We start from the raw sequence: 72,089 nt of genomic DNA, 5'->3' as shown, positions 1-72,089 counted from the left end.
CAATACCAACACCTCCATTTCCAAGGAGTGGAGCAAGTCTCTCCTTATGCGCATTGATTCCAAATGAGCAGATATGGCAGGGGGAGGCAGGCCCCAAAGCCCAAGGCAACCTGTTCAGTGAATGGTTAATTAAGAACCTGTCTACTTATGTGCCTACATTCACAGCCTTAGATAAGGCACAAGCTAACATCGGAAAGGTTTTTGCCCTTAAGATTTTTTGTCAAGGCTGGAAGAGGTAGAGCCCGCTCCTCTGGCCACTTCCCCCAGCGCTCTAGCCATCCCAGGCAGTATGCATCCAGAGGTGCACACCATTCCTCCTCTGCTCGGGGAGCCCAGGCAGCGTTCAACCCCCAAAGTGGGTTCCAGTGGAGAGGACGTGCTGGCATGGTGCTGGTAGAGCAAGGACAGCTCTAGGTAATGCCACATGTTTTAAATGTTTCTTCCTGCAAAAGTTTAGAGGGCAGGTTGTCCAGGTTTTTTCCTCAGTGGCAGGCGCTCACTTCAGATCATTTGGTGTTACAAACTGTGAAAGGTTTTCAAATAGAGTTTTATTCCCCTCCTTGCCGGCTCACATCCCCTCTTGTTTGACAAGGCCAAACAAAAATGAGTAGATGCAGAGGTACAAGATCTCATTTTCAAGGGTGCGGTGGTCCCAGCCACTTTCAGGACCTCATGGTTCCTAAGCATAAGTGTCTTAGTGCCGAAGCACGAGGAAGGGTTTCGCCCGGTCACAAATTTGCGAGCCCTCAACTCTTTTGTGGTTCGTCAGCATTTCAAAATAGAAGTAATTCACCTCCTTAGGCACACCCTTCTCCCTACGGATTGGACGGTAAAAATCGATCTCAAGGATGCGTTCTTAGTAGTCTCAGTCTGCACCCCCCACCAGGAGTTTCTCCAGTTCCAATGGGGGACTCGCACTTGGCAGTTTGCCTCCCTCCCATTTGGCCTCTCATCAGCCCCATGGTGCTTCACCAAGCTAATGAAGCCAGTGATGGCTCATCTCAGGTCAAAGGGGATGCAAATAATCATTTATCTGGACGACATGCTCCTACCTGGTACAAGGTGCAGGCAATCTGTAACAATGGTAATAGTGACCCCCTTTTAGCCCTCTCAGGTGTGGTTTCCAGCCCTAATAGAGCTAGTGGTCGATGTTCCTCTGCTTCTTCCTCTTCACCCTCTGGTGATAACGGATCCAGCAGGTCTCCCTCGCGAGCTGGACCGTCGGGGGCATCCCTCCCATATGGCCTGGAAGATTTCAGCTCTTCATGGTGCTTCCAAGGACTTTCGCAAGCTTGGGTTATTCCTCAGCATGGAGCCGGTGGGTGGGATGGTGCGTAGCTCGGCATGTTAATCCCATTTCTGCCCCTCCTGTAGAGGTAGTTCATTTTTTTGTTGAGTTTTTTTAAGAGGGTAAGGCCTGCAGAGCTATTAACGGATTCAGGTCGGCCACTTCGGGTGGACATGTGTTGGTAAAAAGAGAGCTGGTGGGTAGGCACTTCCTAGTGCGTAAAGCTCATAAGTCTATTTCCATTAAGGTCCCTCCTAAAGCCAGGCATTCCATCTTGAGGGATGTCAATTTAGTCTTGGATCTATTTCGCTCTTGGCCTCATAATAATGAATTAACCTTGCAGCAACTTTTCTCCAAGTTAGCCGTGTTATTGTGTCTTGTTTCCATCAAGCGGGTTTTGGATATCAGAGCATTGGATGTGGATAGTAAAGTCTTTTCCCCTTAAGCGATGACCCTCTTTATCTCTAAAAGAAGAAAGTGTATGATGTCTTTGGTATCTTACCCTTTTTTCCCAGAGGATTGCAAACTGTGTGTAGTGCAATGTTTAAAAAATGTTGAACAAAAAACTGTGATGAAGGTAATAAGCATTACTTACATCGATGACAGATTAATACCAAATGATTCAAACAATATAAAAGTTGTGGTGAATGAGCCTTTATAAAGAGCATTGTCAGCTGTTTCACAGGAAATATAGCGCTTAAAGATCTTGCGTATATTTAGGTGTGCAAAACGGTCCCGTGCTTGCCCACTTCTTGCCTCCACATCAACCCACCTTCTTTCATAACTGCTCTTATTGCCCGAACTATTTTTTCATTCTTTAAAACGATCGCATTTGCCAGCCTGGCTCTCGACTCTAAGGTCTTTATTGTTTGATAATACCTGTGTTTGCAAAGTGCAATACAAGTATTTTAAAACAAGAATAACACTGATAATAATAAGGTGTCCTCAAATAACGCTTTGTCCCGGATTCCTCCTGCTTCTAAGCGGTGGAATAAAAGGTATTATTATAAACAGTGGGTAATATTAACACTTATGAGTATAACACAAAGATTCTGCGGTGACAACTACGGTGGAAAGCTCTATCGCTAAGCTATTGTTATCGCGGCAAAGGACACGTTTTGGGGGCAGTTAAGGAGTTAAGGTTGATTACAATGATACAAGTCACCTGTTAGGAAAAGCGGGAATCTGAAGTCGCACTCGCACATACATCGTGCTTCACCGAAAAGCTATGACATGAAGTGCAATTAAAAATAAACGTTTTCAAACCATATTGTAAGGTTTCATACGTTGTTCCCAGTAACAACTTTGTCATTTGTCAGGTCCTTTGTTAATAAGAAAAAACAATAATCAAGCACAATCAACAAAGCCTCATTCGAGTGCGTGCTAATACTGACATCACACACGAGGCGCCACAGGCCATCACCTCTGCAGTGAATGCGTGTGCGTTGAAGAGGCGGCAGTCGCAATGATGATGCTCCGTCCTAATGTTGGTGCAGGCCTCTCCGTCAGTGAGCTATGACGCACGCACTCCCCAACCCCCAAGGAAGGAGCTGCAGCAGGTGAGCGTCACGGCCTGTCCACGTCAGTCAGCGCGCGATGACGACTCGTGACAGGTGAGGATCATTACTTGTGCCTGTCCGGCTGGCTGCACCGCGCGGTGACTCACGTCACGTGTACTCGCGTCGGGTCTCACTAGAGGAGGAGGAGGAGGAGGGGGTGGGTGGGCAGACCGGCAAAGGTTCTGTCAGGGATGGCCCGGGAACCTGTCAGAGATAGTCCATGATCCGCTCCTTATTGTGGTCATGGGCCGTGCGTCTTCACAAGGCTGGCTGGAGCTCCATGGAGACTCGGCGCTGCGCATGCACAAGACAGCCGTGAGGAAGGAATAAGCCCCCAAAAACTCTGACAATAACAAAGTGTCCGGATCTAAACTTACCTCAAATTGAGGGGCAGAAATAAGCTTCCCGCCAGAAGGAATCATGTCGAACACTGTAAAAACACATCTTCTGCACTGAAATCCCAAGCTGCAAAGAAAATAACTTTACACACCAACTAGGTTAAAACATTTTCTGAAAGAAGAGAAAAAAATCTTTCAATGCAACGAAGAGCTGGAGAAACCGTATCTATCAATGGGAGACAGGTAACGCATATAGGACACTGCCTCTTTAATGCCTCATCCTCTTCTGAAGCTGCAAGGATCCACACCAAAAGAGCAATCTAAACACACTTACAAACATTGCCTCACTACACCAAGATACAATCGCATAAGAGCCAGAGGCTCCAGCTTCCCAGTCCGTGCAGCTACCCTCTGGAACAACCCCCACTCCCACCACCTGCGTGCTGAACCATCCTACCCGGTGTTCAGAAAGAAACTCAAAAAGCACCTCGTCATTAAACGATTCCACTTTCCATTCTCAAGGCTTCTGTACTGTGACTACTAGCGCCTAGCTGCCTCCAGGCCTTGCATGCTGCTATAAACGTGTAAATAAATAACTGGATTGACCATCACCCTCTTCATTCTCTTAGGGACTATCTCCACCCCATTCAACAAAAATGCGGAAAAATAGAAAACAAAAGGGTGTGTGGGAGGGATAATACTCGCTTCCATGCCTCTTAATAGAATATAAACCCCCACTTAAGTTAATGCAGGGGATTAGGCATCATTGCTGAGACCGAAGGCTTTCTATGATGGAACATGGTAACTTTATGGAAAAATCAGGGCTCAAGTCCTAAACATAATGGTGTGGGCGGGGGTTGGGGGGGGGAGGGACTCTGACGCACGAATTGCAAAGGAAGTCGCCGGAATTTAACAGATACTAAAAGAAATATGCAATTTTTTAATACACTTGTGTTCACTATTGAAGAAAGAGCACATACCAAATAAGCATTTGCCAAGAGAACACATTTATTATTTCTTGCCATATAATGAAAAAAGGTATGCACTGTTTAGATCTAAGGATCTGTTTTAAAAAAACAAGTCCAGTAGAGCAGAATGTTAATATACAACGTTTTCAGGGTGCGTGGTCAGCTACTTGTGTGGTCTTGTGGCTGAGATACTCGCCTCTTAATCGCACGATCTTGGCCGTGGCACAAGAGCGTACATCAAATTGTTATTCTTATTTTTAATACTCTAAACACACGAGGGGAGCGGTGCCCACCCTTTCTAAAAAGTGCGCGGACACCATCCAAACCGAGTAGTGCCTCGACTTTCCCTGCAGCACGAGTCAGCTGCCTTCGGGATGGGGCCCAATCCATGCACCGGCCAGGAGTGCAGACCATGACACACTAGCTCCCCTAGATGAATGGGCACCAAAGGAGGAAACATCCACAGAATGCATCAAACCCACCTGGCCAAAGTGGAAGATGAGACTGCGCGATGGGGTTTATGGAAGGAGATAGCAGGAGGTCTAATGTTTACAGTTTTAAGTTCATAAAAATGTAAACTATCAACTGCACAGTGTTTCCTAATCCCCTGAACCTAAAGGCAAGAAACTATGGTAAACATACATTTTCAGCCTGATTCATGGAATTATTCGCGTTTAAAACGCAGATTTGCGCGCCTTTCTGGCAGAAAATCCCCATACTTCAAACAGGGATTTTCGGGCAGAAAGGCGCGCAAATCTGCGCTTTTCACGCAAATAATTCCATGAATCTGGCTGCATGTTTCTACGAGTAATGAAAAAGGTTGCACCATCTGATGAAAACACTTAATAATCCACATCTAAAATGTAACATCTGAAACGCATGTTATCAAAATTAGGCATAACATCGTTGTTTGTCAAAAGGATGCTGAAAAGCAAGATACTTGTTATCTGGCTATGACTGAAACAGATTCAACACTAGATTAACATTCCATAAAAAAGAATACTTAGCCTTAGGAGGTACCATCTTTATTTATTTATTGGACATTTTGTTCAGCGCTGGCCCTACCCACAGGGCCGCGGAGCACCTTACAAGGTTCAAAGGTTGAAAAAGTGGCAAGGGGAAACTGAAGTTGCAAAACACTTTCAGGATACGAAGATTAGGATAGACAAGTTGTAGCACAGGAGGTGGAGGGGCAGGGATATGCGTGGTTATGTTTTGAGGCTCTTTCTGAAAGTAGTAATAGAGGGTACAGTACAGATGGGAAGAGGTGGGGTGTTCCAGGCTCTGGGTGTCCACTCAGTAAATGCTTGTTTGTGTGTGCATGTTCATTTGCAGAGTGGAATGCATAGGAGATGCTGGCTGGCTTGCTTGTCTGGTGTTTATGTGGGTGATGGGTTTGGGGTAAGATGGGGTTTGTGGTGAATGACTTGGAAACAATGCAGAGTCCTTTGAAGGCAATTCTCTAGTGTACCGGGAGCTGGGCGAGAGCAGAGTTTATGTGTGAATGTTTAGGTAGGGGAAAGATGAGTCTGGCTTCTCTGTTTGGTATGGCTTGCAGGGGGGGGGGGGATGTGCTGTTGGGGAGTCTAGTGAGGAGAGAACTGCCATAGTCTAGCCTGTAGAGAACCAGTGCTTGGAGCGCAGTGCAGAAGTCATCAGTGGGAAGGATTAGTCTGATCTTTCGTAGGAGGTGTAATTGTAGGTTGCATGTACTGGTCACAGCAGCTATGTGGTGTGTGAGGGAAAGGTGGGGGGCCGATGGTGAAACTAAGGGATTTGACAGGTATAGAGAGGGATATGTGTGGATTGTCTGTGGCAGGTTCTATGCTCCAGGAGGTGAGTTTGGGCTTGTGTCTAGAGGGGCAGATGAGGAGGTATTCCGTTTTGGAAGGATTGTTCTTGAGGAAGTGTGTGGCCATCCAGATAGTGATGGTGGAGAGACAGCTTTTGAAGGCATGGAGTTGTGAGGGGAATCAGATTTGGAAGTATATTTGTGTGCCGCTTGCATGTTGGTGGAAAAGGACATTTGGCTTCATTACGACTCCTGTTGTAGCCGTGCCGGTAAAACAGGCATGGGTGCCGCCAGAGTCGTTTTTTACTGGCACCCGGGAATGGGCATTTACCGGGTCACTACGGCCCTGCCGGATGCACCGGCACCATCCAGGATGGTGCCGGTGCATCCAGCATGGTCTGTTCGCGGGTGCCGGTCCGCCCGAAGGCACCCGCAAGTAGAACTCGTAGTTTGCTGGTACGGTAACCACGGTACCGGCAAGCTTACCAGTACAGTTGTTACTGTACCGGCAAACTTGTAATGAGGCCCATTGAATTTGTTAAGGATCTATCCAAGGGATTCCACATATAGGTTGAAGAGGAGTGAAGATATGAAGAAGCCTTGCGGATGCCGTAGTTCACAGAGGTGGAGTCGGATCAAAAATGGGCCATGGAGAAAAAGTGTGCCTTGTTAGTAAGGAAGAAGATGCAACAGTCGAGGATTGTGCCTGAGAGATTCATGCTTTGGTCTAGGATGTCAAGTATTATGGTTGGGTCGATGGTGTACATTGTCAGGGATGTTGTGGAGGTCAACCCAAATGTGAATTGTGGCAGTCTTGGTGCTCTGTCCAGGTCAAAAGCCAGATTGGAAGGGGTTGAGTAGGTGGTTTTCAGTAATGTGTTGTTACAGTTGGGTAGTCACAAATCGTTCCATAATGAAGATAATCCAAGCATACAGCACAGGGATTCTTGATTCTATTAAAGACACAAAGGCGTGCATTATGCTTCACTTCTTTATTCACTGCTCTCTAGAAGCTCTTCAAAACATTAAAAAAATGTCCATCTTTTAAAGCAGAACTATTTTAAACATAAGCAACTAGCTGTAGAAAAACAACAAACGATCAAAAAAGGAGAGAGGGACTAGTATCCCACATAGTTCTTTCCCTTTCTGTAGTCCTGAGTGCCTCTCTCTGTCCTGTAATCAGGATGCACTCCTCGTCTACATAACGTTCCCGGTCTGCGTCCCCTCCTCTTCTTTTGGAAGCCGTAACTGGACACTCCCTAAACAAAACAGTCCACTCAAACCAAACCGATTATCCTCCCAGCTCGCTAGAACCAAAGTGCGCTTCCTGGAGGAGCAACAACTTTGGCCTCTGCTGATAGTCCGGCCTCGCCTCCCCGAACTCCCAGGTTCGCATTGTCTCAGCCACTCTTCTGGTCTTCACCTGTAACAATAGAGAGTGCACTATTAGGGAGGGGAATATGCTGCTTCATCGCATATAAATGTTGCCCAGTACAATATGTAGTGTGCATTCACTGGGTGGGATAATGCTCGCCTCTATGTCTTTAATAGAATCAAGACTCCCTGTGCGGTGAGTTTGGGTAATCTTCATTCTAGGTGAAGACCGCAGGCGAGCATTATGCTTGTTCAAAGCACTCTACTACCGCCGCACCAAAAGCTGATATAGGCTTGAAAGAGAAATTCTTGAACATGGAGTCACTGGACCAATCCGCTACCTTCATGATCTCCTGCAAGGATACTCATGATGCAAAAGCCTTCGAGGCCATGGCTGCTCTTGCGGAATGGGCTCCAAAAACAGACACAGCGACCCCTGCTAGGGTCAATACTTCTCTCACCCACCTCGCTATGGTAGCAGACACCACTGCATGATAAGGCTTCCTGCACGCAATTAGCAGCTGTGGTACGCCATGTGGCCTTACTTCTGCTGTAGTGGCCTCTTACCTCTTAATACATTGCACTACACATAACTTGCTATTATTAAGGAAATATGGGTAAGAGAGCACTGAGGAGTTGGTCTTTGTGTGTCGCGCTATGCTGAAAGCTATACCCTCTAGGTAATATGTCTTCCTGTCAGTCTCTAGCGCACTGACATCTGAAACACGCCTGCAAGAAATCGAACACAGCAAGGTCGCTAGCTTGCCTGATAACTGTTCAATTGAAAGAAAGTAGTTACGCGGTCACTGATCAAAAAGTCTAAAGGACCGTGTTGATGTCCTACAGGGAAGAGTACTTTGGTAGGGGAGGCTTGCTAACCTTCACTCCCCTGATCAGCCTAGCATTTGTGGATGTTCTCCTACCAGAGCGCTGGTTACTCGTGGCCTGCTGAGATGGCTGGCAGACTTGCTAAGAAGTTTATTACCTGCACTGCAGGGGCAGAAAATGTGAGGAACTCCCTCCTCTTGCACCAGCCTTCCCAGGCCTGCTATGTGGCAGTATAGCTCCTGGCTGTTGTAGGGGAGGACTGGTCCAGGAGACCCCCCTCGCCTGCGTTTTCTCCCCAGGTGAGGGCTATGGCTCATTGGGCTCCCCTCATGCCACCCGGGCCCAGGTGATGGAGGGTTCACCCGCTGGAGACATTGCCCACACGTATTGATTGCCCACATGTATTAAAATTTAGCTAGGCCCAGAAACCATTTTGTCTGGTAAAGATGGTGTGAGCTCAGCGCACTGTAGCGCGGCCCCCACCCTTGGAGAGTTTCAGTCATCCCTGTCGCCGCAGCACCCTGGCAGATCCGCTGCGAGCACGTTCCCACGAACAAGACGGACATGAGCTAGCGTAATACACTAACATTGTAACAGTTCACTTCCCGCAGTGTATCATCGCTCCCAGCATGACCCGGCCAGCAGGCCTGGGCAATGAAAAGAACAGTAAAATAGTCATCAGATGGCAGACAGTCTTTATATATTAATGTTAAGACCACTCGCAAAGTATGCTTTCTTCCACAAAATCCCTTATATTACAAAAGCCTGTAAAATGTATAAATATAAGAAAGCATGCTTCCATGATATAAGCGATGGCGAGCCCACACCATTGCAGTTGGGTGCTAATATTAAAGGAACGCACCAGGGATCTATTTGTTACGTGTATCACTGGGAAACTTACACTCCATGGGCTTGCGCCATAACTGAACTAATGCTGCTAGAGGACACGAGAAGACAAATGTAACCATACAGAGGGCATATGTGAAGGATGCACGAGAAGGCGCTTGTCATGTGTGCATGTCTAGGCCCCACATGTGCCACCACCGTCATGAACAGTGGCGGGTTACCTTCAAAGTACTCCACCAATCCTAATTCTACCTCACTTACTGCAAATATATATGCATATAACTAAATACTGTACTTGTTAACACATAATGTATGAATAAGGTGCTCAGACTGGGTATAATCGAGACACATCCAGCAAGGTTTAAATGCATGTTTTGTATTGATTTGAATAAGTATTATAGAGTGTTCACATGTTTGTGATGTTTTTACCTAAATCGGCAACACACGAGGGAGATACCTTTGTGAAATATGTGCAAGGCCATTCCCCCTACCACCCTGCAAAGGCTGCCAAGGCATGAGAGCAGAGGCCGCGCCGCGCTGCTTTACCTCCCCCAACCAGACTGGAGCCGCTTCAAAGATTTGTAACCCCCTCTGTAGCACCCAAGGCCGCCGCCCGCCACCTGCATTATTTACAGCACAGCAGTAAACCTCTGCCTGAACACACGCGCCCCCTCGTAAACCTCACAACCCACCGGACCATCTCAGACTTATGGCCCTGTGCAATCAGGACACCCAACACTTTGACAACACACAGCGGAACATCCATAACAACTTCTAACAAGGCAGAAAGACCTGTACCGCCCATCCCAGGCCCTGAAGCTTAGCCCCTCGACCTAAGGTCCCGGTCAACAGGACACTGGTAACCATGTCCTGACGTATTACTTCCAGACCCCTCACAAGGTACATTCCTCCTGTGTTGCATTAACCTGTAGTATAACCTATTGGAAGATTTACTAAAGAAGATAATATTGAAATGACTGAATGACTGCGGTGTGCATGGCCTAGGGCAAATAAGTCAGGAAAAGACATTCATCTCTGACACTGGCCGCGATGGCACAACAACACCGCCCGGATGAACTCTGCCACCCTGCCAGGCCCAGCCCAACCCACGAGGCTGACCAGTGACGTCTTCCAGCCAAAGCCAACCACATCGCAGCAGCACCTATAGTTAGTCGCCACCACCCAATCCCCTTGAACTTGTGCCCCCTATAGTGTGTAGGTTCTTATGACGTTTTTTGTAAATATATACGCCTGTCTTTGCTATTGTCAGACAGAGCGCTCTCGGAGTTTGCAGAGTTCTTTGCATGCCCTATTCTGATTGATAAACTCCCATTTACGCTCACCCGCACTCTGTCTTGGCCTTATTCCCATTTTGGGAGAGTCCTTCATTGTCTCTCATTGCGGGGAGGATCGTGCTGTTTGGGGACGCTTGCCTTCACTGTGCATGGAGCTCAGGACACCTGGAGAGCTCTGTAGTTTTTTCTGTAGCTTTTTTCAAAAATCCTGGCAAAAACCATCTGTGCCTGAAACTCTACATCCGATCAATGCTAGACTCTGCTCTCGCACTAGTTGGTGTGCTGCACCTGATGGGTTCGCCAACAGGTCTGTCCGATGGAAAATCCTCCACAGGAAATCCGAGGAAAGTTTCATCAGAACTGAAAACCATGCCTGCAACATCCTTTCTGGCATCACTATCACCATTTCTGCTTTGTCTCTGCAGATCAATGCTAGTGCTCTCACCAGCATCGCAAAGGGGGGAATAGTGTGGCAGACCCTGCCTGCCCAACTGTGTAGGAAGACGTCTGGCCCAAAGCCTCTGTATCTAGCCTCCAACTAAAGTACTGCAGAAGCTGAGTGTTCAGCCTGGAAGCAAAGAGGTCCATGCTGAACGGTCCCCACTCGCATTGTAGCTGTGCAAATGCAGCTCCATGCAATTTCCAATCGCTTGAGTGCTGTAAATAGACGGAGTTCCAATCTGCTACTGTGTTCTCCGCTACCGTCAGGAACTCGGCTGTGACTGAGATCCTCCAGGAAATCTTAGTAACAAGTGTGATGTTAGCGGTTTGAAGGCTTGCGCCCAATCGAGGGAAGCCAGAACTGCCTACAGAGGAAGGTCGAGCCCAGAGGAGGGGGACCTGAGTGAATCGGTGAAAGTGAACCAAATATTTGTTTAAAAGGGCATTAAGAGCCCCTGAGTGTTATAAGCTAGTAGAACTGGTAAAGTTAACCGAACTGTGATTTGAAGGCTACATTGAAGCCGACGTAGGGATGCCAAGAAAAAGACATTGATTAGAGGGATCCTGTTTTTTTTGAAGGAGCTGCTTCCTGATACCTATAGATTCAAGGGTTGCTCATAGTCTCATGCCACTGTTCCACCTTGTTCCGGGATGTAACATGCGTTAGGGAGTGCACTAGTTCAGCAGTCCTGAACTACAAAAACCCTTTTGGACATTTCAGTTTGCACTACACTCTTTTGTTATACATATTATTGTCGCACACCCTTTTATTATATAGAGTAAGGATTTGGCAATAGGTTTATTAGTATAGGCCATTTTGTTTTGACACGACACCACTAGGACAGCGTTTTATTTACTTTGAAGGTTGTAGCTTGCTCCCATCTTAGATTTAGGTTCAGATTAGGCGTTTTTCTCACCCATATACTGTGCAATAAACACCCTTGGATTGTACTCCTTGTGTCTGTCGGACTTCTGATAACCATGTCTTCCTTACATTAGCCACCACTGTAGATCTGTCTTGCTCTCATCTAATAGCAAGAGCTGGTGGTAATGCATGCCTCCTGGTAGGTGCCTGATCTTGAGCCTCTGAGGGGCTCTGTAGTGCAGTTGGCCTGGACTGGAAAGATCGCTTGGATGGATGCCGCGAGCAGGCCCATTACTCTGGCTATACACTGAAGCGATATAATCGGTCTCTTGAGAGCTGCTCTCAACTGCTTCTTTATTGCTCTCATCTTGGGAATCGGGAACTCCAAGGTTGCCTTTCCGAGTATTTATCACGAAGCCTAAGAATTCTGTGCTCTTGCTGGGAACGAGAGCCGACTTCTCTCTGTTCACCAGGAAAGCCAGGCCCATCAGCGTCAAGATCGCCCACTGCACTTGTGTACTCAGCCTTTCCCTGTCGTTTGCCATGAGCAGGATGTCGTCTAGATATATGATCATCCGTACCCCTTTTTCTCTGGCCTCATTATTTTGGTAAATGGCCAAGGGGTCGGGGAGAGGCCGAATGGTAGGCTCCTGAACTGCCAGGACTGTTCCTTCCAGGTAAATCTCCAAAACAGACGGTGTTCTATTGCTACCGGTACAGTGAGGTATGCGCCTTTTAGGTCTAGTCGTGCTAGCCAATCATCTTTCCTGAGAATATCCCCCAGCAAATGGATTCCCTCCATCTTGAAATGTCTGTATAGTGACTAGCCATTGTGCTCCTTCAGGTAAAAGTCCCCACAAACCTGTTAAATCTCTTTGACCAAGGCTTTGCCAAAGAGCAGCCCTTCAGCTCCTTCCCCTGCTTAGTAGGACGCAAGATCGCCCAACTTGTTATCTATCTTTAGTAACATGCTGCTGGGTCTCTCTGATGACGCGTTCCTGAGCATGCACCCTGTGCGGTGGGCCCAGTTCATCAGTACCTGTGCATCTACTGGCTCCCTGGTGTCTCTTGCTCGTTCTGCGAGGTCCATAATTTTGACTATGGGCCTGGCTTGGTCAATTACTTTGTCCTGACAAGACTTCCATGCCCGGTCCATTCCCTTCCTGGCGTCTTGCCTGCTTTTGGCATGAAGGTGAGCATTTTTGGGTCAGGTTCTGGTGTTTCGGCCACTTAAACCGATAACTCTGGTCTAGGGCATTCTGCCTTCAAGCAGAACCTGGTTTCTTGCACATCTTCTGCGCATCTTCTGCGTCATATATAGTGCTGCTCTAGGCGATGGCACTCAGTCCGTTGATCTTGGGCGCCTAAGAGGTTCCGACTCAAACATATCCGACATATCGTCTTTGTCCTGTGGGGCCTCCACAATGCTGGCTTTAGGCTCGCAGGTACCTAGTACATCAGTTTGGGTATCGGTACCTGCATCCCCGTCATCTCCATCATGATCATTCCGTGGACATCTGAGCTTTCCCTGTTTTTTCACTCCTGGAGTAGGGGGTAAGAGGCTGGGCAAGGCTGTTTTCAGTAGAAAGGCATTTTTTAGCCTATTAAATGCACCAGCCGCATTTTGGGACTTCTTTTGATCCCCACCTCTGTGTCCGCGGAGTAGAAAAGGCCTTTGTTTTCTGGGCTGATTTGCTCCCGTTATCGACTCCTCTGTCGGGGTTACTGTCACGATCCATGCCCCTGAAGCCCTCAGGTATAACAGCCCCCTGGCAGCAGTGGAGCTAAAGCCCTTCACACTGGCCCCAAGGGCCTTAAAACTCCATCTTTGACGCAAGGCTCATTATCAGGAATACAGCAATACCAGTTTTGGACCTTAATCCAACATGGAGGCCTATTACACAGCTCACTTCTTTAGAACCAAGCCATGCGGTCTAGTGTTTTGGGTGTGGCTGGGCCTGGAACTACTTGGCCTGGAACTACTTTACTTGGGCTATTTAAACCACACCCAAACAGCAGAACACACTTTGCGTTGTTCTGCACTCCTGCAGTGTAACGCTCACCGTGTCCAGCTCCTGCTCATCTGCTTCTCCGGCGGCCCGATCCTGAAGCACTAGATCTGGATTCCACTAATAACCTGGAAGAACAAGAACAGCATTAGCGAGCAAGAACAATTACTTGTGAAGTAACCGGTCTTGAATCTATTCTGCACTTCGCTTACCTCGCCTCTCTCCGGGTTTCACCGCAACCTGCAAGGGAGAAGGAACAAGGTCAGCATTAACAAAGCACTTACCTGGGCAAGCAGGGCTTCGATCGCTCATCACTCCAGAAAATCACCTCAACCTGTTCAAAGAAAGGAAGAGAACACAGGTTAGCAATAAACACCAATAAACAGTGCAGCGCTCCGTGCATCAATAACTCACCGTGGTCTTCGCCATCGGCGCGGCAACTCCAAGATCGCAACCATCCCTGTGAATACAAAAAGAGACATTTTTAGAGAACAGCGTAGTGGAGCAAGATGCCGAGAAGACAGAGAAAACGGAGGGAAAGAAAGAGACAGAATAAAGATGGAAAAGACATTATAACTCACCTGAAGACAGCAAGCAGAGTCGGAGTCACAGCCGGTCTGGACCCGACATAAGGGCACACGGACCAGTGAAGCAACTAGGTCCATGCAAAGCCCGCACCAACCACGCCGCGCCCCTGCACAGAGACTCAAGACGGAGAGTTCAACGCACAAAAACCTAAGGTGAGCAATAACCCCAAGGGAGGGGATTTGGACCAGAGGGAGGTAGGAGTCCACCCATCACAGAACCAGTATCTTAACCCTCCATTCTCCTGTTATAGGCGCTACCCAACGTCTGGCACATAACCAAGCAGGGAGGGGTCCAGGATAGCGCTTAGACCTCCATCCAATATCGTGTGGCGCCCCCGTATATACCAGGTGAGCGTAACAGTTACCTATGGAAGGCCCCTCACCAAGAGCCTCACCTGCATCGTCAGCAGATCTTTTTTTGGAATACTGTTGCCCAACATGGTCTCTAGGACGTGTAGTGTGTCCGGCAGGTACCTCACACCTTGTGCCACAGCTTACACCAAGGATTCCCGTAGTACCTTTTTGAAACTCTGTGTGAGCTCAGCAGCAACTTACCCCTCCTCTGCAACTCTGCCTATATGACCGCACACAGAATGGGAGATCCTTTGCGCTCATGTGCGCATATAACCCACAATGCTGCGCAGCCCACCGACGGAACAAGCACAATTAAATAAACATTGCGCTGCTCCGTTAGTCGGGTATGATAAGTGTTATAAATGCAACATGCTTGGTAACAAACAACTCTACTGCGAACCGCAATGAAACCTATAACGCATTCATGACCATTAGGAGGAACGTGAAAAGGTACTTTGCTGTCAGAGAGCAGAGGAAAAAAGAGGAAGGGACACAGGCCGGGCACATTATGTAGAGGAGGAGTGCATCCTGATTGGAGGACAGGGAGAGGCACTCAGGACTACAGAAAGGAGAAGAACTATGGGGGATAGTAATCTCTCTCTCCTTTTCTGTTCGTTTGATGTTTTTTCTACAACTAGCTTCTTATGTTTAAATTTTAAAAAATTTTAATTTTGAAAGTTTTGAAGAGCTACTAGAGAGTAGTGAATAAAGGAGTGAAGCACAATGCTCGCCTATGGTCTTGACATACGTTTCTGGTGAGGTATGGAAGGATAGTGATGGAGCAGTAATTGTTCTGGGAGATTTGGGTCGAGAGTTGATACAAATAGACCTGATAGATTTGTGCACTAGAATGTGTTTTCTCACAGATTCCCCTTTCACTAAAATATGACCTGCTGATATTGCTACTCTAACACTATTAATCATTCTGTGGGATTTCGCTTCTTTAAGCAGGTCTACAAAAAATGTCTGCTGCTGGAGGAGTAGAAATGGAATCCATGTGGACATCCATGCACCAGCATACCAATCTGTTCCATGCGGTGGAATAGCTTGGTTTAGTGGAGGAAGACCAAGAATCTCTGGCAACTTGGACAGCATCCTGTGAAAGGCCCTGGAAAGACTATGCATTGCAGAAATCTTCCAAACCATGAGTGGGGGTGCTCTTGATGTACCAGGTCATGGTAATGACTCTAAAGGTCTGTTGGAGCTTAGGAAAGGATGGGCAAGCCTGGGGAAAACCACTGAAAATTCTGGGAGAGTCGGGAACCATACCTCAGATGGCCAAAAGGGAGTCAGCAGAGTGTCTAGCCCTGATGAATGTGGCCCACCCACCTTGCTCCACAGAAACCGGTCGGCTGTAGAACGACCAGACCCAGCGCAAATCTCTCTTTCCACAGGTCCAGCTCGTTCCTAAAAAGGACTCCCACACCATTTATTTAGGGGTCCCCCCTTTTCAGAAGAAAACTTCAAGAGAGGAACTTACCACAGAATTATACTTCCTTGTTTTTAGATAAACCTGCACCTGCCACACAGAGAAAACCTTAAAGCAAACAATACTTTCATCTGTAAGGCAGCAGACGCATGCAAAGGCCGAGGTCGTCTAGCATGTGTTTTTTCGCACAGCACAGTGCATCAGAGACGAATTGGAAAGCCAAGTCATAGAAACTCACCCGATGAAATCTATTCCCATTCGATAAAACTGTGTCTTCTCAGTGTGACTAAGGATGTAGATGAAACATGAGAATGGGCAGCGGTAATGGAAGAAGTAGAGAGAAAGAGGAAAAGGAAGAGAATGAACGAGTATGCAGGGAGAAACAGAAGGCAGAAGCTCAAGAGCGTGAGGAGCAGGAAGCGCAGAGACAGAAATAGCTTGAGAACATGGCAAGAAGGAGGGCCGAAGAAGAGGGGGAAAGGCAAGTGGAAATAAAGAAGGGCAAGAGGAAGTTGGAAGTGGAGCTGCTCCTTAGAGAGCGACGGCACTGGGAAGAAGATAGGCAAGCTGTGAGGGAAGTGCAAGTAAAGATGGGTTCAGCACATTTTAGTGACAATGAAGAGGGAGAGGCTGAGGGGAGGCGAGATAGAGATGAGAAACATTGCAGGGCTACCCAGTGAATAGACAGAGATGACATCACTTCCCCTGTTAGGGTTGTAGGGAGTGCGGAAGTACGAGTAACATAGAAGAGAGGCAGCCGGAAGGAAAAGTGTTGAGGAGGCGTAGCTTCCAGGAGAATTTTGACAGTGCTGATGGGTATACTGGGTCCGATGATGACTTAGTGGGGAGTGAGGACAAGCGGGTAGGGTGGTCCATCCATTGTTCTCAAGGGAAGAGCCTGGGCCGAGACACAATATGGGGAGAGGATAAGGGCACAAGCGGACTAAGGGAGGACAGGGAAAATGATTGCAGCCTTCTAGGGAGGTATCGTGGAGCGCAGACAGAGTTACCCAGTACACGCAAAGGCTCAGAGATCTCCCAGCACGAAGGAGGGGAGAATTGGCGAGGGCGTTTAACGCCACTAAAGAGACAAGGAGACATGGTAGAAAGGCAGGACTGATGCAAGTCCCACCATTAGAGAAGGAAAGGGGACAACCTCAATACATAGTATGTCAACAGATTCACAAGGATAACTTGACGTATAAGTTACCTTCGTTGACCGTGAGAGCTGGGAAATGGATTTATGAGATAGAAAGATTGACAGCAGGGATGACCTTAGCAGTGGATGACATGAAAAGCCTACTTTCGGCCATTCTCAGGGAGGTTGTGGACGATATATGGAAAAGGGCCGGCTACCCAGGAGTAACCACAGAGAATACGGCGCACAATGGTTCGCCATTTAACAACTGCTGGCTAGCCGTGTGGCACGCTCTAAAGTTGCAGTAGCCAGACACTTCGGACATCAGCGCGATTATGGAGATTATGGCACGCACAATGAGGGAACACGAAGACCCCTTCAGTATAATCAGGCTATCCAAGAGAAATGAGACTTGAGACGTGGGAACTGTGGGATAAAAAAGTGGGGTTTTTCTACCATATACTATGTCAAGGGTTACCTGAGCAGGTGCAAAAACAGCTCAAGAAGTTAGTATGGATGGAGGCTAAACCGCAGTCCGCAATTCAACTCACCATAGTGCACTAATGTAGGCTAATGCAAGAAAACACGAGAAAGAAGCACGAAGATAGAAAGCAGAAAGAGGCAAAGTTAGTGATAAGAAATTGTCAAAATATACCATGGAAGGGGCGCTGTTAAAAAGCACAGAAGGACCAGGTACACCTCATGTGCAGTACAGACTGCTACCCACGGGAGGAGGTTTCATGGGGCGGGGCGACATGCACCATATGTTTAGAGGAAGAGGGGGGCCACCAAGGGTATGGATATCAGATGCAGCAAGGCCAAGAGGGGTTTTCAGGGGTTATCAGATACCAATGGGAGGACCACCCCAGTGTTGGGTGTGCAGACAAATAGAGCATATTTCTTGAGTGTGTCGAAGCAGGGGAGGGATGCAACCAAAGAGGGGAATGCAATACCAGCCCACATATCAGGGAGAGCAGACTGACTATTATGTGCCCAAGACCAAACATAGCGACAAGTGCAGACCAGAGACGCACACACACAGGCATACCAGCCTATGTCGCAGACACCCCAGATGCATGGGCCCGCACAATCATATTCACTCGCACCACCTGCACCGCAGATGGAGAGCAACATGCAGTCCAGACACGCGATACAGCAGAATGACGGGACACTGACACACACATATTCAATGTGAGTAGCTCCCATTCGGAAGTTGGGGGGGTGACTGTGGTTGGGGGCAACCCATTCACAGGGAACTGAATGTCATTGTACCCACAATAGGACAGCCCACAGATGGACCTGATGTGTTCTATCCTATCGATTACACCCAACCCTGCAGAGGAACCACGCATAGGGGTGATAGGTGACAAGACTTTCTTCTTCCTTGTAGACACAGGACTAGGTCCTGTATCAGGGTGGGAAGGTATCCAATGTCAGGCACCATGAATGTGCAAGGATTTTCAGGGGCAACAGATTTGGCTCCTTTTACAGACGACCTAACACTTTTTTATAAGGGAGCACGACTTAGCTTTACCGTTATTGTATTCCCAACAAACACCAGTGAACAAAATGGGAAGCGACATCATGAGTAAACCTAACACGACCATTTAATTCACAGACCAAGGTATAGTGCGCTCCACACCTGGGATTCACCTTTTGAATGTAAGAGATATTTTTCAGGCTTATTGTGGGTGCACGGTACAGAGGGGGGTGCCAGCAGAGTTTGAGCTATTCCAATATGGAGTGGAAATGATAATTGCATTACTTCCAGGGATTCAGTGAAAACTATGGCGTCTTCCCAATCAGTACATATTCAGACCAGAACTGCCATTAGATGAGCCAGAAGGGTCCGTGGTCTCGATAGAGCTAGGGACAGTGATAGTGGGAAAAGATAGAATAACAATGCATGGGACAGATGACACCGGACGAGCTTGGAGGACAGTAATTGCAGTGGGATTCAGCCTAGATGACATCTACAGTACACTCTACACTGGCACGCTGGCTGAGGAGGGGCTTCCGATGTGCTGACGGCACACTGGTGCAGCATGCGCTCTTATTGGGTAGACTGATAGAGGCGCTTTGGTTCTCAATAGGCATAATGGTTGCGAAGTGCCAGGCCCACAAGAGGTGGGAGGATACCGTCTTCAGGGCAACGGAGCAGCAGATGTGGAAGTAAGGTGCATGGCATATTTTGAGGACATCGTAGATGTTGCCAACGCATCAAAAGCACTTAATTATGCACAAACTATGGTACTGAAGGAAGGGTACAATGCATTACCAGTGACACAAATAATGGAATTGCAAGGGAAAGCCCTAAAGGAGGAAAAGGTGTTATGGGGGAAAAGAAGGTGTTCTATATATAAGAGTGCGTATTGTGTGGGAACGATTATTCTTCATGGCGCTCGCACAATATTATACCCGCTAATACGTATTAACAACATAATAACACATTTATAGCAAATTTCAAGTGGTACATCATTACATCTGGAGTTACACAAGATTCCGAAGCAGAGTAAGTTTTGAATGCCATTATTAAAAGTGTGGTAATGATGACTTGTGTTGTTTTCTCTCTCTCCATCATTTTTTGGCGAATGTAATTCGTTGTAGAAAAACTCGCTGTGATCCCTACTAACAAAACCCCATTTCCGACAGGTATGGCTACCATGTCAGGTCAGGCGATAAGCACTGTAAAGAGTGGTAGGCGCAGTGCTGATGTAGATGTAGGGGGGGTTGATTCCTATCTAACTGATACAGCTCGAGTATCTAAAAACATGTGGTACAAGTACATGACTAAAGTAGGCAAACGAACCACTGGAGAGAGCTGCTATGCCATGAGTGCCTACAGAACGTTTGTGACAACTGAAATCCTAGCAGCACTAGCACAGTGCCTTATGTACCTATCAATGTGTACCACAAGAGGAAGGTTCTAATGGAAGATGGCATCCTTAAGGTGGATAGCGAAGATTACTTTCGCCTCTGAAGACAGCTATATAAAAACACTACACAAGGTGGACAATTACTTTAAAAAGGATCAGGCTATATAATACATAACTGAAGGCCCACAAAATGGAAAGACAAGAACCATGACACTAAAGGAATTGCCCTGTACAAGTGAGCCCAGCAGAATTTGGGGGAGAACCAGGGTGCTGTGAAGGACCGCAGATGCTTGTGTATGATAAAGTGTACACAGCTGAAAGATGGAAAGAAGGAGTGGTGGGCAGCAAGGCACATATGCTCCTAACAGTTCCATTTCGTATAGTACAAGAAGAGAATGACAAATGCCTAAAAGAATGGGATGAAAGTGTGAAGCTACTAACATGGGTAGAGAATGAGGCTGGGCCCATGCCCATAGTACCACTCAAGGGAACAGCATTATGTTTCCAGAATGGCAGTGCAGTACAGGTTGGAGAAAACAAGGAATACAAGCAGAAAATAAAACCTCCAGGCATGAAAGTTGGTGTCATGCCTGCTGGACATATCTCTGGACCGGGAACAACCTCTCCATACAAAATGAGTTACGCCCATAGAACCGCTAGACCGTTCTTTTCGAAATGGAGGTTGTTTGATGCATTGCCAGGAAAACGACGTCTGCATTTTTCACGTCGTTAAATTCACGTGACTTAGTTCCGTCACGTGTGTCACAGCAGTACGTACATAAGCAGCGTGGAAACGTCGATCGCTGCTTCTGATTAATACATTTTTTGGCGTTTTGTAGCTGAACTCTGGACCTGCGTCCTCGCATTCCCTTCAGCAACTTCTTTGGCCTTTTGTAGCGTGTTTTCCTCCACACACTAATTCCTGGAGCCGTGTATCCTGTTTGCGTGCCAAATCTCCTCGCGGACGCTGTCTCCAAGCGCGGCTGTCCTGAGCTGCGTGTATCCTGTTCGCATGCCAAATCTCCACGCGGACGCTGTCTCCAAGTGCGGCTGTCCTGAGCTGCGTGTATCCTGTTCGTGTGCCAAATCTCCACGCGGACGCTGTCTCCAAGCGCGGCTGTCCTGAGCTGCGTGTAACCTGTTCGCGTGCCAAATCTCCACGCGGACGCTGTCTCCAAGCGCGGCTGTCCTGGGCTGCGTGTATCCTGTTCGCGTGCCAAATCTCCACACGCGGACGCTGTCTTCAAGCGCGGCTGTCCTGGGCTGCATGTATCCTGTTTACGTGCCAAATCTCCACACGCGGACGCTGTCTTCAAGCGCAGCTGTCCTGGACTGCGTGTATCCTGTTCGCGTGCCAAATCTCCACGCAGAAATGCTGTCTCCAAGCGCGGCTGTCCTAGCTGCGTGTACACTGTCGCGTGCAATCCTGCACGTGGTTTACTGAACTACTTTGAACCTTTGGTACCTGTGATAGTTAACAGGTGAACTTCTATTTTTTGTTCTTCGTGGGAAAGGAAGTCTTTCATGAACTATTGGAAGGTGATTGTGCACAGTTCTTTGGACGCTATCCTGTGGTGCACCAACCCGGTATCTAGCGTGAGCCTCGTGCCGTTCGGGATAAGTCTCCCTTACTAATCTTCCCCTCCTTTGTCGTTGGTTCAACTCCTGGTTTTCTTCAAGAGACTTTCGTTGAATACTTCAGTTTCTGCCATAAGGTCAGTGTATTGAATTAATGCTAATACTGTGCTATCATAGTGAGTTGAGTTTGGGACAGTCTCTTATGATACTTTATCTATCCTAGGCTGACTTCCGATTTAATACCCACGTCCTTTCCAGTGATCCATCTCTCTGCCTGTTTCATCAGTCAGAGAGTTGTATCATTTGGAAGGTCTAATTTGACTTATCTACAATCAAGTCGTGTGAAAAAGGATCCGGAAGAGCCCTACCAATTGTATCCTTTTTTGGTTACCGTATCCTTTTCAATTGATACATTGGTGATTAATGACAGAATCAGAAGCCATGGAGGGTACGGATCCTTTAACTGTTTTGACTCAGTTAATCACTGACTTGAGAAATGAAATGATTACGGCACAGGACATGCTACGGCATCGAATGGATGTTATGCAAGATGCCATGCATGCCACTCCTCAGAGAGCACAGGTTCCAGTAGCCATTGCATCGGGATCTGGGACTACGACACCATCATTATCACAGGAAACTCTTGAAGTGGTTATGCCAACAGAGTTTCCCTTGGCTCCCGGGAAAGTTTCACAGGTGATCCTAAAACTTATAGAACCTTTGTTAATCAGTGCCGACTCCATTTTCTTTGCCAGCCTAAGTCGTTTCCCGACCTAACTACTAAAGCAGCATTCGTGCTTTCCCATTTGGGGGGTACAGCTGCTGCTTGGGCTAATCCTTTATTGGAATCAAATAGCCCCTTGTTGTACGTTTGCGATGATCTTCTGGCTGCTATGAGTAAAGTCTTTGATATGTGCTACGCTACTCAAGCCACAGATCTGGAGTTGCTGAATCTACAACAAGGCAGTCAACCTCCGTTGGCTTACATCGCCCGATTCAACCAATTAACAGCCGAAACCCAATGGCCTGAAGACAAGAAGATGGCTGTTTTCTACAAGGGTCTTTCAGAAGAACTCAAAGATGCCTTGTCCACGGTCCCAGTGGTTCCTACAGGTTTCTCAGAATTTCTTGATTTGATTCTACAAATTGATGCCCCAAGAAATGCTCGCAAAGGAGAGAGAAAACCTTTCCTGCATGCACCGGTTCGTTCTGAGATACCGGTAGCTTCTTCGAATGATCCTGAACCAATGCAAATTGGTGCGGTGAGAGGCCGGTTGTCTAGAGCAGAAAGAGAGAACCGAAGAAAAAACAATTTATGTATGTATTGCGGTTCATCTGAGCATTTACTGGCGACATGTCCTAAAAAACCAGTTAAGCCTTCGGGAAACACCAAAACTCGACAGTAGCAGGAGTCCCTGTGTCGAGTGTTACATCGGACTCCATTACATTTCCAGCGCACGCACCTATAGCTGTTGAGATGACTTTACGTTTTGATGATCAAGAATTGGTTTCCAAGGCTATGGTTGATTCTGGAGCCACTAATAATTACATCGATATCACATATGCCAAGAAATGTTCTATACCCCTTGTAGACAAGAACAAACCTGAATCTGTTAATACTGTGGATGGATCGGTCTTGATTTCCGGTATGGTAACTCAGGAGACTGTACCTATTCAGATGACTTTATTAAATGGTCATTCGGAGGAAATAGTCTTTGATGTCATTGCGGCTCCTCAGTACAAAATATTACTTGGACTTGCTTGGTTGACTCTTCATAATCCCGCCATTGACTGGGTTACAGGATTGATCCAATATCCTTCCGTTTTTTGCAATGAACATTGCTTTACCAGTCAGGAGGTATCAAATAAATCACATATTTTGGCCTCTATGGAGGGAATTTCCACTATTAGTGTGGTACATCAGAGTGGTACACATATACCAAGTGAATATACAGATTTTGCTGATGTGTTTGACAAAGGCCAGGCAGAACAGCTGCCTCCACATAGGCAGTATGATTGTCCAATTGAACTAATTCCTGGAGCTAAAATCCCTACTGGTCGAGTCTATTCTTTAACTCCCAAAGAAGATGTTGTCTTGAAAGAATACATCGATAAAGCTCTTGATATGGGATTTATACGGCCATCTCAATCGCCTGCTGCCTCTCCTTTATTCTTTGTTCCGAAAAAAGAAGGAGATCTAAGGCCTTGCATGGATTAAAGGGCTCTTAACAACGTCACCATAAAGAATCAGCATCCTTTACGAATGATAAATGTTCTGTTAGATCAATTAGGAACTTCCAAGTACTTCTCTAAATTGGACTTGCGCGGTGCTTACAATCTGGTTCGCATTCGTGAAGGAGATGAATGGAAGACCGCTTTTAAGACGCGGTACGGCCTTTATGAATATTTAGTGATGTCAAGGGTTTTGACCCATGTTGAATCAATAGACTGGGTAGATGTGGGGATGAGCTGTCGCCGCCCATTATTCTATCCCAGAACAAACTAAATCAATAGACTGGGTGGATGTGGGGATGAGCTATCGCCGCCCACATTCATGCCAGAATAGGAGAACTGCGCAGTTGGCACGAGACCACTCCAAAGATACAACCTTCTTGTGGGGGGTTCCACATTACCACTCTACTGTAAGGATGCCATCAAAACAATGTTAAGCAAGGGCCCTATACTATCAAGCAAAAGACCACTCTATTGAAATGCAGTAATTCAAGACAACTAAAAAATGGATGCAGTACCGACAAATTCCCCAAGGTGGCGCTAGCGGTCTAAACTCTGACAGGGAAACTGTATTTAGGAGTTGCAAAAGGGGCAGGGACTTCAAAGCTTGTTGGTTAATTGAAAATCTTAGCCACCTGCTGTTCTCAGAGACCAAGAGGCTGGGAAACCTTAACACCTCAGAGATTCCCACACCAGGAGGCAGGATATCACATGACCCTGTTGATTGATTGAGGAGAGACTTCCAGGCAGCCTGCTGGAGCCCACACAAAAGGCTCTTTCTGCTGAATGGGGTATGTTAATTTTGAGTGTTTCCTGTCAACAGCCCTCTGCCAGCAAGGAGAGACATGTGATCACTGACCCACCCAGACTTCTGGAGGCGGACCCAAACACTTTGGGGAGTTGAATTGCAACAAATATATATTTTATAGAAACAGTGATAACTCATTGTAACCAAATGACAGGAATGTACAACTTTGAGAGTCTTAGTTTGAAAAATGCCCTCACGATTTGAGTCCAAACTCCAATTTGTACCATGTTCTGGGGCAAAACCCAGCTAATTATGAATATTGTAGACAATGTGTTTAAGCTAGAGACATGGAAAGTTACTGGGATATATGTGGAAGGGAAATGTACCTTTGTATAATTTTTGATGAAAATCCCATATTGCAAAACCCACTAAAATCGAAAATAAGTTGCCATTTTTTAATGCAAGCTCCTAAAAACGCCAGAGTCGGGACAGGGACTATCTTTAGTAATATATGATGTGTGTATGTGATGTCAAACAACTGTGTACCTGGGGAATATGTATTTGGATCAGGTATAGATTTGTGGGCAAATTGACCAGGGGAGGATCCTCTGACCCATAAACAGACCTCATCACTCTGACTCACAACCCAATTCCCCAATCATGGGAGAGGGGAGAATTGGGCCAATGACAAGTAGAGAGGGGTAGGCTCAGTTAGGCCACGCACACACCCACTTCCAAAACACATAAAAAGAGACTGCTGGGACAGTAGGGACATTCAATTCCATTTTCTGCGGGACGCTCTGCCGGGAGACTCCAGACTTCACATCCATCAATCTCCAAAGACCAGAACTTTACTTCAGAACTTAAAGCAAGGGCCTAAACCCACAAACTGAGAACTCTTCTCAGCAGGTCTCAGCATCCTTAAAATCATCTGCAAACTATTCCACAGCCGGGCGAGCTGTCTGAACTCTGTGCCAAGAACTTTTGGCAGTACCCAGAAAGCAGGGTTACATCCAGAATCCACTTGATCCGGACCGGAAGCAGACCAGAGATCCAGAGAACCACAGGCCGCTGTATCCAGAGAGTTGACCCAGATCGCTGTGAAGTGCCGAGACCAGAACCGGAGTCCAGTCCAAAACCTGACCAGATCCGTGGCGAGGCCCATTCCTGCCCAAAATATATTGTGAGTACCGCCAGAACTGTGCAGAACCCAATCTCTTAGTTAAAATAATCTAATCCAAACTATTTTAACCTAAGTAGAACTGCCTCCTAGAAATCGTGTCATCTCTCATTTTTAAAGCTGCACAACTGTCACCTGTCATTTTGAGTTTTACTTTAAATCCGAAAATCTACCTTTATTAAATCGTCCGTATCTCTTGAACCGTTTGGGATAGGAACTTTAATTTTAAAGCTGTGATTCTAGGATTTCCAACAAACCTAGAACCGATTTCTGACTCCTTATACTTTTACCGCAATCGCGATTCACGCACTCGCGAAATTTACCGCGATTTGCGATTTGGCTCAATTTCTCCACTTGTCAAAATAACAGCTCCATTCTTTCCTTTGTTAAAATCCGTTTGCAACCTGGTAATAACTCATAGAGCATTGCTAAAGTGAGCCTGAACTAATACCAACAAGCATCTCTCACTCACCCTGAACCTCTAGAGGGAATTAAAAGCAATTTTAGCACCTTTTCACTTCCTTGCAAACCACATTAAAGTAATTCGCCTGTGTTTAAAACTCATCCCTGTTTTCTCTAAGCTTGGTGGGGGAACTGGAACTGTGTATTGCATTATAAAGTGTGATTTGTGGGATTCTTGAAGACTGTGTGCTCTCCTTCCATTTCTTGTATTGCATAGGGGGGGGAGTGAATTGTCAAAAGAAAAAGTGATCATATTACCTTTTGCTAAAATCATAACAAGTTATTTCTGTACTGCATTTTATTCCACCTTGCATTTCCTTGAAACCATCAAGCATTTTCAGCTACCTCATCCTCTACACTACTCCTAAGTAACCAAATCAGTGTACCCCTGTAACATTATCCATTGTTGATCACGGTCATATTCTGAAGTGTGATATCAGTTATCAATTTATTTATAAAGTGTGATATATATATATATTGTTTAAATTTTCAAATAAACCTTTTAATTTGCAAAACAAACCTACTTCTTGGCTCAGTGGGGTCAGGGGATTCTAAGAGGGGGGTGTTATACAAGGGTTGTCATCCAGAGTACTGAACTGGACATAAAAATACATCAATAAGGGTTTTCCTCAGCATCCCAGACCAGGCATTGACTTAGCTGTAGTGTTGATTGAATATCGCTTACAGTGATGCCTTTTGGTCTTTGTAACGCTCCCGCCACATTTCAGTTCTTCATGAACAATATCTTCAGAGATATGATGGACCAATTCGTGGTGATTTACTTGGATGACATTTTGATATATTCATCGTCTTTTCCAGACCATGTTAAACACGTGTTAAATGTCTTACAAAGACTGAGCGAGAACAAGCTTTTTATTCAAGCCGAGAAATGTGTGTTTCATACACAAGAAGAGGAATTTCTGGGTTACGACATTACCAATCCAGGTGTTCAAATGAGCCGTTCCAAAGTGAAGGCCATATGGAATTGGCCCGTTCCACACAATGTCAAGTCATTACAGTCATTCCTAGGTTTTGCGAATTTGTATCGCAGATTTATTCGTTCTTTCTCCAAAACAGTGGCCCCATTGACAGCTTTAACTAGTTCCAAAGTTCCATTCTGTTGGAACCAGAATGCCCAAGCATCTTTTAAGATGTTAAAGGAAGCATTTACCACTGCACCTGTACTTCAACATCCTGATCCGGATTGTCAGTTTATCATTGAAGCAGATGCTTCCAGTGTCGCTACAGGAGCTGTACTTTCGCAAGTTTGTGCAGAAACTAAGGAGGAGCATCCAGTTGCTTTCTTCTCAGGTAAGCTTACCTCATACGAATAGAACTATACTGTCACTGAGCGGGAATTACTTGCAATCAAGGATGCTTTCCGAGAATGGCGACATCATCTTCTTGGGGCCAAACATCAGGTTCTGGTGTACTCGGATCATAGAAATCTTCAGGCATTCAAAACTATGAAATGTCTTACAGCTAGACAGGCCAGATGGCATGTCTTTTTTGCTCAATACAATTTCCAGATTACTTATTGCCCTGCCAGACAAGTCAAGTCGGATGCTTTGTCTCGCATCGGTGAAGAGGTGAAGGAAGAACCATCGGTGCAAAATAAGTTGTTGGCAGATCACGTGATATGTATTTGTTCTGCACAACGTTCCCTAAAAAACGAGTTACAGGAGTGGGTGAAACTAAATCCACAATTGATTCAGGGATTGAATCTTGATATATACAATGGTTTGCCTTTCAAACAAGGAGTACTCTATCTACCAACTGGTACCACTCGGAACAAGGCCCTCAGTTGGGGTCATGATTCCTTGATTGCAGCCCATCCTGGACAGAAGAAGACCCTAGAGTTGCTTAAAAGATGGTGTTGGTGGCCGTCCATAACACAAGATGTTATAAATTATGTTTCAACATGTTCTGTATGCATTCAATGCAAGAACACTCCTGGCAAACCAGTGGGTTTACTCCAGTCCCTACCTGTTCCTCAAAAACCATGGGACATGATATAAATGGATTTTGTGGTAGAACTTCCAAGAAATAATGGCTACGATACCATATGGGTTGTGGTGGACTATTTTACAAAATTGGTGCTTTTTATCCCCTGTATTGGTTTACCAACAGCTGCTGGTCTGGCTGATTTATTCATCTGGCATATATTCCGTTTTTTTGGCCTACCTTCAGTGATAATCACTGACAGGGGCTCACAATTTGCGTCACGTTTTTGGAGAGCACTAAATTCGGCATTACTAATTGATGACAGGTTGTCTAGTGCTTATCACCCTCAAACGGATGGACAGACTGAGAGAGTCAATAGCACTATGGAACAATATCTGCGATGTTTGTGCCTGCAGTTTCAGTCAGATTGGCTCAATGTCCTGCCAGCAGCAGAGTTTGCCTATAATAATTCCTACCATAGTGCCATAGGTACTTCGCCTTTCTATGCTCTGTATAGGCAACACCCATGATCCATTCCTTTGGATTACAGTTTGTCTTTGGATACTCCTGCAGCAGGACGTAATATTAGAGATCTAAAGAGTGTACAGACGAAAGTTAAGCAGCAATTGGAGCAAGCTAAAAAACGAGATAAGACCTATGCCGATGCTCATAGAATCCCTGCACCTGTCTACAAAGCAGGTATGAAGGTATGGCTGTCCACTAAAAACTTGAGGATACCCGGTAAAAAGAAATTGTTGCCTAAATACATCGGGACATATGAAGTGCTCCACGTTATAAATCCAGCTGCTGTCCGTCTGGCATTGCCACAACGGTGGCGAGTGCATCCTGTATTCCACGTGTCACTCATCAAACTGTGCTCTGATGCTACTAGATTGCCTATACGGCCTGTTGCTATTTCTGTGAAAGGTTCAGACGAATATGAGGTACAGGACATACTGGACATGAGGCTACGGTCTGGGAAGCCCTATTATCTGGTGGATTGGAAAGGCTATGGTCCCGAGGATAGATCCTGGGAACCTCTGTCTAACATTCATGCTCCTGCTTTATTAAGGCGATTCCACTCGAAAAGGGGAGAGGTTGCTCCTTTGGGGGGTGGCACTGTCATGTCTGCTGGACATATCTCTGGACCGGGAAAACCTCTCCAAACAAAATGAGTTACGCCCATAGAACCGCTAGACCGTTCTATTCGAAATGGAGGTTGTCGATGCATTGCCAGGAAAGCGACGTCTGCATTTTTCACGTCGTTAAATTCACGTGACTTAGTTCCGTCACATGTGTCACGGCAGTACATACATAAGCAGCATGGAAACGTCGATCGCTGCTTCTGATTAATTCATTTTTTGGTGTTTTGTAGCTGGACTCTGGACCTGCGTCCTCGCATTCCCTTCAGCAACTTCTTTGGCCTTTTGTAGCATGTTTTCCTCCACACGCTAATTCCTGGAGCCGTGTATCCTGTTCGCGTGCCAAAACTCCACGCGGACGCTGTCTCCAAGCGCGGCTGTCCTGGGCTGCGTGTATCCTGTTCACGCGCCAAATCTCCACACGCGGACGCTGTCTTCAAGCGCGGTTGTCCTGGGCTGCATGTATCCTGTTCGCGTGCCAAATCTCCACACGCGGACTCTGTCTTCAAGCGCGGCTGTCCTGGACTGCGTGTATCTTGTTCGCGTGCCAAATCACCACGCGGAAACGTTGTCTCCAAGCGCAGCTGTCCTGGCTGCGTGTACACTGTCGCGTGCAATCCTGCACGTGGTTTTCTGAACTACTTTGAACCTTTGGTACCTGTGATAGTTAACAGGTGAACTTCTATTTTTTGTTCTTCGTGGGAAAGGAAGTATTTCATGAACTATTGGAAGGTGATTGTGCACAGTACTTTGGACGCTATCCTGTGGTGCACCAACCCGGTATCTAGCGTGAGCCTCGTGCCGTTCGGGATAAGTCTCCCTTACTAATCTTCCCCTCCTTTGTCGTTGGTTCAACTCCTGGTTTTCTTCAAGAGACTTTCGTTGAATACTTCAGTTTTTGCCACAAGGTCAGTGTTTTGAATTAATGCTAATACTGTGCTATCATAGTGAGTTGAGTTTGGTACAGTCTCTTATGATACTTTATCTATCCTAGGCTGACTTCCGATTTAATACCCATGCCCTTTCCAGTGATCCATCTCTCTGCCTGTTTCATCAGTCAGATAGTTGTATCATTTGGAAGGTCTAATTTGACTTATCTACAATCAAGTCGTGTGAAAAAGGATCCGGAAGAGCCCTACCAATTGTATCCTTGTTTGGTTACCGTATCCTTTTCAATTGATACATTGGTGATTTATGACAGTTGGAACAGCAGTATTAATGGATCATTATTGGGCCTGTGGATAGAAGGCGTATGAGAAGTTACCACCCAACTGGGGAGAGGTGTGCTCACTGGTGCACATCAACACACCAGCACTAGTAGTACCTCAGAAGGACATCAATGGGTGAAAAGAGGAAACTACATATCATCATCAATGCTAGACTCTTTAGATGAGATACCACCCAAGCATAGGCTGTTCAGAAGGACAGAAATGTCTTTCACATCCATTTTTCTTGCAGTACAGACCAACACATAAGCAAAATGGCTCAAGTTCACGAGGTGGGAGATGATGCAGACAAACTCGACTGTTAAGGGCTTCAATGCTATAAAAGAAGAGCTCCAAGCAGTATCGTTAATGGCTCTCCAAAACAGATATGTTCTGGACCTCATGACAGCCATGGAGGGAAGAGTGTGTGCCAAGATCGGGTCTTCTTGCTGTACCTTCTTTCCAGCAAATGATGAAGACAATGGGACACTCACTGAAGCAATTACCAGATAATCACAAATGCATGCCAAAATGGAAGCAGAAAGGAACGATGCACGAAAAGATGAAGGCTGGCTATCATACATCTTCTCATGAGTACCAACATGTATGGTTAATGGCCTGAAGGTATTACTTGCAGCATTAGTTCTAGTGTTGCTGACGTTCTGCGACATCCGAATATGCATCACACAATGCCAAAAAACAATTGAAGACTGTAGGCATTTAAGTACTGGTAGAAATGGCTTCCGAAGATGACAAGATAATAGTATCTCAAGATACCTTGAGAGCACAGATAACAGGTTGTCCTCTGTTCCCAACTGGAGTAGTGTTCGATGACCCTGACAACTGCAGAGACTATTGGGGAAAATGGGTTTAATGCAACCCTGGAGGAGATTGTTGTTATGTGACATGGAGTTTGGATGCCCATGCAAGATTTTATGGACACCTAGGGGGAGTGACGAAGATTTGGCTCCCGAAGTTGAAGGTGAACAAGTTTGGACAAGTGGTCAACAGGTCAACCAGAGAAGGGGACTGAAAAAGGGATCCCTGGAATGGCGCCAATGGCCCCTGTACGAATGTCAGCCCGAAGAATGAGAATCGAAAGATGCAACTCACTGTTCGGCCAATCACCAGGCACACCAGTGTATCCCACATATGCAAAGAGATTTTCCCTCAGACGACCCTTTTTCCCTTGTCCAGGTGATGGCTTTCAAAAGACAGGTGCCTCATCGATGGATCAGATTGACTGATGATAAGGTCCAGCCATGATGACGTCACTAGTGACAACACGACACAGCAGCGTTAGTCAGGAAGCAAATTTGCATTCCTGCACGAAGATACACAGGCACACACCTGTATACACAAAGAACATGCTTACACCTTCTATAGATAGAGGACAGATACATGTACATACTGTCAAGAGCTTCTCCTTTCCTTTAGCCGAATGCAGAAACGCAAGAAAGCCAAGAATACGTGGACCGAGCTTGCAACCGCTATACCGCAACTTACGATAAGGAGCTACAGGGACGCATAAGGAACCTATAGGCCTCTATCGCGACTAACCTCTAAGAAGATATTAGAACACATAGGAAAACCATAGAACAACCATAGTGAATACACATGAAACCACAGGCCTCATATACGTGGAGGAAAAAGTGCAGTCCCTGCAGCACGAAGCACAGAGACGGTGCTCACAGCCAAGTACAAAGGTGGATGGAAAATTCCTGATTCCCGAGGTGGTAAGCCACCTGCAAAATACAGAATAAAATCCTCATAATTGTAAACAGAAAGGCTCAGTTTTGTGGTCCTCGCACACGTGACCCAGAAGAGCCGAGCAATGGCTATTTACTCATGTGAGAAGAGGAGCTGTTCCCAGCAAAGCAGACAAGATTTATACATGCGTTGTCCAGCAAAAACTACAACATGCAGGCACTCTCTCAGGCTAGGTGATCAGACCATTGGCAACAATGGGTACACATAGTCTTTCTCATTACCTTGAAAAGGTACACCGAGGCTGTGAATGAGCCAGGGTCCCAGACCTGGGCGGACCCGCTGTAGCCAATCTAGACGCTCAGATCATGGGGTGGTGTAGAATGTTGCACAGGCCAATGGTCTTCTTGCGACCCTGCAACAAAGTGATAGTTAGTTTTGTGTGAAAGACTCAGGCGAAGCCACCTGACATGGGAAGATCAGTGAGAATCCATGTGTATATGGGTTCCATCATCATCAAAGTTTATTCGGATAATAAAAATCCATAAACCGACATTAAAAACAACATTACAACAATACATCAATAAGAATCACAGATTAACAAGTGTTAAGAACAATATGAAAAAAATCAGCTTGAAATACAAGTTAATACTTTGCCTCCAAGCATCTTTTTCCTTCGGTACCAGGATTTTCTCAAAAAATACTAGGCAACCCCATGCAACGGGTGTTGTTTCTGCACGCAACAAGAATATCAAAGTGGGTTGGGCTTGAGTGAAACCTGTGGTTTTGAGCAATGGAACAATAGTCCTCTTTCTGATGTCATGGTAAAGAGGGCAAAATATAAAACAAAACAAAATTCAGGAGATCTTCTTTTGGCCCGTTACAATCTGGACAGACTGTAGACTGCTCATGATTCAACCCATTTTTATTTATCGCTCTAAGCCATTGTAAGTTGAATTGAGCCCTAGTCAGTGCCCAACGATCTGTTATCTTGTTGCTATGCAAAAGATAGAGTTGAATGTCATCTACACCTGAAATAAGCAGATGTTTTCTATTTGATTCCATTATGAGCCCAGATGTTTCCCTATTGGCCACAACGATAGCGAGAAACATCTGCTTATATTTGTTCGACATACAGGAGTTAAAAGAACAGGCGGACACTGAAAACTTGGGGCATTCAATTGTAATAAACACTGGAAAATGAAATTCAGCCGCCAGGGTATTTTGCACCAGGACAAACTCTGGATCAATGTTTTAATAATCATCTGCATTAAGTTAGCTCTTGGGTTTGACCAAAGTGCCAACCAATGTGAAAGTGGGTCTATCTACCAATCGTCACCTATGTGCGGGATCCCCGTTCAATATATACGGCATAGTTTGGTGCCGAGCTGGGAAGACCAAGTAGTCTTTTTTAAAAAAAAATGTGTTTTCTATTACTTCAATAGATGTGGTTTCTCATTACCCCAAAGGGCCGCACCATAGTTTGTCGCAGCCTTGGTTTGTGCTCTGTAGAATTCCAAAATCAGTTTATTTGGCTGGCCTTGGCACATGTTCTTAAAACAGGACAAACCCTGCAAGGCCTGTTTTATTTTGGAACACTGTTTCTCTATGTGTGAACCCCCCTGCCAGTTTTCACTAAAGGTAATGCCCAAATAATAAAATTGGGATAGTTTCACCGTTACTCAACATTTTTCGCATAATTATCCTTCTACCTCCTCTATTAGTGGCAAGCATAAATTGGAATTAGTACCGTATGTACTGTAATACAGTGGCAAGCAAAAAAAAAAAGAAAAAATGTGGAAAACTATATGGAGGGTGGAACTGCTAAAACCGCTTAAAGAAGTACAGTAAGGTTACAAGAGTGTAAGTCAATTGGACATAAATTAGTCTATAACCCAGTGTTTGAAGATGCACAAGTGTCTCTCCATAACTTAAGGAGTTGACAACAGTAAAGGTGTCATTGAGAAAAGAACAGTAGAGGCGCAACATTGTGAATTCACTGGGCACAAAGATTGAAGAACTTGGTTCCTATATTAATTTCTCCAGTGAACATGGCAGCCGCCAGTATGCCCCCTCCTCCACCTTTCTTGTCTCAACCAGGTACCCCGTCAATACGATGGGACAGATGGAAGAAATTATTCAATACCTACCTAGTTGCTATTGGGAGAGACAAATTTGCTCTGGCCAGGAAGGAAGCAGTCTTGTTGCACAATTTAGGTACAGAAGGATGCAGTATCTTCGATGGCCTGGCAGAACCCACGGAGATGGGTCAAGGAGAAGAGGATCAATTTTCTGTGGCAATCAGGAAGTTACAGTTACATTTTGAACCAAGAAAAAATGTCACCTTTGAGAGACATAAGTTCTTTTCAAGAAGCCAAGAATCTCATTAACCTGTGGAAACTTTTATTGCAGCACTCCGAACCCTCAGTCATTCGTGTGAATTTGGACACTTTACAGAGTCACTCATTCGCAAATAATTAGTGCACTGCACTAACAACAGCAGAGTGCAAGAAAAACTGCTGGCAAAGGACCTACCTCTTGATCAAGCAGTGGAGGTGGCTAGAGGTGTGGAATAGACATCCAAATACATGGCTAGCATGAAGGCGGACAAACAGATCAACGAAGTGGCAGCGATTCGGAACAAGAAGAAGCCCAACTACACAAGAAATGTAAAGTGTTTTAAGTGTGGCAGCAAAAGGCATGTTTCATCTAATCCATTTTGTCCAGCACATAATGCTAATTGCCTCAAATGCAAAAAGAAAGGGCATTTTGCCTGAGTTTGCAAGGAGAATTTGTTGGTGGAGAATATTTAGACCATTGTCAATACCAGGTGCCCAGAACAGGAAGAAAGTGTTGGAGAGTATCAACAGGTTAAACATGTGTTGGAAATCGGAGAATTGTCCAGTCAAGATAAAGGACCAATTGATGTTTTCATGGTCAATGGCAGGGTGATCACCATGATGGTGGATAGCTGTTCTCCATGTCTAGGAAACCCTTTGAGAAAACCCTAAAATGTCTAGGAAACCCTTTAAGAAGTGTGTGAATGGTGACATTAAAGAGTTGAAACTTCTGGTAATAGAACCCTATGCATATGGCAATGTCAAAATAGAATTGTTGGGGAAGTATCCAGCTACCATAAAATTTAAAGGAAGAAGCTGTGAAGGTGATGTGTTTGTCACCAAAGAAGGGTCTTCATTGTTAGGATGGTCTGAGCAGAAAAAACTTGGCATAAGAATCCAAGCTAATGCTGAGAGCCCAGTCACTGTTGCTGAAGTGAGAGACCAGTGGGAAAGAGAGTTTTCTAATGTATTCCCAGAGGATCTTGGAAGATTGGAAGGTTATGAGCATCTAATCAGATCAAAAAAGGGAGCTATTCCCAAAGTACATAAAGTTAGATTTGTTTCACAAAATCTCAAACAAAAAGTGAAGGAGGAGATTGAAATGTTGCTTCAAAAAGGAATTATAGAGAGAATAGAGGGATCAGAGTGATTGTCGCCAGTCGTCGTAGCTACGAAAATCAACGGAGACATAAGACTTTGTGTTGACTTAAGAGACCTTAATAAAAATATTTTGGTGGATTGTCACCCTTTAACCATCATCAGCGAGAGTTGTTCACATTGGGCAAAGCAAGATGTTTCTCGGTGATTGACTTATCACAAGCATATCATCAAATTCCACATTCGAAGGATTGTCAACATCTAACTTCATTTATCACCACTGAAGGAACCTTCAAGTACTGCAGGATGCCATTCGATTTAGCTTCAGCAGCCGCGGATTTTCAGAGGGCGATGCAGATGGTATTGGAGGGTGTAAAGAATGTGATAATTTTTCAGGACGACATATTAGTTTATGCTGAATCGAATGAAGAGCATGACATGCTGTTGAGAGATGTGTTGACAAAGTTGCGGGAAGCTGGCATTACGGTGAAAAGGAATAAATGCAGATTATCTGTGGATAGGGTTGAATATTTAGGTCACGTGGTGTCCAAAGAAGGGATTACACCCAAGTCTAGTTTAGTGGATGCCATTCAGAAGGTGCCATGTCCCAGTGATAAAGATCAAGTCAGATCCTTCTTAGGGTTGGCTGAATATTATTACACATTTGTGAAAGACTTTGCATGTATTTCGACACCATTAAGGGCTCTTTTGAAGAAGGGTTGTACAATTCCAGTGGTCTGTGCATTGTGAAGAGGCCTTTGAATTAATAAAACAAGGGATTGTACAGGCTCCCTCAATAGGGAAATGTAATTGCTGATGACATTACTGTGCTGGTGGTTGATGCCAGTACTTTAGGTCAGGGAGCTACATTACTGAAATATGATACTATGATACTCACAAAGTAGAGAGGGTGATAGCCTTCGCCTCTAGGGCTCTCAGAGGGGATGAAGGGAGGTATTCTGTAATAGAACAGGAGGCGTTGGCCATGTTTTGGGCAGTTAACCACTTCAAATACTTTTTATGGGGAAGGAAGTTCACAGTACAGTCAGATCACAAACCTTGAGTGCAGCTATTTAATAGTAGCAGGTGGGCTAGAGGATCACCAAGAATAAGCAAGTGGGGTCTCGGACTTCGACTGTACAATATTGAAGTTTGCTACTTTCCTGGGAAAAATAATGTAGTGGCAGATCCTCTATTGAGACTACCAGTGGGTCAAGATCAGACAGTCCAGGCACAAGTTGAGGAGGATGAGTATGTTGTTGCTGAATTAGTGAATGAGGACCGTGAGAAGTGGGAACAAGCAGAGATGGTGGATCATGATCTATGTCTTATAAAACAGTGGACGATTGAACGGTGGCCAGAAAAAGAGTTGCTTGAGAAAAAATTTGAAATATGGTGGGAAATATGGGACGAGTTAAGTATAGTGCGAGACAGATTGAGGGGGAGTTGCATAGTACTCCCTGAGGGAGTGAGGAGAAGCTTGTTAGAACTAGCACACCAAGGTCATCTGGGTGAAGGGGCTACAAAAAGGAGAGTGAGACATTGTTACTGGTGGCCCAAAATAGACAGAATGGCGGAGGATCTTGTGAAACAGTGCAATGCTTGTCAACTTAGTGACAAAAATAAGGTGGTGCGGGAAGTACCTTTGATACCCAACTGTGTACCAGATCAACCGTGGCAGAAGTTAGCAGTTGATATTCTGGGACCAGTGCCTGGTTTGGGGGATGAGTATAAATACATATTTGTTCTGGTGGGTTTCCATTCTAAATGGGTGGAGTGGGAAGTGGTAAGAGAAGTGACATCAATAGAATTGGTGTCCTTTTTGGAAAAGGTATTTCTCAGGGAAGGTTTTCCTGCAGAATTAGTTTCAGACAATGGTGTGCAATTTGTTTCTCATTTTATGAGAACATTTTTGGAGGACTATGGTATCAAACATGTCAGGACAGCCCTGTACCACCCGAGAGCGAATGGGTTGGTTGAAAGAGTAAATAGATATATTAAAGGAGGGATTCAACTTGTGATGCGCAATGGACAACCTTGGAGGGAGGTATTGAATCATATGATGTGGAGGTATCTGACCACCCCTCACTCCACTACAAATGTATCTCCTTTTGTCTCTCTTAAGGGAAGAGAGCCTGGAACAAAATGATGTCCTGGTTGGTTAGGTTTGGCAGGGACTGTGAAAGTGGACAGGGATGCCATTATGAGGAGATTGGGTGTGGGTAAAAAATCCCAGGGCTACACAAAAGTGTGTAGACAGTACTTTTTTGGGTCCTAGGAGAATTGCCTCGGTGTGTGGGAGTGTTGTCATCATGGAGGGAGGTGAAGTATGGTTGCAGGGTAGGTAGGCTAAAGCTGGGAATTCTGGAGATGGAGTGGATGAGGAAATGCGGAATGAAAGGCAGGAGCGGTTGACAAGAGAACAAACGGAAAATGATGATCCTGCAACTGTGCATGTTCAATCAGAGAATGATTGTGATGGCAATAAGAGACTCACACGTAAACCAAACCGGTTGAAGGACTTTGTTCAGTGAAAATTACTGTGTATCTACTGTAGAGTTTTGTATTATCTTTGTTATTCTTTAAATTAATGTTTTGTTTAATTTATTTTAATGCACTCTGGTGCTGTTCTCTTCTTTGCAATTATCTAATTTTGAGTTTGTATTGCATTGTTCTGTTTTACAATTAACAATTAATTGTTATAAGGGGGATGTTATGTAAGGAACTGTGAGTTAAGTGACTCCCCGCGTCCCCACGTTCCAGTTGCACGAGCTACGTGTTTTGCTATTGCGTGGCTCATGGAACTGGAATCCGGAGTTTAAATGTTGAGAGTTGGCGGAGCCAAGCGCAGGTGGGCCCGCTTTGATAAAACTTAACTGAGTATTACCGGCATCCTCATTCTTTTCACACAGGCACTCTGTTTTCCATAACGAGAGCAGGAGTGGATGGCATGGTGGATGCACAGCCGAGTGATAGCAATCAGCAAGCTGTGAGGACGCGGCCAGTGTTAAACAACTATTTATAAACACGAACTATGTGCGCTAAGAGGAGTTTTGCACTGAAGGGAAACAACCTCAATACAGCTCGTGGAGATTCGAGTCTACTGCAGTTGTCGAGCTCCACTACTTTCTGCAAAAATCTTCACCATTCTGGAACTGTTCTAGATGAAGTTAAAGCATGCTTCTTTATGTTACCACTGGATATCAGTTACAGCTAAACTGAAATCTTTTTAAACTTAAGTGGATGTCAACCAGCATGTCTGAAACCCTGGAAAAACATGCTGTGAATTGCTCACTTCCCTCTTAATCTGTCCCATGCTGTGATCACAATTCCACTGCTTGTTTTATACACTTTGAGCACTGGTCGACTGCCCCTGGTTGGCACGTGTCAATAGCATGCAGAGTGTACAATCTCCTGAAGTGCATTTCACCATAGCTATCGAAAAGGGAGTGTGAAAATCCAGGTCAAAACAGACACACCACATACAATTGCCTGAGTGCAATACCTCCGGACAGCAGCCTAACGCAGAATGAGAAAAAGTGGTTAACTGATGGAAGGAATGTTGTGGCTGCCTAAATTTAAAGCAAACGCAGAGACCATACAGGACCGTGCCAGGTGGCAGAGGATAGACCAGCGTGTGGTTGAGAACTGAGTGGGGGAACGAACCAACTACACTACTTGGGAATATTCGCTAACATAGCACATACCAACAAAGGTTAGAAGGACGAGGAGCACAATAAGACCCATCACTGGTACTAAAAGGAGAGGGACACTGAGAGGAGGGGGAAACGAGAGTACAGTCGACAACACTCAGCAAAGTAACAATAGAGGCTAGGTAACAGCTCCTTTGGCAGAACATTTTCCCAACAAAACACCGAGATACCTGCCATACCTACATCGAGTGCACCAGCGCTGACAGGAAGAGGGAAGTGGTGGTAGTTACCACAATGGCGTCAAAGATGAATAAGAATAAAGGGAAACAGTCATCAATGGACGCATTCGCCAAATGCACGCAGCAGCCAGATGGCGGGAAAACAATAATGTAAGATGAACATGAAGGGGATTCGTCGGGGAGAATGGACCCCCAAATGTTTGCAGCGATAGCAGAAGTCGACACTTGATTTTAAAATAGATTCTATGAGTATAGATTTGACCCTCTTGCGACAGGATGTTAGAGGGTTGACAGAACGAACCGGAGAGTTGGAGAAAGAGGTGAAGGCGAACACAAGTTGTTGTAAAGAAAATTCTCAGGAGGTCTCGTTTTTGCAACAACAAGTGCGGAATCTGGAAAACAGAGCGGAGGAAGCAGAGGGATGGGCGTGAAGAAATAATGTGCGGATAATTGGGCTTCCAGAAGGTGAAAAGGGTCAGAACCCTAAAATTACATGGAAGAAATGCTTTTGCAAGAAATAGGAGCCGCATCACTTACTCAGGGTTTTACGATGGAAAGAGCGCACATAACCCTGACAAGAAAACCACAACCGGGCGCGCCACCCGGGCGAATAATAGTCAAGATATTGAACTATAAGGATAGGAAGAAAATCCTGGAACACTTCCAAAAGTGTGGAACGATCAACCGAGCGGCTGCATCCATCACAGCATTCCCAGATTATACCTTTTTGGTGCAAAAACAGAGAATGAGCTACAGAGCTGTTAAACGAAGGTTACACATGGCCAATCTCAAATACATGCTGCTGCATCTGAACAAGATGAAAGTTTCACATAAATATTGTGCTGTTTTCTTTGAGACCCCAGAGGATGTTAGCAGGTGGATGGATTTGCATCATATGCTGACGGAGAAAGAAGATCGGACAGGAGAAGGAAGTGATAAGTGAAACTGCGAGATGTGATTAATGTACTTTATTGAGACACATAGACCACAGCATAAAACGCTGGTAGTGACACTGCAGCTATAATATGTACGTCCTAACAGTTGCTAAGTGCAGGTAGCACAGGTGTTGCCTAGATTAGGTGACACAGGGAATCACACTATTGACCCACTGTAGGTAGTTTAGTTAGGATACCAGTAGTAGGTATCCTCCTGCTGCACCCCAAGTACTAGCTAGACTGGGAAAAGGGCGAGAAGCGAGAAAGCCTGAGATTCAGTATTGAAGCTGGGCAAATGTTTGGAACGGTTGGGGAGAGGAGGGAGGGAAGTTGAGGTAGTTAGAAGGGGGTTGGCATTCAGAGATGCACAGAGAGACTATAATGGTTATGTTATGACAGTGTTGGGTGAAGGAGGGACTGGAACAGATGGGAGAACTTAATATATTAACCTGGAATTTGATGGTCCTGAATAGCTATATCAAGAGGAACCGAGTTATGACATATTTGCGCAGACAGAAAATTGATGTGGCACTTTTGCAGGAAACCCACTTGACTAGGGAGAAACAAGACATGATAGCAAGAACGTGGAGGGGAATGACAGTGGGCTCCACATATTTAGCCTATGCAAGAGGGGTCCTAATCTGGGTAGCACCAAAGGTCCCATTTCAGATCCTTCACACCCATCACGATACAGAAGGTAGGATGATAATAATGAAGGGGCTGGTCGAAAGCAAAGAAATATGTTTCATCAATACGTATGCTCCGAATGAGAACAATGCGGCGTACTTCAAATCTCTACGTCCTATAATTAGCCCATATAGAGATGGAGCGGTACTATGGGGAGGGGATTTTAATTGTACTATAGACCCGACGCTGGATAGATCTGAGAACAGATGTGTTCACCCCACACCTCCGGCAAAAGCCTTGCATACGCTGATACGCACTTTTAAGCTAGTGGATATCTGAAGATCCAAGCACCCACAAGACAGTGTGTATTCACAGCATACCGCCTTGTATTACGTAATGGTGGGAGAGGAGATAGAGGGCAAGTTTACACAAATGGAATACAAAGCTAGTACACTATAGGATAATGCCCCACTGCGGGTCACGTGGCAGGCACTTCCCCCTAGAGTTAAGATTCTAACATGAAGACTTATAGTTGAGGCAATGAAACACACAGGATTTTGAGAACACCTCAGAACTGAGGTGAAGGAATACTTTGAGAACAAGGAGGGCAGTGCTGACTGGGTTGGTATACTATGGGAAGCCTTTAAGGTAGTGATTGGGGGGTGGACATGGCTAAATCGAAAGGAATGCAAGATGTTAATAATGCGGGAGCTACAAAATGTGGAGAAGAAATTGGAAACCATAATGAGGGAAGGAGATGGATCCCTAGAGGATGAGAATGGCACCTAACTTACAGCAGGAGTATAGGGAACACTGGGAAAGATTAGGAAAACTAAGCTACAAGAAGTACATTAAGAGACAACACGCCGAAGGGGACAAACCAGGCAGATTGTTAGCATGGATGTACAAAAGTGAGACCACACGGCGGACAATTAGAGCGGTGAAAGACATAGACGGGGAATTGCGAGAGACTCAAGAAGGAGTAAATAAATGATTTTTTGACTATTACAGACACCTATATAGAGAACCCGTAAGTAATGAGGAAGTGAATATACAGGAAGTGTTGGCAGAAATCAACCTTTCTAGACTAACCAAAGACGAAAGTGATAGTTTGGAAATACCGATTACATTAGAATAACTAGAAGGCGTAATAAACAACCTACCAACCGGCAAAGTCCCTGGGGCGGGACGGATGGGCTCCCAGGTGAATTTTCAAAGGATACAAAACTGATATACTCCCACCATTACTAGCAATGTTGAATGATGCACCAGAAACAGGTAAACTGCCGGGGCCTTGCGGGAGTTTATAATTGTCCCACTTCTCATGCCAAATAAGCCGCACATGGAGTGCATCTCATACAGGCCCCTATCGAGCAGCGTGGTATAACGTTGCCTAATTTTGAGGTGTATTCTATAGCCAGTCAGCTGCAGTTTGTGGCCAAATGGCTATCAGATGAGCAGACACCAGAGTTAAGGTTGTTACGTACGGAAAGTGCCACGTTCTTTTTGAACAAAACAATATGGTTGCCGGATTCGTGCAGAACAGGAGAGAGCCTACTGTTGCGACTGGGTAGCAGGATGTGGCACAGACCATGTCGAGTGATGGGCAACGCAACGCTGTATTCCCCACAGATACCGTTGGTGGCGCTAGGAGTGGCAGATGTACATGTCAGGCTGTGCGTAAGGAAATGGTGGGAACCCATGGGAGTGGCAACGGTAGTAGACATACTTCAAGAAGGGAGGACACTGAAGTTTGAGATGTTGACGGGGGATTTGGGAATACATAAAGGTCAATATATCACACATTCCCAACTCCTTAAGTACCTTAGGGAGAGGTGGTTGAAGACCGAAGTAACTCTACGGCCGGCGGAGACTGTGGAGGATTTTTATAATGTGTCAGAGGGAGGACACAAAGTCTCTCGTATATATGAGCTGCTGATGCCGATGGTGGGGGAGGACATCAGACAAATGAGGCAGAAGTGGGAGGCGGATCTGGGGGAACCAATGTCAGATGAGATGTGGTGTAGAGTGCTGGGATATCACAAAAAGGTGTTGTGAAATGCGAGATTACAACAGATATACCTGTACATCACCCAAAGAGCATACCTGACCCCGAATAAAGTGGCAAAGTTTACATGAGCAAATGAAAAAGCATGCACGAAATGTGGGGAGGTGAATGCAGATTTGGTGCCCATATTCTGGGCATGCACAGAGATTGACACATTTTGGAGGGAATTTGCCCAGACACTGAAAAATGCAGGAATTACCCTGGATGTGGGATCCCCGAAGGCTTGTCTGTTAGGAGGGTTCCCAAGAACTAAAAGAGCTAAACATGTGAGCAAACTTAAAGACATAGCATGAATATTGGCGAAACGCAGGATAGCGATGGGATGGAAAGTGCGGACTAGAGCAGCAGTGGGACTGTGGTGGGGGGACCGTCTGAAATGGGCTAATGCTGATTCTCTGGTGTGGCAGGAGGCGAGAGGCAGCAATTTGGAACAAGAGGAAGGGAGGACTGGAGGTTTGGAGGCAGTTAGTTGCTGATCTGGCAGTATCGGCACAGGGTGAGTAACAGACAGTACCAGGTAGTACATAGTGGGGTGAGAGAAGACCGATCAGGGTCTAGCAATGAGGAGAGGTGCGAGGTAGGCAGGGAAGGGAGGGGGGAATTTGGGGAGTGATATGGTAGTTATGTAATTAAAGTGTGTTATGTGAATTTGAGCCGCAGTTGTAAGGTGGCATGTTTATATGTAAAAATAACAATAAAAATTGTAAAGAAGATTTTTTTTTAAGTATAGTGGGACAAACTTACTTAGGCAAAACCTTTGTTGTTAAATCATTAGTGGTAGGGATAGAGTATAGGATAGAATAAGTTTGGACGGTGGACAGAGTTTTTCTGAGACATCCTGATGAGCACCACTTTATTGTTTTCTTTGAATTTATGGAAACCCGTCATTGTAACTATAGGGATAGGTGAGACCTTCTTTTCTTTAATAGAACTTGTTAAACCATATCTTCTTGTCCATCTCCTATGTCTGATTTACCACAATGTCTACTGACAACTCCCAGTAGCTCCCTTTTAGTATGGATGGCAAAGTGACGTGTATTCCTGCCAATAGACTAATGGAACCCACATGTAAACAACCAGAGTCTGCCTTTAACTGTAGGCAGCTCTGATCCAAAATTACATAATTGTGTGCTGCCAGAGCCTGGTGGCAGATGAAATACTAAACATAAGCTATGTCTGGTCGTTTCTGGGAGTCTACCAATTATGCAGGATACAACTTATTGGCGTCATACTATTGTCAGCTCAGTTGCTAGTGACTCACTGACAGAGGGCCTCATTACAACCCAGGCGGTAAGTTCCCTACTTTACCACCATGGTGTAAACTCTGTTTACACCATGGTGGGTGGAGGATTTACCGCCCCATTCCAGGTGAGTGGGGCGGTAAATCCCCATTCCCCATTTACCCTTCCCCATTCCCATTTTTGCCCCATATGGCATAATGGGAGTGGGGAAGGCGCTAATTACGGCACGTTAAATTACGGTGCCGTAATTAGCACCAAGGAGGGTTAGCGCCTTGCATTTTAACGCCTGCTAAAAGCAGGCGTTAAAATGGCAATCGGGCGTTAAGGGTTAACGGCGCCGACGGCGCCGTTAAACCCTTAACGCCTGGGTTGTAATGAGGCCCAGAGTCTTTTGTGTATCAGCCTTTGGGAACCAGGTGTCATCCAAAATAACCATTTAGCCCAGCCCCTGTGGAGTTCAATGACTTTTACAGATGAATATGATTATTTAGGGATTACTGTCTCCTCTACTCTTAATGGGCCAATTAATTGTCAGAAATGAGACTAAAAATGCATCAAGCAATCGGGGGGGATTTACAGATTCGCTAGGCTTTATACGTGTCGTCCTAGGAATAGATTCTTAGAGTATAAAAGGCTAAAGTGAAAGCGATTGCAAGGGTATGGAGCTGGGAATTTAGGCTATTCTAATACTAATTGCAAATCGAAGAAAATGCATTTCTTAAGAAATGATTGTGCCTCCCAAAATCAGCCCCTAATTATGCAGTCCATACAGAAATGGGCCTATCACTCCTAGAAGATGAACTCCAACTTGAGTTTATGACACTCTGGCTCAGAATATGGGCAAACAATAAAGCAACTTTGACCCAATCTATCTTATATTTTAATTTTTGATCATGACCACACTCATATCCCCTGGCTATCTTTTATAAAGCGTCTGCTAGGACTAATGGAAATCTGTTTTTACAAATCCAAAATGGATCCTCCATTCATCTGTGTAATTTTATAAGGAACATCTGAAAGCATCTATCTATTTAAGAAGAGAAGACGGTGAGATTATGAAACCAGTAAACAGTCTACATGAAATCTTCAACTAATCAGATCTCTAGGTATCTTGTCAGTCTAGAAATCTAATTTGAGACCGCAAACGCATTTTGGTGGCCGTGGGCCAACCGTCTCATGCACGATACGACAGAATATAGGTTTTCGAGTTTTCCAATGAACGGCCATTTTGATGTAACAAGAATCGCCATTTTGTTTTCTAACCATTGCTCATTGCTTTCTGTTTGTATTGCTTCGCAGTATATTTTCCGCTTACACTGCTCAACTGTGGAACATTGTTGTCTGTATATGAAAAGGACAAGGCCACAGGGCCGAGAGGATAACAAGAGTTTTGCTGAAACACAAACATAGGCAGCGCCAGGAAGAATGCCCGGCTCCCTCCTTAATGTAGCCTTGAAGCAGAGCCGCAGGGCATTTAATCATTTCACAGCTGCCAGCCAGTTTCGTTATATGTTAGAATATGTTAGAATAATACCACTAAAGGCTTGTATTATGCTTTTCTAACGGCCCCCCTTTGCTGAGCCCGCTAAGAGCATGTCGGCTCCCAGGACACGAATAGCACCTGATAGATAGCAAGGTCTGGAATGCAACTCCCCCTGTATGTAGTTCGCTTCCAAGAACAGAAGCGCCATGTTCTATTCAATAACCGAAAGATGCCTACGCACTCACAAATTGCAAATTGTTACTAGAATAGATGTTTGAAGGTGTCATAGTGGTCGGAGATGTCCATCATCACACCAAGTTCAAAGAAACCCAATGAAGAGGGGTGTTATACATGTCATAGCTGATTGTTTGATATGCATTTTGTATATATGTAACTGATGTACGTAATTCACTCTCTTGCGTCCCTCGAGGTCTAGAGATACACGTCGCGGGGCGTGAGACCGAGTTGGCCAACTGAGACTTTTGCTTTGCAATAAAACCCTAGCTTTGGGAATACAACCTCGTGTATGGCGTCTCTATCATGTGTGGTGACCCGCCTTGTTTCCATAGACGTCAGGGTCCGCTAGGGGCCCCTTTCAAGATGGCGCCCAAATAGGGACCCTCCCCCACTTGTTCCTTCGCGTAACGTTGTAATTGAGAAAGGCAGAGAACGGCGAGGACGGGACGATCAAGCCGGGATCAAGAGGTGTTTGGGGCGCCCTGTAAAAGTGATGAGAGACTCTTTTGCAGATCTGCACACATCTGATCCCTGATCGACGTGCCTGGCTAGAGAACAAGGAGGCGAGGGTCCCGAAACGAAGCGGAAGCCAAGAAACGCAGACACGACGTCCTTTGGTGTGTCAGTATACAGACGACTTGATTTATCAGGTGAGTCATTCCCCGATTCAAAGCATCCTGATATTGGTTGAGAGTTGACTTTGCAAAATCAAACGCCCTAGGTAAGGTTGATTAACCAAGGGGAAGGTTGAAACATGCCTGGCGTATTGTCCACCTTAGCAGGGTTTTTCCGCTGTGGTAGACAATCTTTGGAAAATGGCCAAATTGTACCACCTGGGGGAACGCCGGCGTATGAGATGTATGTGAGGTATGGAGTGGGGGCGATAATATTCTGTGAGACTTGGCATAGGCAAACCAGGAAGCAACAAGACCATCAGTGGCCGATTAATGGTAGTTTTGAGATGGCGAGGATAGATAACTTGGAAAGGGTGTTGATAAGAAAGAAAGCGCGTCCTGCAGCATTTGAAACTATTAAAGACTGGAGAAAGGAAGCAATGCTCTGATTTAAAAGAAGAGCAAAGCATGTGCGCAGGCATAAATCAAAAGGTGAGGTAGCGGAAGAAATAAAAGAGGAGGAGTGGACTGAGAGTCTAAGAAGGGCAGGCAGGCGTGTCCAGTTGAATATAGAAAAGATATACCCACAACGAGAATTACACATGGCATATTAATTGGTAGAAAATATATTGACCCATACAAAACAAGGCCCAAGATCAGAAGTAAGACCAGATACGTCAGTAGCTATTGCCCAGACCCCACCCGTAGCTCAAGCTCCCCCTCCGGTAGCTCAAGCCCTACCACAGCCACAGACCGCGCACGTAGCACTTCCTACTAGCCAACCAGGCCCACAACAGGCACTCGCTGTTCCCATTGTCCCATCCGCACCTCCCGCCTTAGACACAGACTCGGTACCGCCCGTTCCTCCCGGGGTTGTAGTTGAAACTACGGGGGCAAGAGACGGGACTGACCAACGGCAGTGCACGAGGGTAACCCGCAGCGCAATCAGCAAGGAAAGGAAGGTGGATTTGCAGCAACAGGCAGAGATGTATATAGACGGGAATGATGGGACGGCAACATTGGCTTCGATATATGACTTTCGTAGAAGCAACGAAAGACAGGTAGTGTTGGAATGCATGGGTGAATATTTGGTGGAGAGATTTTATTTTTTTTATTTGTTACACGCCCAGACCCTCGGGTGTCACGGCGAGGTTATAAGACAGCTTAGAAATTAGTCACATTCAAACATTACATTAGTTGCATTACATGATATAGGTTACAACATATTCACAACAATATACAGTGGCCTAAGTATTCACAACAGTATCCGATGGAAGGGGTCCTATCTTTGGGTGCTAATATTGGTTGAATAACCAGGTTTTTAGCTGTTTCTTAAAGATCGTGAAGGAGGATGCTTTTTTGATGATGATGGGTAGGGTGTTCCAGTGTTTGGGGGCTAAAGTGGTGAAGCTGCTGCCCCCTGCTCTTGTGGTTTTGAATCGGGAGGGGGGTCCAGGAGGAGTTTGTCGTTGGATCTCAGTAATCTTATGTTAGTTTTAGGATGCAGAGTGTTATTGAGGTAGATAGGTCCTTTTTTTGTAATGCATTTGTGGGTGATGCATAATGTTTTGAAAATGATGCGGGCTTTGATGGGGAGCCAGTGGGCATCTTTCCTGGTCTTGGATATATGGTCTGATTTTTTTATGCCTAGTGCTGCCCTCAGGACTTTGTTTTGCAAAAGTTGCATTTTGGCTAGGTTGGTGTTGGAGGTGCCCAGTAGTAATACATTACAGTAGTCCAATTTCGATAGGACCAGTGCTCTGGCCAGGGTGAGGCAGTTTGCTGGGGTCAGAAATTGTCGGCTGAGTGCAATTAATTTGGAAGTGTAGGCCGTGGAGGAGGAAAGTACATTGATCTGTTTAGTCATGGTCAGGCTAGCATCGAAGTACACGCCCAGTGTTTTTACTTGCTTTAACACTGGAATATTGGTGATGTTGATGGTTGAATATTCTGGCTGAAGGGTTGCTAATTTGGCTGGAGCTCCTACGATGAGGACTTCCGTCTTCTCATTGTTAAGACATAGGCTGTTTAATGCCATCCAGTTTTGTATGATGACGTACATTTTATTGATTGTTGAAGTGTCCTGGTCATAGTTGCCTGTAAGAGGTATAAGGATCTGGGTGTCATCCGCAAAATTTGTGTATATGACACCCATATCGTCAAGTGCTGAGAACAGGAGCTTGGTATATGCGTTATACAGCGTGGGAGAAAGGCAAGAGCCTTGGGGCACTCCTATGGGGACTGGGATGGGGTTGGCTGCTTCTTTGCCCATGGACACTCTGGAGGTGCGGTCAGTTAAGAATGATTTCACCCAAGCAGTGGCTGCCCCAGAGAAGTTAAATTCACGGGCAAGTGAGTTGCAGAGTTTGTCGTGGTCCACCAAGTCGAATGCAGCTGAGAGGTCCAACAGCAGGAGAATGCAAAGTTTCCCTGAATCTCTAATGGCATCCATCTGGATTTTGAGGTCCAAAAGAGCTGTTTCAGTGCTGTGGTTGGGCCTGAAACCTGATTGTCTGGTGCCGAGGAGCTGGTTAGATTCTAAATGGGTTTGAATTTGGTTGTAGGCTAGTTTGTCGATGACTTTGAGTAAGAATGGGACCGTGGTTATGGGGCGATAGTTAGTTGGAATGGTGGGGTCTAGATTGGTTTTTTTAGAAGTGGTGTAACCCAGGCTTCTTTAATGCAAGTCGGAACTGTATTGGAGTTGAATGAGGCATTGACAAATTTAGTGATGAGGGGGGTCAGGGTGGGTGCACAGGCTTTGACTAGTTTGGCTGGGACAGTATCTCCTTTGCAGTTGGATGCTTTTAGTTTGGAGATAGTATCGAGTACGAGATTGTGGGTGACTGGTGTGAATTGGAAGGGGGGGTTGGAGTTGTCACTGGAAAGGGTACAGGGATTAGGGAAGGGGGGGGGTTTGTAGCTAGGAGTAATTTTTTGGAGTTGATTTTGTTTTGTAACATAGTGATTTTGGAGGCAAGAGCATCTTGTATGGTGGTACACCATTCTTTGCTTGTGTTTATGGGTGTGTCGGTCGGAAGTGGATTTTCAAGTTCTCTAAGGATAGAGAAGAGCTCTTTGGAGTTGGATGCTGCATTGCTAATGCGAGCATTGTAGGTGTTAGCTTTATGTGAGATGATAGCTGATTTGTAGAGGGTATTTGCATCTTTGAATGCTTTAGCTGAGTCCGGGGAGGGATGTTTATTATGGGCATGCTCAAGAGAGCGTTTTTTCCTTCTAAGGGCGATTAATTCCTCGTTGAACCAGAAGTTGGATTTTTTGTTGAGGCGCCTTAGTTTGGAGGTTACAGGTGCTATGGTGTTAATCGCTGTGGAGAGACATTTGTGGTAGTACTCAGCGATAGTAGTTGGGTCATTGCTGAGGATTGAGTGGGTATCTAGCAATTTGTTCAAGGTGGGGTCGAAGTTCTCAACTGTGAGCTTTTTAGAGTTTCTACTTTCGATGACGTCCATAGATATGTTCTTGGGTGTGCAAGGGTCATCGCTAGTGATTGTAAATTCTATGCAGTAGTGGTCTGTCCAATTCAGTGCGGTAATCGGGCCTAAGGTGATGTTGGTGTTGAGGGTGAGGATCCAATCAAGGGTTCTGCCCTTGGTATGGGTGAGGACATTGACGTGTTGGCAGAAGTTCATGTCATTTAGTGCCAGGATGAGGGCGGTTGCTTTGTTGTCTTGGTTATCATTAAAACCTAGATTTAAGTCACCAATGATGATAAATTTCGTTTTGGGTTTGAGGAAGGGCGCCAGTATTAGTGGGATGTCTGTTTCTGGGTGGCTGTTTGTGCTAGGGGCTCTGTAGATGACCACTATGTTAATTGTGGTGTTTTCATTCAATGAGAGTTTGGCGAGTAGTAGTTCGTACCCTGAGATTATTTCAATGGAACTTGATCTAAGTTTGATAGAGTTTTTTTTGGAAACATGCTAATTGGGAAATTACCACGGCAGCGATTGTTAGATTTGAATGCATTAGCACGCTGTAGGGAGAGGGATGAAGAAGTGAGAGAACATGTGTATAGACTTTTTGAGTTTAGAGATGAATTAGATAATGATTATGTCGAAATGTTTACTGCACCTGCCAAAATGTTTACTACACCTACGTACAGGAGTAGGGATATCGGGAGACCTGGAGAGGGGGGAAAAGGGGTCGCATAATAAACGACGGCAGTTACCATCGCCGGGGCAGAAGGAGATGGTGAACGAATTATCGTTGCGAAAACAGGTGGGGGCAGACTTGAAGGAATGTCTAATTAGAACACGGGTATTAATGCAGCAAGTAGTAGGACATAATATAGGGCGAGGGAACGTACAAGTAAGGAGTAGTTCGAATATGCATGGGAGAACAGTGGGGCCGAATCAGTGTGCATATTGTAAAGACGAAGGACATTGGCGAGCGCAATGCCCGCATCTACAGAATAGAAATGGGTCTAGTCAGAGGAGACAGCATAGAGGACACCCAGGAGCGAATGGACCAAATAGGAATAGTATGCCGCAGCATCATAATAATGGAGGCAATCAAAACTAAGGCCAAAACCAAAATGCCCCAAACCAGAGTCAGGGACAGCAAAATCAACAATATTGAAATCAGAGTGGGGGAAATAGAGGGAAGAGTGGAAATGTTTTCGATACACAGCCAAACACGTATTACAGTAATAGTAATGATTACACATCGGACGATGTGTTATTTCCCCAATAGGACAGCCCAGGACAGGGGTCGGAACCAGTGTCTATTCCCGTGAATCAGAGAGGACCCTACGTAGAAATGAGAGTCGGGAGTGAGGAACACCACTTTCTTGTAGATACAGGAGCACAGAATTGTTCAATAGACCATCACTTGGTTCCGAATATACCACTGTCAGGGCAAAAGAATATTTCCGTAGGGTTCGCAGGTACACAAGTAATAAACCCAGTGTCCAAACCAGTCCCAGTTACCATAGGACCATTTACCGAACATTATCCTTTCCTACTAACAGAAAATTGTGGAGACAATTTGTTGGGATTAAATTTGTTGAAAAAAGTAGGTTCTGTTATACATTGCACGGCAGACAGAGTGTTTCTAACGATATGGCCACACGATGCCCCTGTGTCAGAATTCATGTCCGAAGCGTTACCAGGGGAACTAAGTAAAGTACCAACCTGTATATGGGAAATGCATGACAACGATGTCGGATGTTTAAAGAAAGAGCCAGTAAAGATTATTTTAAAAGAAGGTGTTACCCTACTGCGAATACCCCAATACAAAATTTCAGTTGAAGGTGAGAAAGGATTGAAGAGTATTGTTACTGATTTGGTGAAATTAGGTGTAATAGAGGAAATCACAGGCAGTACATGTATCAGCCCGATCCTTCTGGTTTATCAAAAAGGAGGTAATGAGGTACCATACCGTTTCATAATTGATCTACGCGCATTGAATAAAGTAGTACATCCGCAATTTCCTCTAGTGCCAGACGTCACTACAATATTGACAATGATACCTGTTTCAGCAGAATATTTTAGTGTAATAGATTTGAAGAACGCATTCTTTAGTATTCCAGTTGCCAAGGACAGTAGATACTTGTTCGCGTTCACATTAGGAGGACGATCAATTACATTTACACGGATTCCGCAAGGTTATACGGAAAGTCCAAGTATTTACAGTAGAGTATTAAAAGAACAACTAGACATGCTGGAATTACCCGTGGGTTGTGTACTTTTGCAACACATAGACGATTTATTGCTAGCTGCAGACACAGAGGAGATTTGTAAAGAAAGCACTGTATTACTACTGTCACACCTAGCGGCACATGGCCATAAAGCTAGTTTGAAGAAATTTCAGTATAATCGAAAGGAGGTAGTTTACTTGGGCTACCTACTTTCAAAAGGAGGGAGAAGACTAACGCCAGAACGCATAGAAAGTATTTCTTGTATGCCTATTCCAAAGACACAAAAAGGAGTCAGAGCCATAATAGCATGGCTTCATATTGCCGACAATGGATTGGTAATTGTGCGTTGATTGTGAAACCATTAGTGAATTTGACTAGAAAAGATGCGGTTATGCCTTTGCAGTCAGATGAGGAATGTCAGAGAGCATTTGATGGATTGAAAACTGCATTATGCTCGGCTCCAGTTTTTGGTACGCCGAACTATAAGAACATTTTCAGACTATTTGTGTGTGAAAGTGAAGGATGTGCATTGGCAGTTTTGACACAGGAACAAGGTGGAAGAAATAGGCCGTGCGGCTATTTTTCTTCTGCGCTGGACCCTGTAGCGTGCGCACTTCCACGATGTTTGCGATCTGTCGCGGCGGCTGCTGCGTCAGTGAAACAAACGGAAGGGATGGTATTGGGGCACACTTTAATTCTGATGGTGCCACATGCCATAGACGTTCTATTAAATAGGACACAGACGCAACACCTCACCTCTGCTAGATTGACAAGATATGAGATTATCTTGTTTGCGCCCCATATCCAAATTATGAGGTGTAGCGCTTTGAATCCTGCAGAATTAATGCCATTAACCATAATAGAAATTGGGAAGAATGAATCACCCCCCACGATTGCTTAATTGTCACTGAGGAAGAAACCAAGGGGAGAGTTGATTTAAGTGATATTCCACAGAAAGAGCCGGATGGAGAGTTATTTTGTGACGGCTCATGTTTTAAATTACCAGATGGCACGACAACTGCCGCATACGCTATCACTACCCTAGAGAGTATTGTAGAAAGTAAAAGAATCCCCTATAATTCAGCACAAGCCGCGGAAATAATAGCAGTAACCAGAGCCTGCGAGATTTCTGAAAATTTGAATGTGAATATATATACTGATAGTCAGTACACGTTTGGAGTGGTTCATAACTTTGGACGACTCTGGGCTGAGAGAGGGTTTCTGACATCACATGGTGCCAGAATTCAACCTGGCCCTTTGATTGTACGATTGCTGTCTGCACTCACGTTTCCAAAGCGCCTAGCAATAGTGAAATGCGAGGCACATAAAAAAGTAACATGCAAAATAGGAGAGGGAAACGCGTTTGCAGACAGGATTGCGAAACAAACTGCCACTGATTTGAATACCAAGATGATGACGGTTCAGACAGAGGAAGTACCCTGTATGATAGAAGATGGAGTTGCGACTGTCAAATAAATGCAGGCCGAGGCTACGGCTGATGAAATACAGGGATGGGCAGAGGGATCTGCTGAGTTGGATTTGGGGGGTTGTTGGGTGGACAAGGGAACTAGAAACTGGATGTTGCCAAATTCATATGTGACTGCAATGGTCACAATGGCCCACAGCCCTACGCACATCTGTGCCAAGAAAATGATACAGCACCTTTCTACAGTATGGCAGAATGCAAACATAAAAAAGAATGCAGAGAGGTTGGTGCAGAACTGTATCACGTGTTTACAACACAATGTAGGAAAGGGAACAGTGACACCAACAGGCAGTTTTGACCCACCCTCCATGCAGTTTGAGGTAGTTCATTTTGATTTCATAGAGATGGAAATGTGCCAAAACTTAAAGTACGTCTTGGTGGTAATCTGTGCATTCAGTAAGTGGGTGGAGGCCTATCCTTTAAAAGACTGCACAGCAATGACTACGGCAAAAGTAATGTTTTTCCAGATTTGGCTTGCCCCGTGTCCTATGGTCCGATAATGGACCACATTTTGTGGGTGCAGTGGTGTTACAGATATGTGCAGGTCTCCAGATCGATAAGAGATTCCATAGTTCAAGGCATCCGAGTTCTGCCGGTCTTGTGGAGAGGCACAATGGGATTCTTAAATCAAAGATTAGCAAGATTTGTGCGGGAAGCAAGTTGAGTTGGGTGGATGCATTACCAATAGCACTATTATGCATGCGTACGTCTGTACAGGCTAAAACTGGGCTCTCCCCATACGAGATCATAATGGGGAGGCCGGCAAATGTATGGTGCGCACCTCAGCCAAACCGACTCAGTGAGATAGAACATCCTGTGCTTAGTACTTATTGTGGCCTTTTAATGCAGAAATTGCGTTTGATTCATCAGCAGGTGCAGGAGGCATTACCTGTGCGGTATACCGGTCCGGGGCACGCGCTGGAGCCAGGAGACTGGGTGCTGCTAAAAAACTTCGAAAGAAAGTCATCATTAGCACCCAGGTGGCACGGGCCCCATCAAGTACTTTTGGCGACGCAGACGGCAATACGGGTGGAGGGAAGGAAGTCGTGGATCCATGCCACCCATGCCAAAAAGATTCCAACTGCACTGAAAGTCTTGCCTGACACTGATGACCGGAAAGAGACAGCGGTCGCAGAAACAAAAGAAACTGTTGCCAGTGTGCAGCCACCTGATCTGCCAAAACGTGAAGTGAAACTCGAAACAAAGCCTGAGACGATTGCCAAAGAGGGGGAAGGGCAAAGAGTGCCACAACGTTGCCCAGCAGAATCGATATCACTGCTGACCGACGGGAAATCTGCCTTGCAGATATCAGCAAAACCAAATCGTGTACCCCTTTGGCGCCCACCAGCACTTGCCAGCACGCCAAAGACCGAATCTGCATCATTGGCGCGGCGCACACCAGCACCTGCAGAAGCGCCACAGGCTGACTTCAAGCCTGAATCTGAAAGTGCACCGGCACTGTTCAAGGATCATACGATACCAGGAGCAAGGCGATACAACCTGCGGCCTCGGAAGACAAAGTGATCCGCATTCTTTTTCTTTTTGTGTTTATGTCAACCTCTGGTTCAGCTCATGGACGGAGAAGGAACCAGGGGTGTAGAGGAGAGAAGCGTGAGAATTGTGCAAGTCTGACAATTCAAGACTCGCGGCTCCTCTGTGCGATCATAAAAGTACATGTGTCCGGAACCAGAACGGACAAGCTGGACGCACATGGTAATATGACAAGTGAGATAATTGATTAACAGTACATGTGTCCGGAACAAGAGCGGACAAGCTGGGCGCACATGATACTGAGGCGAAAACTGATCAAAGGTCCTCTGAGCAGTATAAGAAGGGACAAGTGATCTCGCCTAAAAATGAATAATCGAATCCAGGCTAAAAAAAAAAACGGACAGACAAAACTGAATTGTGAGAAATCCATTGAACTTATAGACATCAGAGCAAACGCGACGAAGAGAGATATCCGCAACGAACTGTGATAAGGAAGAAGGACAACGAGAAACATGCCGGGACCGGTTCCAGCCTCCTCCTGCACCACCACTGCTGAAAATGAGTCAGTTATAAAGACTATAAGTTTAAGAAAAACGCATGGTAAAACAAATTGTTTGCTGACAATAACGATAATAATGTGCTTTATGAGCATGGTAGCACCAATATCGACAGCCCTAATACTATGGTGGGTAGAAACAGTACACCCATTAGAAATGTTTATACCAATAATTAATATATCCACTACTGAAAGCACGGTTCAGGTGATCACTTATACCCTACCCCCAATGGAAGAAAAACACAGGGAAGGTTTTACGAATAACACCTTACTACTGATAATGAACATGACACATGCAATCCTGAAGAAAACAAACTGCTGGGTATGTGCCCATTTACCACAGCATGCTGGGAAAGGAATAGGGTGGTATGTGCAGCCATTACCATTAAGTTCTGCATGTAGTGCATCTTTAGGTGCAATGTTCTATGGGAAGTGGAATAAGAGTAATACGGGTCAATTAGACAGAACCAACATGAATGAGTTTGAGGAGATAATAATGAAGCCTGTGCACAAGTAATAGCCCCAGAGCCCATGAGGAAAAGCACACGAAAGATAACACGACAAAATAGACGAGATAGATTGTCCCCGCCAGAAAAAACATCTGCAATGACGTTTCGTGTAAGAACAGAAGGGAACAAAGATGCGATTCCCCCATCTTACACGGTGAATTATAGCCCAAGAACTGTCCCTTTTTGCCTAAAAAAGAAAGGATCTTTTTCAGTCGGAACATATACTGGTTGTATGAATACAGTGGTACTAAAATGGGAAATAGAACCAGTATACGTAGGTGATCCAGTTTATTTTATATGTGGAGAGAAAGCATATCCTTGGTTGCCCAGAAACTGGGGAGGCACATGTTATCTCGGGCTATTGTTCCCAGTAGTATTCCTTCTTGGAAACAGCAGCCATGGCCAAATTATCCAGAACTAGAGTCAAAAGGACTGACAAAGGTGTTTTAATAGCAACTGATGTAGCGAAATCATTCTTCCCATTTTTAGGACATATAGTGAACTCCTATAATATAAGGCAACTGTCCAGAATCCTAAAGGATACAATAAACACAACAGATATATTATTTAACATTACGTTGGAAGAAAGAGGAATCAGGTTAATGACGCTGCAAAATAGAATGGCTCTCGATGTAATCCTGGTTGATTGTGGGGGAATTTGCAAAATAGTGGGATCAGCATGTTGCGTTTACGATGACTATTCCCCCACGATCTTTGAAGCAATAAAGAAAATGCACGTTCTAAGCTCTGAACTCCCTACGGGAGAAGGGAGCTGGGAAATAGGATCTTGGTTTTGGGGAATACTACGATCTTGGGGATGGAAGCTGATCTCAATATTAGTAGTGGTGTTCGGAATATTCCTAACGGGTTGTTGTTGTATACATTGTTTACCCAGAGTTTGTGCAGAGGTAACTGAGGGATGTACGGAAGGATGCATGCAAATGATGATAAAGAAAAAACCACCTCATGATCGAACTAGCCCTGACCCAAATGAGATGAGAGTAATGAAAGAGTTGATGGCAATAGATATTAATGAAGACAATGATGACCACGATAGCATGCGAGACTCAGACATAGGTACTTCAGATTCATCATCACTAGAGAAGGTTTCGATAAATAGATGAGACATTTGGCATACGGCCAAAGGAGGGTTTGCCAGTCTAGAAATCTAATTTGAGACCGCAAACGCATTTTGGTGGCCGTGGGCCAACCGTCTCATGCACGATACGACGGAATATACGTTTTCGAGTTTTCCAATGAACGGCCATTTTGATGTAACAAGAATCGCCATTTTGTTTTCTAACCATTGCTCATTGCTTTCTGCTCCTATTGCTTCGCAGTATATTTTCCGCTTACACTGCTCGACTGTGGAACATTGTTGTCTGTATATGAAAAGGACAAGGCCACAGGGCCGAGAGGATAACAAGAGTTTCTCTGAAACAAAAACGTAGGCAGCGCCAGGAAGAATGCCCGGCTCCCTCCTTAATGTAGCCTTGAAGCAGAGCCACAGGGCATTTAATCATTTCAGAGCTGCCAGCCAGTCTCGTTATATGGTAGAATATGTTAGAATAATACCGCTAAAGGCTTGAATTATGCTTTTCTAACGGCCCCCCTTTGCTAAGCCCGCTAAGAGCATGTCGGCTCCCAGGACACGAATAGCACCTGATAGATAGCAAGGTCTGGAATGCAACTCCCCCTGTATGTAGTTTGCTTCCAAGAACAGAAGCGCCATGTTCTATTCAATAACCGAAAGATGCCTACGCACTCACAAATTGCAAATTGTTACTAGAATAGATGTTTGAAGGTGTCATAGTGGTCGGAGATGTCCATCATCACACCAAGTTCAAAGGAACCCAATGAAAAGGGGTGTTATACATGTCATAGCTGATTGTTTGATATGCATTTTGTATATATGTAACTGATGTACATAATTCACTCTCTTGCGTCCCTCGAGGTCTAGAGATAGACGTCGCGGGGCGTGAGACCGAGTTGGCCAACTGAGACTTTTGCTTTGCAATAAAACCCTAGCTTTGGGAATACAACCTTGTGTCTGGCGTCTCTATCGTGTGTGGTGACCCGCCTTGTTTCCATAGACGTCAGGGTCCCCTAGGGGCCCCTTTCAATCTCACATGGTCTAATCATCCCTGTGAACGCTCGCTTATCACCAGAGCAATGTTTAAAGAGCTCCCTCTGAGAGAGGTCACTGCTAAATGGTCTACAACACATGCATCAGGTATTCACTGTTTATTCTGAAAGACACCAAGGGAAGACGTGTTAAATGTTTTATTTTTCTGTCCTGCATGAATGTCTATTAGAAGAAATACGTCCCTCTGTTGAGGAATTTGAATTTTACGCAGTGCAGACCGGCAATGCATTATTCGCATTTGGCACACATACCTCAGGGCAGCCTTGACACATAGAGAACATTTTAATGTAACTTAATCAGCCTTATGAAATGAATATAATTGTTATGTTTTCATGTTTCAGAAATGTTTTATTGTATAGTGTTATGTATATTATAATCCAAAATAAACTTATTTATGATAATTTCTCTGAGAAGGCTTGCTACCTCCTCCAGAAGGCATAACATCCCTCCATGGGGGAAGTCGGAAACCACTGATTCAAAGGCTGGCTCTGTCATTACAATAGCGAGCTCACACCAGGGTAGTAATTAACAGAGATTCTTTGATATAGTCAGACAGGAGAAAGGGGTGGAGTAGAGTAGCTCAGGATGGGTTTTGCAGCAGGAGAGGGTTTCCGCCATCCTGGGGTTTCCTAGGGGTTCCCAAACTTCCTGTTCCCCGTTCTCCGTTCCACTTCCAGCACACAGAGCAATCTGGATATGAATTTACAGGCAAAAGACACTGACACAGAAGCCATAAGTTGACCCCTCAGAGAAGATTAGAAGAGAATCAATCCAGTGTAGAGGATTGCCTATTTAAGGAGGTGACACCACCCTCTGTTGGATCATCTTTGGACTATTGAAGATTACACCTGGAACTTTGTTGAGGTTACAGTCTGTTCCAAATTCTGGTGAAGACAAAGATGTCCAAGAGAAGGGCAAGCCTTTTCCCTTAACCATCTCAGTGGAACATTTGGGGTGATCTGCTGGCTGGACAAAGCCTATTGCGGGCTGAGACCACTGGTACCTAGAAATCTGCTAACTGGAGGGAACAGCCCCCGATAGTGCTCTCAAAAATCTTTGTTGCTAGAAAGTGCTAACAAGGAAGTATTTTGACCCTGGAGAGACACTGGAAGGGGCCCCCCAGCAACCGTAAGTCAAAAACCAGCTTTGGGCCCTGTTTGCCCACTGCATTCAATTTCCGAGCCAGCTTGACCCTTCAATATGCTTTTTGATCCATTGCTAGCCCTCGGAAATGCCTTTGATACTCAATGATTTACAATCTGCTGTTGAGCTGTCGAACTGCTGACTGTACCTATTGCCTACCTGCGCTCCTGCTGTTTTTGAGCCGATCGCCACTGAAGAATTGCATTGCATCATTGGACCTCTTCGAGCCAACTCAACTGATTCGAGACACTGACTCGACTCATCACCTGCCTGTTCTTGAACCAATTCGAGCTAAAGGACCAAATGGTATCACTGGACCACCTCAAGCAGACATAGCGGTCTCAGTGCCAGAGATGCTCTGTGAACCACCGACTAGAAATATTTTCATGCCGAATCGACCCATTGTAAAGTGCCTAGGAACCGGTCTTGATGCTATCGAGCCCCAAGAACAAGGAAAGACAATTTTTGAAGTGCTTCTGTTCTGCTGGCCTGCCTTAAAGGGCCTAAGAGACCCCACTCTCTACCTTTATAAAGACCCAGAGTGCCCCTTTTCATTATAAAATCTGCATATTCTGTGTCTTCTCTTACAAGGGTGGGTTATAGATTTTTGATTAGAGTGATTGTAATATTAGTTGAATTTAATTGAAGTACCTATTTTTATAAAATTGTTTGGACATTCTTTTGTTTTAGTACCACGGTACTATTGTTGTTTGGTCTGCTTTTGTGCTAGCTGACATTCCTCCTGAAGGGTATCGCCTGCCTCTTATGCTACCTTAAAGAGGCTAAGGAGGTATGTGCCTCTTTCTTTCACCTTTGTCAGGGGCTCACTGCTGGTTTAGTAGTAGTGTGGGGCTGAGTAGGAGTCCTAACCACTACTCATCCCTGTAATCTTGTGGAGCAGTAGTCACTTTGTCAAACATGGTAGTTGGGCCAGAGGTGCACCACTTCTCGATCACTCCTAATGTCTATTAATCCTAGCTCCTAGATGCCATTGCTTTCTCCAGGTTTCCCACAATACTTGGTGCCCACCAACGAGGAAGTACCCGCTGAAACGATTTTGCTTCTCTGCGATTCCCTCATATGTGGCGCAACTGGTGCTACCCAGGGAAATCTGCAGCTGTTATATTGCTCCAGGGCACTTCTTTTTATTGCTGGCTACTGTAAGGAATGACTCTTTTCTACCTCACCCCACTCGAACATGATACCCACAGAAGGCTGTCCTTGGTGCTTTCCATTTGGCCCGACTGCGACTATTTCAGGGAAGGGAAAATATAATTCTGTTAATCCCTGGGTATCTACCCAAGCTGCCTCACTCCACAGGGATTTCCCCCCTGCTAGCTATGCAAACGTGCCCATCCACTGCTTTATGCTCATAGACATTCTCACCCTGTTTTCTCGGACCTGGTGCAGCAGGCTTCCCACTGCCAGAGATAGAAGTTCAGTCCACCATTCGTCCAGACTTCTCTACAAAATACCCAAGGTGCACCACGTCCAGGATTTCAGAACGGCTACACCATACAGATGGTCAAAATGCCCCTTGGGGTGTTCTTGGACTTCTCCCCTGACTAACAATCGCAAACACTACTTTAAAACACATAATAATCACACAAAAGTAGTCACCCACAACATCAGAACACGCCACCTCTCCAATCAACGTATCTACCATAATCCTGAACAATTCATCCATGCAACAACAATGCCCCCCTCTGGATACAGAACCCTGCACTGGTTTTGACAGAAACCATCTACAAACAGACCTGCATACAGAGTACAAGCTACATTGCAATTAATCTGTCTCCACTAACCAAACCCTGGATGCTTCATTTTTAGAGCACATAGCACCAAAATACCATGCAAATGGATGCTAAGCGTGCTATAAAAACCCCACCATTAGCCACAGAGAGCAACATGAAGGGAGTCTCGTAGTCCCAAAGAAGGGGAAATGAAAATCTGTTTTTCATCAAAATATTTCTATTGGTATTTTTCCTTTGAAACATCTAATACCTGGATAAAAAAGAGATTACACTCATTACACATTCCCCTCCCTTTACTCCAACCCCATCCTATAATCAGTACCCCAAATCTCTAAAAGACCATTTCCTGTAGACTTGCAGGTTGCTTTAGGAATGATCCAGAGATTATTTTTTGTACAAACGGTAAAGTCTAAACCCTACATAATAGTTAACATAACATACAAATTATCCATATTCCAAGTTAAGAATATTCAATGCCCTCATCCTCGCCAGGCTGGTGAAGTCCTAATCCAAGGGTTCAAAAAAGTCCAGAAAGGACACCCAGATTGCAAATAAATTGCTTACTTTGTCCTGCAGAATGTCTGTCCGTCACAAATGGCACGAAATCGCTCTAAGACACAGAGACAGTACAAGGGATTTGATTTCTCTTTGTGGGGGTCTAGTACCGTCCCTTTTTCTCTCTCCTCTCCAGGCTCTCTAGTCACTGTCTTATGCTACATGTGATAAACTAAGACACTGGCTGTCTAATCTCCCACAGGGACTTCCTGACTGTCCCTACTCTATCCAAGGGTTAGTGTTCTAATTTGGAATTGTGATTGTGCATCGCACCTACTCTGTTGGTTTAAGGCCTGTTCAATCACGCTCACATGTGCCTTTTCTGGTCTGCTTTTACTACATACCCCTCCGCCTCAGCCCCCCCAGCAGTTGTTTGTCCCTCCCATGTTTCACTCCTAGTTCTCGCCTCTACCCTTTGATGTTAATTCTCCTCCCTTCACTTCACTACTCTCCATCATCCCACTACTAGTCTCCCACTGTTCCTCCCCTCCCGCACAGTATGTGTGAGTGGAAATCTTGACCATGGGGACACTTTCTCCGTGTGGGCTCGCAGTTCCCAGAAGATGGTGGACCGGGATGGCCAGTGTCCATGTTCATACGCCAGGACCCCGGCTCTTTGGGTATCCTGATAAGTCTCTTAGGGGATTTGAAGTCTTCTTTATTTCTCCTTCCCCGGTGGTCTTGGGAGTAGTCAGGTTCTTGCATGGGCTTGCAGGTCTGCCAGGTCCTTTGCATGGCTGCTTAGGACAGTGTCATGTCTCCTTTCTTCTCTAGGAGCACCAGTGTCTCTGCTGTATGCTTGCGGCGGCACTTCTGTTCCTCTTCTATATGGTGGATCTCTCTCTCCCCACGGGGTACTACTTGCCACAGCCTGGCCATGTTACATAGGTTGGCTGGTTTAATGCAGCAGTGGGAGTTCTATGATGGATAGAACAAGACTAGCAAGTATCTGACTGTAGAGGTAAGGAAGGAGCGAAGGGTCTGAAGACAAATACACTGGCACAAGAGGGGAACTTGACCTTGGACCTTCTTTTCTAGTGCCACCAAAGTTAGGACTAACTCTGATCGTCTTCATATATCTCCCAATCTTAGGTGAGAGGGGTTTTCTAATACATTTTCAATTGCAGGGATATAGTGTAAATTTGCAGTATGCTAATAGAATTAGTCTTGCTACTATAAGAACCTTGGATATGATTACATCATTCAAAGGGTCCCTCCCCTTCAGAGCTTTGGCACTGCTTCTAAAATACATACGGAGAGGAAAAGAGGTAAATGTACCCTACACTATGCCGAATCAGAGAAATCACCTCCTCCCAATACCACTTCAGTTTCAGGACAGCAACACCAAATATGTAGCTACCCGCATGAGCAGCCAAAAACTGTCATGTATAGAATGGTATCGACTTTTATGAAAATTCATGGTGTGATCTGGGGCTGGATACCATTGAAATAAGTCTTTGTACAACTACTCAGTAAATGGAGTGCCAAAGGAAATTCTATTGGATCTTCTCCTTATCATCTCCCAAACTCCTTAGGGAAACCTTTATGCGATCGGAATGCAAGGAGGCATTTACCATAGTTTGAGATGAGACTTTAAAAAATATGTGAAACAAGACCTTTGTTGGATGTTGAGATAAATACAATGTTCTAAAAATCTGTGAGATCTTGTGTAGACCCCACTATATTCTTATTGTATAATACCCAGAGCTGTAACAGACAGTATCAGAGTCGTTATTGCTTGATTCAGTGAAAGGTTCGTATTCATAGGTCAAAGGATCTAATATTCCCATTTGAGAATAGGTGTAAGATGAAATCACATCCTCTTTTCAACCATTTCCGATATTTGGACTTTTCATATGCTGGAGTTAATTCAGGTTTGTAATGGATCAGAGTGGCTGGTCCTATGGTGGTCATGAGTCCCCATTTCCCACTGCCGCTGTCCCATATTTGCATGGCTGTACGGATAGATAGAAGGTCATACATTCTGGTATTTTTTGGTAGGGGCAGTCTCCTCAGCTGGCACTGCACCGTGGTCTGAATGCCCACACTTCTCTCTGCATCAGTTCAGCTTCTCGCCGCTGGTCTTTGATGGTTCATCGGCGTCATGAACAGCGGGTGACGGTTTCCCACGTCTGCCATGGTGGGGGCTTCTCCTCTCCCAAGGCTGAGTGTCTCCTGCTTTGTGCAACGTCAGAGAGAGCTGCTTTCCTTCGGGTTTCTCAGATCAGTTACGTAGCACGCCGCCTGTGTCGAGCTGCCTCAGGTCATCGCCTCCCAGTAGAACGTCTCATCTGGTGGCTCACTCCACCGGATGTTCTTTACCTGCAGCAAGCTCTGTGTGACTTCCTTTCCCTTTCACTGACTGTAGGAATTTCTCCTGGCTTAGCAGGAGTTTCTTCACCTGCAATTGACTCCGCGGGACTTCCTCCCTCTGCCGCTGTCTCTATGCAGGATTGCTCCTCCAGCGTCTTTATGTAATGTCTTGAAATGTAACTGGTTTGTAAGGCGCCGACTATGGCCCAAGGGCATCTAGGCGCTACAAGAACATTAAAAATGAACTTAAATTCATGATGAACAATAAAAGACACAGACAGTCTATTTAAAATGATAGGTTTTTAAAGATTTCCGGAAGCTGAGATGGTCACTTAGCTCCCGTAGCTGCCCAGGAAGAGAATTTCACATAGCTCCTGCAAGAGTCGAGAAGGATCGACCCCCTGCCCGTGAAGGAAAGAATCTTGGGACTGTCAGGAGATTCTGAGAGGCTGACCTTAGAGCCCTCAAAGGGGCATACAGGGTCAGTTTAACCTCAAAGATACTCTGCGCCGGTATGATGGAGTGCACAGTGAGCATTTCATATGATCTTAAACTTAAAGTGATTGCTCACCGGAAGCCAGTGCAGCTGCCGAAGGAGGTCCTGAGAGTGAGCCAAGCGGTTAGCTCCCAAAGCTAGCCTAGCTGCAGCATTTTGAAGCAGCTGCAAACTTTGAATTAAAAAGGCTGGTTGGCCAAGGTAGATAGCAGTACAGTAATCTATGGACCCCAATATGGAAACAGCCACGACTTTAGCTCGAGATTCTGATGGAAGGAAAGGTAATGTTTTTATCACTATTATTAGTTTAAAAAAAACCTGAATCACATGCCACCGAGATTTGAAGCTTCCGCGTACCAGAAGGTTAACATTTTAACACCCAAACTTCTGACTGATTTGCTAGGTTTGGGACATGGTCCGAGGGATTCGGGCCAGAAATCTTTGGTCCAGGTACCCTGCGGTGTGACAGAGCCTGTGACCATGATCTCTGTTTTTTCTCCATTAAGTTTTACCCAATTTCTGGCCATCCACTCCCCTACTGCCACCAGGCAATTTCTGAGCTTTTCCGGGGGAGTCGGATACAGGGGAGTCCACACGAAAGAGCAGCTGAGTGTCATCGGCATATGTGTAAAACCGTATGCCATTCTCCTGAATAAGATCTGCTAGTGGGCGGAGTTAAAGACTGAAATGGAGAGGAGATAGTGAGGACTCTAGGGGTCCCCACAAGTGAGAGCTATGGGGGGGGGGGGGATTGCAATGGAAACAAAGAAACAGTTTGTGTGTGTTCTGACAAAAGAGAGGTGAACCAGGCTGGGGGGAGGCCAGAGGTTCCTGGCTGTTCCAGGCACTGAAGCAGGATGTTATGATCGATTGTAGCAAACGCTGTGGAGAGGGCAAGGAAAAATAAAACCCTGACCTATTTGCCATCCTGGAGAAGAGCAAGATCATCCAGAAGAGAAATCATCACTGCCTCAGTACACCTAGCAGAAGCCTGATTGAAATGGATGTAAGAGAGCCTGGGATTCAAGAAAACAGGACAGTTAGGGGGTAGCAATTGCATCCATGAGCTTAATGATACAAGGCAGCAGTGAGATGGGCTGCTAGTCAACTGCGAGAACAGCATCAAGCTGTGGTTTCTTCAGTAAAGGAGAAACAAGTACGTGCTTGAAGGTAGCGGGAATAGAGCCTGTCGAAAAAGACTCCCTGCTGAGCTGAAATGGGACAGCCTGTTGATCCTCTGGTTCACGTAATGATGGGTCTTTAAAAGGGTCAAAAACCACACCAGCCATATCAAAACTGCCTTGCACATTATTGTCTTGGTCGATAATGCATACCTAACAAATGGGATTCTGTACTTGAGGGAGGCGAGTAAAACTCCTGCTTGTGGATTCCTTGTCTTCTAAGGGGGAGTCATCCCCAGTGGCGCCTTACTTGCCCCCAAGAGGTGTTAACCGTAGTGGGATCACCTCCCTGGATTAGTCACAATTGTAATTGTCAAAGGCGGCTTCAAAAATTGACTGGCAAGTATATTTGTTTCACTGAATTTATTAAAGATTTCGTCAAGCAATATCCGGGTCTGTTTGTGCAGACAGACTATGGGGCTCCCTACTGCTCTTTCATCCTCCCAGTGGGCTCCCTCCAGCCTAGGCCAGGCATTCCAACTTCGCATCCAGAGAAGACTATTTAGTGATCGGTAACCCTACTATATAAGTCTAACCTGGTTGTAGGAGATGACCTAGACTGCAGAGTTCTTTATCCAGCTCCCTCAGAGGATTATTTAAGAGTTCTCACATCTTATCTGATGCTCAACTTCTGATGTTCTTTCCGATTCTCGCTCTCTCTCTCAACCATGTTTCTCCTCTCCCTACCTTGCCCTCTCCTTCTTCTGACTGCTCCTCATCCATCTCGACACTTCACCATCCTTGCCTTAATATTCCTGCTCTTTCTTTCACTCTCTCACCGATCTCTTTGTTATCTCTCTCCCTCTGAGCCATTGTCTTACCCACTTGCTACTCTTTCCCTCCTTCTCCTCACTCTCTCCCTCCACTTACTCCATCCATGTCCTCCCCTCTCCTTCCTACTACCCCTTCCTCCAATTCCCCATGTTTACAACTACTACATCTGCTTGTCCACCAGTCACACTACCTTTCTCTTTCCAACACCCACAAGATTTCCACTCAATTTCTCATGCTGTCTAATCCCTTTCATACACTTGCTCTGTCCCCTCATTCTCTCACCACCAGCCACTTTGTCACTCTTGCTACACAGTACACCGTTCAATTGGTACCACTCTCTCGCACACTCACAATACTTTACCTGCGCTCTCTCCCAACACAGCCCCAATCTCATCGGCACTCTGTTCCACTGTCCGCTTTCCTCCGCCTGGTCTATCGGACCACCAACTCTCATCCTCATCCGAACGCCTTTCATCTATCTTTGTTTTTCCCAGGTTTTTATACCTCAGCTTATCCTGCTCTAGTACTGTCCCTTTCCACCATTGCTTTTTCCTGCCATCGGACTTATTGGGACAATCTTCGTCTGTTCTTCCCACACGGTTGTAAAAGTCTAAGTCCCGCCCCTCATTTGATAACCAGCGTTGGGTCAATGTGGGCAAACAGAATCAGTTTGTTTTCACCATGCACTTTCCTGCATTAGGTGAGATTGTCCTTTCCGCCTCTCTGGGGTTTGGTCTGGCCAGAAAACTGTGGCCTAGAAACAGTTAATGTTTGGACATTCTGATGTCGAGCATTCTGTGGAAGTCTGTTTGGTCTCTTGTATCTGCTCCATATCTTTCTCGCCGCTGCTCAGGAACTCTGGGAGATGTAGTCCTGAAAAAGAAGAACGAGAGACCTGACCGGAAAAGAGGCTAGTAGGCATTGTGGAGGTGACAGTGGAACCAATGGTTTCACATTACAGAGAACACAGAGGGGAGTTTTGGGTCTCCCTCAACTCCCTCACACCACCTCTGAGATAGGTCAGCCTCTAGCAATGGCATGGTAGGATGCCTACCCCTGGTTGAGGGATCCTTGCTCTCCTCTGGCAGGGTCATGACACTGACACCGTCACATACCTAAACCCCTTTTCTCAAAGCCCCCAACCGGGATCCTTCCCCTTGCTATCTGTGTGTGGGGGCGTGTCATGATTCTTCCCTTTCCCGAAGATGGAGGGTTTTTAGGCAAAGTTAGAATATAAGAAAATCAGTTTGTTTTAGTACCTCCTTCGGTCGAGCCAGGCATTACTGCTGACAAATAGCTTTACCTAATTTGTTGATTTTCAGTGGAGCCTGGGGACAGAGATCCGAATCTCCATGTACACATAGGATTCGGGATAGGGATACAGGAGCTCACTCTCCTTGGGAAAACAAGTCAGCACGTACAGCTGTTTGCTGACTCCTGGAGTGCACATGTGCCATAGCTAATTGGTGCTGGAGGTTCATATGTATGTGGATTTTTGTGCCTGTCTCTCATACAATATGCAACCCAGGATGATGTGTGTGCGAGCTTCTGGTCTTCTTGAAACAGCTAAGGAAAATACTCATGTCCTTCTGGGGCCTTCGGTTCATGGTTCAATGAGTATTCTTTCTTTGGTGGTTCAGTATTTAAGAGCCCTCGCTCCATCAGTTCTTCCTTCTTTTGTACCAGATAAAATGTGGAGATATGTCCTCGTTGCCCAAAGGCAAAGAATCAAATCCCTATTTCTGGTGAAGGCTAGGGTCACAGCCTGATCCTGTTGTCTTCAAGATAAAAGCAAAGTCTTTTTCTATTGGGTGATCCATAACAGAACTAAACCTCCTACCGCTGGACTCTTCTCTATTTCGGGTCATAGGTTTTGCATCACCGGGTTTCATGGATCCGATCAACGTCTCGATAGACTACATTGCTCGTTAGTGTGCATTTTCTGTCTGGATGATTTCTTCGCGTGAGGGCACCTGTAGCTGATGCCCTCATACCTTCAAAATGTGGTGTCCATGAATTGCTCAAATATTAAAATGTATTTGGCCTCCTCATATATCTTCCATCTCAACTACTTGTCAATCATATCCCTTACTCTATAGGACATAAGTCTTGGGGTTTCTCACTTCCTTAGCTATAGATGCCCGTATAACAGCTGAATGTGCTCTTGATCATGCCCCCTTCTTTCTAGGATACTCTGCTTAAATTATTCACATGAAGTAGTTTCATCTGGGTTTAAAGCATGTAATGCCTGTTGGGCTGCCCCAATGAGAAGGGACGGCATGTACCAGGCCCAAAAATCTCTATCAGACGGTCTCAGTCACTCGGTCCAACTTAACAAAGAAGGATGTGGGTTCTTCCCCGTTGCTTAGTTTTTGTAGAGCTGTGGTTGATACTGAGGGCTGTCCACGTATTTCCTCTATTGCCACTTGTAGGGCCATTAGGGTTTCCCGTCACTGTCGAATTATTGCCAACTGCCCTTCAACCAGGGTCACAGTAAATTCTACATGGTGGTGACTGATGTTTCGGTCTCTCTGGGTTATAAGTCGTATTCAGGCTCCACCTGAGATTCGAGTGGGGACTCCAAATCTTCTCTCTCCTCGTCCCGTAGATTGGGGTCTGTGAGAAACCAGAAGATGTCTCACCCACTGGTCCCCGGGGAGCTGTCATCCATGTGGCCAGGACACGGCTATTGCTTTTGGATCCAGTTCCTGGGGGTGGACCAGTGCGGGAGGATCACCTGAGTGAGAGGTCTTTGGGGAGTGGGACACCAGATGGTGAGGCGTGGTATCCCCTTCCTTTAACACCTTTCCCGCATCCTACCCGGTTGGATATTTAGGAACTCTACCCACCCCTCTTTCACAACACAAACACTTTCTTACTGACAGCCCGCTCTAAGGGAAAACAGACTAACACCCGAGCTGTGTACATAACGTGTCCCAATACAATGGTCAGGCGGTGTCAGGCAATTACTGATCATCACACACACCTGACTTCCATCACACTTCCCGACACAGATAAAAGGCGAAGCACAAGAGCAAACTCTGAGCGAGGCTAAGCACACAAGGAAACAGCAGTTCAAAGATGGCAGTTTAACGAGAGGAGAAAGATGGCGAAACAGAAGGGGGTCGCAAGGAGGATGTTCCCTTAACCTTTTCGACAAGGAACCATTTCTTTCTTGAGACCTCGAGAGAAAGTGTAAGACTAAGCAACCAGGCTGAAAAATCCTGCATTGTGCGTCGGAGGTACCAGGGCCCTCCTGCTTCAGTAATCAAGGCGGGGAGAATCTCCAGCCACAGTGGTACTGTCCTTGGCTCCAAGAACAAAGCCGCTTCAGTGAAAGCAATACAGCCGGTGAGTTGGGGAGACCGATACAAGACCGTTGAAGCCAAGGTTGCAAGCAGCAACATTTTATGGCGAGTGCTGGAACGAACATTGTTAAAACATGTGTTTTAAGAGATGCGAATTAAGTTAAACTGCTGATGAGTGATTAAACTTTAAAGCAAACTACAATACCTTTGACAGTTTGGTCCGGTACCGCGTGGGTGATTAATCAAAGGTCTCTGTAAGGCAGCCAGCTAAGAAGTGATACAAGTAGATAAAGTGGGTCTGACCCCGGGGAGGGGGGCCCGGGGTGAGTCGAGAATCACCCAAGATAAAAGTTTGGGAAAATACATGGATTTGGCCTGAGGCCGACAGAGGGAGATCAAGTGAAAGCTTTGTGTTAAAGTGGGTCTGAAGTAAGAGACTTTGACATAGAACACCCTGATACTGACATCTGAACTGCATGCTCGTGCTAGAGAAGCCAGAGGCTGTTCTACGCTTGAGTATGCAGCCTTTTCCTGCGCTGAAAACATGGATAAGGGAGACCAACGATTTGAATATCCTGACATATAATTTCTTGAACACCTATTCTTTTGCATAACATTGTTTCCCACACTATTTGTATTAAGAAGTAAGGATTGGCAATAGGTGTATTAGTACAGGCCCTTTTATTTTTAAAGACTCGACTAGGACTAGGATTTGATAGTTGCAGCTCGCTCACATCTTTAGATTTAGGATTCGATAGGTGTTTTTCAAACCCCATTGAAGTTCAATAAACACCCTTGAACTGTGGTCGCTTGTGTCTGTTTTATTGTTTGTCTTCCTTGCAGGTCTCTCCACTACTGTAAATAAGGGGTGCCAGGGTTTTAGTTCAGCCCACTGCTACTGACTTCAGGTTTTTTTTTGCGGTTTTGATTGCTCCCAGGCCTCTTAGATCTGTTCACATAGGTTTCCTTTTGGTTCCTGGGCCAGGGTTGCAGCCCCTGGATTGTCAACTTCAGTACGGGCATTTTCAGATTCGGCAGATTCGCTGGAATCATCTGAGCCTTCTAATAGAAATGTCCAGGCAGAGAAACTCTAGTTCTACTCCCAGCATCCAGCCATCCTTGTCAAAAGGTTCAGTGGTTGCTGTGACCCAGGATTCTCCCATCTCCAGTTTTTCATATGTCCTCCTCCTGTGGGTGGTCTCTGTATCGGGGCATTTATGATCCCACTTTTAACAACACTTGTCAAAGATGGCTTCAGAAATTGTCTGACCAGTATATTTGTTTCACTGAATTTTATCAAGACATTTTTAGGAAGGCTTGTGCAGTCAGACGATAGGGGCCCCTACTGCTCTCTCAACCTCCTGGAGGGCTCCTTCCACCCTAGTCCAAGCATTCCCCTTCACACTTTAAATCTGTGATGTCTATCTAGAGATCGGTAACCCCTTCTATCCAAGTGTAACATGGTTCCAAGAGATGAATTAAAGGCTGTAGCTGTCTATGTCTAGCTTCCGCAGGGGATTATCTAAGGGTTCTCACATCTTGTGATAGTCAGTTGGTCAACTTCTGTTTTTGCCAGTTCTCTCGCTCCCTCTCCGACTCTATCCAACCCACCTTTCTCCTCTCCCTACTTTTTCCTCTCCTTATGACTGCTCCTCCTCTCCACACTCCACCTTCCTTGATCTTACTATTCCCGCTCACTCACTCTCCTCTCATTCTTCCTTATCTCTCTCCCTCCATGTCCTCATATTAACCACTCCCTACTTCCCTCCCTGCACTCACTACTTGTGTCTCCTTCTCTCTCCTCCATCCTTCTATCCTCCATCCTCACCACTACTACTACCTAAAGCTCAAGACCCTCCTCTTCAAGGAATGGCGCCTCCCTAACACTTAGGTCCACTCACCCTCCACACCTCACCCATGAGACTGGATGATCTGATCCTCACTGTTTCCTCCCAAAGTTTCTTGTAGATCCATTGCTGACAATTGCCCTCTTTCCCCT

This window comes from Ambystoma mexicanum, chromosome 3q (assembly GCF_040938575.1).
Source record: "Ambystoma mexicanum isolate Mex_15411 chromosome 3q, UKY_AmexF1_1, whole genome shotgun sequence".
In the NCBI taxonomy this organism is placed as follows: Eukaryota; Metazoa; Chordata; class Amphibia; order Caudata; family Ambystomatidae; genus Ambystoma; species Ambystoma mexicanum.
This window is presented reverse-complemented; position numbering follows the sequence as displayed.